The sequence below is a fragment of the Heloderma suspectum genome, chromosome 4 (genome assembly GCF_057233095.1).
Source record: "Heloderma suspectum isolate Gila_16-S chromosome 4, 16-S_ref, whole genome shotgun sequence".
In the NCBI taxonomy this organism is placed as follows: Eukaryota; Metazoa; Chordata; class Lepidosauria; order Squamata; family Helodermatidae; genus Heloderma; species Heloderma suspectum.
In genome coordinates this window covers 11,130,633-11,202,721 of record NC_139461.1, presented here as the reverse complement: position 1 = coordinate 11,202,721, position 72,089 = coordinate 11,130,633, and positions in this window count along the sequence as shown.

The window sequence follows — 72,089 nt, the reverse complement described above, 5'->3', positions numbered from 1 at the left end:
TAACACATGAGACAACTGCCTGGCTTATAACTTGGTGTAAGGCAGGTTCCATAAGAAACATTCTGAACACTCCAAGACAGAAGTGTTCTTGTATGTTTCATAATCTTGTAACCCAACTGAAATTTCATCATCAAGCAGGAAATAAATGGCTTGGTTCCAGGGTGTCTGAGAGATGCCTCCTTCATATGAGCCTGCTGGGAGGAGCAAATGAGCAATGTTCAAGATTTCCAGAATTCTCTGAACATGGTCTCTCTACTGGTCACGTGCCTGTTTGCAATTGCTGCTTGCTTTGTGCAAATGGGAAACTTGTGCAAATCAAGCAGTGAGCAAATGGGAGATTTGTGCAAATTTTCTCCATAGGCTAAAGTGGGGCTCATCCAGTTTACTGAGGAAATCTGACAGTTTAGAAAATTTGCGTGAATCAAACTGGGAATCAGGAACGAGATAAATGCAGGTGTTTGGAACTTTGAACGGGATATGCTTGCATGTTTTGCAAGCAAAAATGAAATCCTCATACATCCCTAGAGCCTGCCCATAATTTGAGATCTTCATTGGAGGCCCTGTTGCATGTCCCATTACCAAGAGAGGCTAGGTTGGTAGGTATTCAAAGGACTTTTATGTAACAGCACCTCAACTAGGGATGTCAGAAAAATTAGCCACAGAATCAAATGAGTTTGGATTTTCATGAATGCAACCTGCAGATTCTGCAGTGGACCATCCTTTCCCTTGTCGGGCAGATTCCACAGAGTTGCACACCAGTTTTCTAGTTTTCCCAAATTTTGTGCAGATTGTGTTGTAGAGAAATCGCACAAAATAAATTAAAAAAACAGCAAAAAATGTGCATTTCCCCCAGAGACTAAAGCATGGAAATGCACATTTTGGGGGCATTTGTGCATTTTCACCAGTGTGCAATTGTGCAAATGCACTTTTGTGCAAATGCAAATTTGCACAAATTCAGAAACAAAAAAAATCTGATTCTGGTGATGGGTGGATGGTGGAACAAAAGGTGCCTGAGAATCCGTGAAACACAGACGGAACAGATTTTACACAAGCTATACTTCCCTAACCTCAACTGAGGAACTCCTTCCAAAGGGATGTCAGGCTGGCTTTTAAAGTTTAGTCAAGTAGTAACAACTATATTGTTTTGCCACGCCTTTGGCTTCTAAAACTGTGTCTCGGTTTTTAAACGATGTTCTGTCTTTCTTTCTTTCTTTCTTTCTTTCTTTCTTTGCTTGCTTGCTTGCTTGCTTGCTTGCTTGCTTTTATAGTGTTGTGATTTTACTGGAATCTATTGTACATCATTTGGAGCGCCCTGGTGGATAGAAAAGCAATACATAAATACTTTAAATAAATGAATAAAAATAAATTCACGTGGATAGATGGCTGGCAGAAGCAAAATTAATTCAGCAAACTAATTAAATATATGCAGATTGACTTAATTTGCATAGTGAATTCAGATCATAGAATTCAGCTTCTAGACAAGGCATTGTTTCAGCACTGATTTTTGCTATTTTTTTTTCTTCCAAATGCATGAATTATCCCAGTCCCGGTTCTCCTTTTGTAGCAAGAAACTACAGTCCCTTGCGGAACTTGGTCCTTGCAGCTACCAATCACCCAATGTAACTGACCTAGTTATGGCAAAGCTCTGAATATCTATCTTACAGCTTTAGCTGTCAGTTCAGCTTGATCCCCTGACCCTGCAAGCGTACTTAGTGAGGTTATTCAAAGAAAGATGATGAGGTGCTAATTGCAACTGTCACACTTAAACTGGCCTTCCTGCTGCTTTTAGGCTTTGCTAAGATTTATGTGAGAGTTTGGCACTTCAGCTATACAGAATCAGTTCCTTGAACGGAGAGAAGATTTCTATGTGTGTGTGTATGTGGGGTTGGTGGGTTTTTTTGAGTAGGATTGGGTTATAATATCTGTTTAATTAGAAATATACAAGTTGAATGGTGGGGGTATCACTCTGGCAGACTACTTCTGAAGCAGTATCAGAGCTCCTCCAAATTTAATAGCGCTGCTTTGCATCTCTATAGGACCACTTTTTCTCACCCAGCTTCAAACCTCTGTCTTTCTCTAGCCAGATTCAGCTAGAATTATTTCACATATTCATCCATTTCAAGTTTGGGGTAAAAGTAGCAAAAGCTGTTTTGATCAGAGATTCTCCCCCCAAAACATATATTCTGTGATTCCTCCACCTCCACTACTGTTCTACACAACCCCCACACCCACCTCGGTCTGTTGATGTTCCAGGCCATTTTCCTCCAGGTCCAGCATCCTCATTTTTTTCTGTATTAGTCACATGGGTGACTACACAGCATGTACAGGTTCATGTCTCTGTATACATGTCTCTGTATTACAGAAAGTAGAGGAAGGAACTAGAGGATCGGCTATCCTTGACTTGATCCTAACCAACAGAGATGACTTAGTGGATCAAGTAGCAGTTACAGGAACTCTGGGGGAAAGCGACCATGTTGTACTTGAGTTCTTGGTTCTAAGGGAAGCAAAAGCCGAGTGTAGTCAAACGCGTACCCTGGATTTTAGGAAAGCTGATTTTCATAAACTCAGAACAATGATCAGTAAGGTCCCATGGCAAGCAACTCTAGTGAGAAAAGGAGTCCAAGATGGGTGGGAGCTTTTAAAAAAGGAAATTCTCAAGGCACAATCACAAACAATTACAACAAGAAGAAAAGGTGGAAGACAACAGAAGATGCCAATGTGGCTTCACAAAAAGCTTAGGGATGACCTGAAAACAAAAAAGGACACATATAGGAAGTGGAAAGAAGGCCAAGTAACAAAGGAAGAGTACAGGCAGGTAGCACAGAATTGCAGGGATGGCGTCAGGAAGGCTAAAGCTGAGAATGAGCTGAGGTTAGCGACGGATGCTAAAAACAACAAAAAGGCTTTCTTCAGCTACGTGCATCATAAAAGGCAGAGGAAAGAAATGGTTGTTCAGCTATTAAATAAGGATGGCAAAACGATAACAGATGACAAAGAAAAGGCAGAGGTGCTCAATTCCTACTTTGGCTCAGTCTTCTCCCAAAAGAGGGTCTATGAGCCCCCTGGCAAAGGCGAAGTACAGGCTGAAGGGGCAGGATTGCAGCTTGAGATCGATAGGCATATGGTCAAGGAACACCTCATTACTTTCAATGAGTTCAAATCTCCAGGGCCAGATGAACTGCATCCTAGAGTAATAAAGGAACTGGCAGAAGAACTCTCAGAACCGCTGTCTATTCTCTTTGAGAAATCATGGAGGACGGGGGAAGTGCCAGATGACTGGAGGAGAGCAAATGTTGTCCGTATCTTCAAAAAGGGTAAAAAGGAGGAACTTGGGCACTACAGACCAGTCAGTCTAACATCCATCCCTGGGAAAATTCTGGAGCAGATGATAAAGCAATCCATCTGGAAGCACCTTGAAAACAATGCCGTGATTACTCCAAGCCAACATGGATTTGTCAAAAACAAGCCCTGCCAGACAAATCTGATCTCATTTTTTGATCAAGTAACCTCCCTTGTAGACCATGGGAATGCTGTAGACATCATATACCTTGACTTCAGCAAAGCTTTCGACAAAGTGCCCCATGATATCCTGATGAGCAAACTAGCTCAAAGTGGGCTAGATGAAACAACGATTCGGTGGATCCACAGTTGGCTACAGAATCGGACCCAAAGAGTGCTTATCAATGGGACCTTCTCAAACTGGGGAGAGGTAATGAGTGGGGTACCGCAGGGCTCAGTCCTGGGCCCAGTGCTCTTCAACATTTTTATGAATGACTTGGAGGTGCAGGGAATGCTGATCAAATTTGCAGATGACACAAAATCGGGCGGGATAGCGAATACCCTGCAAGACAGAAACAAAACTCAAAGTGATCTGGATAGACTGGAGCGCTGGGCAGAAAACAACAGAATGACATTTAATAGGGATAAATGCCAAGTTCTGCACCTAGGAAAAAGAAACCAAATGCACAATAACAAGATGGGGGATATGTGGCTCAACAACACTACAAGCAAGAAGGATCTTGGAATTGTTGTCAATCACAAGCTGAATATGAGCCAAACATGTGATAAGGCTGCAAAAAAGGCAAATGCTATTTGAGGCTGCATTAATAGAAGCATAGCTTCCAAATCTCGGGAAGTCCTAGTTCCCCTCTACTCAGCATTGGTTAGGCCTCATCTGGAGTACTGTGTCCAGTTCTGGGCACCGCAGTTTAAGAAGGATGCAGACCAACTGGAGAGGGTTCAGAGGAGGGCAACAAAGATGATCAGGGGACTGGAAACAAAGCCCTATGAAGAGAGACTGAAAGAACTGGGCATGTTTAGCCTTGAGAAGAGAAGACTGAGGGGAGATATGATAGCACTCTTCAAGTACTTGAAAGGTTGTCACAGAAAGGAAGGCCAGCATCTCTTCTCGATCATCAGAGTGCAGGACATGGAATAATGGGCTCAAGTTCCAGGAAGCCAGATTCTGGCTGAACATCAGGAAAAACTTCCTGACTGTTAGAGCAATACAACAATGGATCCAATGACCTAAGGAGGTGGTGGGCTCTCCCACACTGGAGGCGTTCAAGATGAGGCTGGACAGCCCTCTGTCAGGGATGCTCTGACTTGGATTCCTGCATTGAGCAAGCGGTTGGACTCGATGGCCTTGTAGGCCCCTTCCAACCCTACTATTCTATGATTCTATGATTCTATTACATGTCTCTGTATTAAAAAGTGCATCTGATATTAGGGCTAATAAGGGCAAGTGAGGGCAACTGAATGTGAATGCAATGTGAATGAATGAGTGAACATTTTTGCAAGAAGTGTAGAAAAGTACAGAAAAGGGGAGGTGGTTTTTGGCAATGGTGCATGAAAAAAAAAGTGAGTAGCTTTAGCTTAGTTCTCATTCAAATTGCAAAGCTCTTTCCCTTTGCACACAGAGACAGAATGTTTCCTTCCATAGTGTGCCTGTTGATGGTAATCAGGGTTCAAGGATGGTGAGCAGATTTTTCTCCCACTGCAGCATTGTCCTCAAGTACACTTTTTACATTCCCCTATGATGCAGAATGCCCCATCCTATTAATGCTTACTTGATTATTCCATCCCCTGTTCCCGTACAAATGGTACACACACACACACACACACACACACCCTACACCTACTCAGCAATAATGAAACACCTGTATTTCATAGAATCATAGAATCATAGAATAGGGGCCTGCAAGGCCATCGAGTCCAACCCCCTGCTCAGTGCAGGAATCCAGGTCAGAGTAGCATCCCTGACAGATGGCTGTCCAGCCTGATCTTGAATACCTCCAGTGTGGGAGAGCCCACCACCTCCCTAGGTAAAGAGAGTTTTCATCAAAAGCATGTTTTGAAGTTCACATATATTTAATCCCCCACCCCCATCTCTCTCTCTCTCTCTCTCTCTCCCTCTCCACACACACATATATATATACACACACACATATACACCTCTCTGCTTTTCTTTGGGTGACTGGTTCATCTATATTTTGCTGAAGTGCTGGACTGCCATTGAATGGTTGCCTAAATAACCAAGACAGAAATGCCACCATCCGTTTTGTTGTTATGAGACTCCTAATAAAGCAGAGACCTTCCACTTGCCCATTTCCTCCTGCAATGACACGGAAAAGATGTGCAGCTGGGGCTGTTATTCTCTCCTGCTTGCAGCAGGAGCTGGAATGGCTGGGCTGGGCTGGGCTGCAGCTCTCGGTTTACTTTGGGACTCAGTGCATTTCTAAAATGCTGTAATAATGTTTTAAATTGGTTAACTGGGATGGGGCGATTACAGCTTGAAAGCATCGCAAACCATGCCATCATGTTCCTTTTGTTCCTCTCAAGTGTTTGTCTCCTTGTCGGTGCTGTTTTTGGAATGCTTCTTTGCTGAGAAGCTTCCATATCAAGCAAACGAGACCATGTTGGAGTCATGTAGCCTTAGGATCACACTAGAGATGATGCCATTCATGCCATTAGCAATTGCTTACATGCTGTTGTGTGTATGTGTGTGTGTTTTAGTAAATAGCAGGATTGTGGGGCAATCTGGATTGGGGACCTCAGGGCAGTATCCAACGGTGACATTCCGCAAGCTCCAATAGTGCTAGCACAGCTCCGCTGATTTTTTCCTGTTGCACAAGCGGTCACACATTATGTTTGCATAACCAGTTGCACAGCCAGAATGCCCAATGGGTTGCCCAAGAGCTATGAAAAACTGCTTGCGCTATCACACTTGTGAAAATGTAACTTTAACTGGATTCTTCCATTCCGCAACCTAGTTCCCACTAGAGCTGTGTGCGAATGGCCTCTCGAAGTTCTCCAGCTTATTTGTGGGCAGAGCAATTTAGGAGACAATTTCACCATATTTCTCCAGGGGGAGGAGAAATTTTCCATCATTTCTCGCAGGTAGGGCTCCCCACTAGAAGGGCTTGTAGCACAACCTCTTTCCCTTTTGGTAAGGGTTTTTGGGTTTTTCATGCTGCAACAGCATCAACTGACTTGGCAGGGTGGGCCCCCAGTTTGCATCCCCCACAGTGCAAGTCTGATGGGGGGGGCAGTGTTGTGTTCAGCTCCAGGGATGAGGTGAAGTTAGTGCTCTGCCACAATCTGTCCTTCAATTTCCTGAAAGTTTTCTCCCTCCGTGAAAGGGGCTTCTATTGTTCTGCCTCATTCAAGATGCTTTAGAATTTATTTTTGAGGCGTTTTTGAGCTTACCTAATCACAGCTAGCCTCCAAATCCAGCCCATGAGAATTTCTCTAAAATTTCTTCACCATTGAATTTCTTTTTGAAAGCAATTTCTCTTCTATCAAATTGAATGAAAAGGGTTGTAAAAAATGTGGAAGAAATTTTCGGCATGACACTAGTTTCCACTATTTTATTTATTTATTTTGTATCCTGCCGTATGTCATTAAGATTTCAGGGTGGCGTACAGATAAAATCAATTTAAGCAGTATAAAACAATAAATAATTTAAACAGTTAAAACATATTAAACCATGAACAAGCTAATACCAATTAAAATCTAAAATAATAAAACAGTTAAAACAGTGTGCTACTTTAGGGAATGCATTTAGGCCTCAAAGGCTTTGGTAAAAAGCCATGTTTTTACTTGGTGACGAAATGAGACCAATGTCTGCGCCAATCGGGCCTCCAAGAGGAGGGCATCCCACAACCAGGTTGCCACAGCAGAGAAGGCCCTCTCCCACATCCCACCATAGTGTATGTCTCACGCTGGTGGGACACAGAGGAGGGCCCCTCCAACAGATCTCAGTCTCTGGGCAGGCATATATAGGGAGAAGTGCTCCCTCAAATATCGAGGTTCCAAGCTGCTTAGAGCTTTAAATATCATCACCAAAACCTTGAATTTTGACTGGAAGTGTATTGGCAGACAGTGCAATCCCTTTAAAACTGGTGTTATATGATTTTTATAAGATGTTCCAGTCAGCAGTCTAGCTGCTGCATTTTGCATTAGCTGCAACTTCCCTGTCATCTTCAAGCATGTCATTTGTGCTAATGGAATGACAGAGTTGGATAGTGCCCTCATTGGGAAAATAGGGTGGCTTTAACTCTTCTTCCCCTTCCACAGATGGTCTTCTCTATGCCTGCTCTTTGATCTGGAAGAAACGCTTCCATTCGCATCAGCTGCCAACTGCACACCTGCCATTTCCTTTTACAACAACAGCATCCACACATTTGCTAATTATATGAATTGTGTCATGCCTAGTTTGGCCCTTATTCAAGGATGGAAAAGGGCAGGGAAGCTAAAATCTCTAACACACATTAGTGGAATGTCTGCATTGCACCCATTTGGGACTGGGAAAATTTATTTATTCATTCATTCATTCATTCATCCATTCCATTCCATTCCATTCCATTCCATTCCATTCCATTCCATTTCTATATCCCCCAATAGCTGAAGCTGTCTGGGCAGTTCACAAAAATTAAAACCACAAGGTGCAGCATAAAACAATATAAAATATAAAAAACATTAAAACCATAGTATAACAATACAACCAGAATAAAACCAGAATAAAAAGTAGCAGCAATGCAGAGATTTAAAATACAGATTTAAAACAGCAAATCTAAAAGTCTAGAAAGCTAAAATGCTAAAATTCCTGGGAAAATAAAAAGGTCTTCACCTGGTGTCAGAAGGAATACAATGTAGGTGCCAGGCGAACCTCACTAGGGAGCTCATTCCATAGCCTGGGTGCCGCAGCAGAAAAGGTCCTCCTCCTAGTAGCCACCCACCTCACTTCATTTGGCAGGGGCTCACAGAGAAGGGTCGCTGAGGATGATAGTAAGGTCCGGGCAGGCACATATGGGTGAGAAAGAAATATGCAGTTTCCTCAGAACTATTTATTATAGCGTGAGCTTTCGTTAGCAAGAGCCCGTTTTGCCAATCCATGCAGGCTTTCCCTTTGGCCCCGCCACTTTTTGTACAATATGAGCAAAAGACTCACATGATGATAGGCAAGGCATGTATGGAGGGAGGGGGAATTATATCTAGTTGAATCCTGGGTCCTGGAGGACACTCTTCACAGAGACACAGAGCTATGTTTAGCTTGAGCCCTTTTAACCCTCCACAGTGTTTTGCCACTGAAATATGGCAGCAAATGATCAATTATTTTGCTGCTGCCACCGCCACTGAATTTGGTGGTATAGTGGGAGGCAGGAGTATAACCCAAGAGGAGTCCATGGGGATTTAAAGTGGCCCCCACACACCCCAAAGTTGCCCACCTGTGTGAGGAGCTGCTGGATCTGTGCAGTTGACCCATGTGGTGAACCACTGAGCTGCAGTTGGCCTCTCAGTGAAATATCTTCAGGCCCTGGACTGACCACACCCACTTAGACTGGCCATTGGGTCCTCCTGGACAGGAAGGAGGATATGAAGACTTGGTCGTTCTTCAGTCCGGACTTCTGGCTTGCTCCTTGCTCCTGCCTCCTGATTTGTCCTCTGGTTTTGACTGGTATTGTCCTCTGGTTCTGACTGCTATTTGCGTTGCCCTTATTTTCGCCGTAGTCTACGTAAACATTTACGTAGACTACAGCCACCAAATAAGGAACGGGAATGGCGGCTCCCTATGGGGGCCGCCATTCGCGTACGCGCTTTTTTTTTTTTAAAGTCACCCGTGATAGGCTACGTGACGATTCACGTAGCCTATCACGGCTGACTTTGCAGATCTAGCCGTGATAGGCTACGTGAATCATCACGTAGCCTATCAGGGGAAGTTTTTTTTTTTTTTTTTTACTTTCGCGTTCGCGGCTGGGCGAGGCGAGGCGCCTCCTCCCCGGCCTGAATTTCGGCCGGGCGAGGCGGGAAGTCTCCCCCCCGGCCTGAATTTCGGCCGGGCGAGGCGGGAAGCCTCCCCCCCCGGCCTGAACTTCACGGGGGGAGCAACGAAGCGCTCCCCCCCACCGCGAATGGCCTTCGACGACAGGTAAGTGACTTTCGTCCACCCCTAATAATGAGGTTCCTCAGCTCCTCCTCACTTTCAGCCATCAAAGTGGTATCATCTGCATATCGGAGATTGTTAATGTTTCTTCGATAGGGATGGCAGAGAATTTCTCCCCGAATCTTCGGGAGGCCGAGCACCGACGCATTTGGCCCCCCGAAGTTGGTTGGGAAATTCTCCGCCGGCCCCCCGCCCCACCCTGGGATGGGACTTACCTTCGGCGAATGTCCCTCTCGGCGGCAGGTCCTGGCGGCGTTTTGGCGGCGTTTCGTCGCGGGCGGGGGCAGCGGCCAGTCTCCCGACCGGCTGCCGCCGCCGCCGCCATTGCAAAAAAAAAAAAACTAAAGTAAAAAAAAAAACCACACCCGTGATAGGCTATGTAACGATTTACGTAGCCTATCACGGCTAGATTTCCAAAGTCAGCCGTGATAGGCTACGTAAATCGTCACGTAGCCTATCACGGGCGACTTTGAAAAAAAAAGAAAAAAAGCGCTGCCATTTGCGTTCCCATGGGGCGCTGCCATTTGCGTTCCTTATTTTGGCACGTCTAGTCTACGTAAAGATTTACGTAGACTACGGCGAAAATAAGGGCACGTTATTTGCGTTGCCCTTATTTTCGCCGTAGTCTATGTAAATCTTTACGTAGACTAGATGTGCCAAAATAAGGAACATAAATGGCGGCGCCCCATGGGCGCCGCCATTTGCGTATGCGCTTTTTTCCCCCCCAAAGTCACCCGTGATAGGCTACGTGACGATTTACATAGCCTATCACGGCTGACTTTGGAAATCTAGCCATGATAGGCTACGTAAATTGTCACGTAGCCTATTACGGGGTCTTTTTTTTTTTTTTACTTTTTGTTACGTGGCCGGGGAGACGGGGTGCTTCTCCCCGGCCTGAATTTTGGCTGGGCGAGGCGGGGTGCCTCCCCCCCTGGCCTGAATTTTGGCCGGGTGAGACGGGATGCCTCCCCCCCCTCGCCTGAACTTCAGGGGGAGAAGGGAAGCGCCTCCCCCCCACCGCGAAGCCAAGCTGCGAAAAGGTAAGTGACTTTCGTACATCCCTATTCTTTGAGCGATTTTAACTCCAGCCTTGGCTTCATCAAGCCCAGTATGTCGCATGATGTGTTCTGCGTACAGGTTGAATAGGTAGGGTGAGAGTATACAACCCTGCCGTACTCCTTTCCTAATCTTAAACCAGTCTGTTGTTCCATGGTCTGTTCTTACCGTGTCCGTTGCTACTTGGTCGTTATACAGATTCCTCAGGAGGCAGACAAGATGACTTGGCATCCCCATCCCACCAAGAACGTGCCACTATTTGTTATGATCCACACAGTCAAAGGCTTTAGAATAGTCAATAAAACAGAAATAAATGTTTTTCTGAAACTCCCTGGCTTTCTCCATTATCCAGCAGATATTGGCTATTTGGTCTCTAGTTCCTCTGCCTTTTCAAAACCCAGCTTGTACATCTGGCAATTCTTGTTCCATGAATTGCTGGAGTCTACCTTGCAAGATGTTGAGCATTACCTTACTGGCATGTGAAACAAGTACCACTCTTTGATAGTTTGAACATTCTTTAGTGTTTCCCTTTTTTGATATGGGGATGTAAGTTGATTTTTTCCAATCTGATGGCCATTCTTGTGTTTTCCAAATTTGCTGGCATATGGCATGCATCACCTTGACAGCATCATCTTGCAAGATTTTAAACAGTTCAGCTGGGATACTGTCGTCTCCTGCTGCCTTGTTATTAGCAATGCTTCTTAAGGCCCATTCAACCTCACTCTTCAGGATGTCTGGCTCTAGCTCACTGACCACACCGTCAAATCGATCCCCGATATTATTATCCTTCCTATACAGATCTTCTGTATATTCTTGCCACCTTTTTTTGATCTCTTCTGCTTCTGTTAGGTCCTTGCCATCTTTGTTTTTGATCATACCCATTTTTGCCTGGAATTTACCTCCGATGTTTCTAATGTTCTGGAAGAGGTCTCTTGTCCTTCCTCTTCTATTATCTTCTTCCGCTTCCACGCATTGCTTGTTTAAAAATAATTTTTTATCTCTTCTGGCTAACCTCTGGAATTTTGCATTTAATTGGGCATATCTCCCCCTATCACTCATGGATCACTGCCTTGTTGTGGTGAAGGGGCTTGCGTAACTCAGTGAAGCCATAAGCTATGCCGTGCAGGGCCACCCAAGATGGACAGGTCATGGCAGAGAGTTCTGACAAAATGTGGTCCACTGGAGAAGGAAATGGCAACCCACTCCAGTATTCTTGCCAAGAAAACCCCATGGAACGTATCACAAGGCTAAAAGAGATGACGCCGGAAGATGAGCCCCTCAGGTCGGAAGGTGTCCAATATACTACTGGGGAAGAGCAGAGGGTATTTCCAAGTAGTGCCAGAAAGAGTGAAGCGGCTGGGCCAAAGCCGAAAGGACACTCAGCTGTGGATGTGTCTGGTGGTGAAAAGAAAATCCGATGCTGTAAAGAACAATATTGTTTAGGAACCTGGAATGTCAGATCAGTGAATCAAGGTAAGCTGGAGGTGGTCAAACATGAGATGGCAAGATTGAACATCGACATCTTGGGAATCAGTGAACTAAAATGGACAGGCATGGGCGAATTTAATTCAGGTGACCATCATATCTACTATTGTGGGCAGGAATCCCTTAGAAGAAATGGAGTAGCACTCATAGTCAACAAAAGGGTGGGAAAAGCAGTACTGGGGTACAATCTTAAAAATGATAGGGGATTGGAATGCTAAAGTAGGAAGTCAAGAAATCACCGGGATAACAGGCAGGCATGGCCTTGGTGTACAAAATGAAGCAGGACAAAAGCTAATAGAGTTTTGCCAAGAGAACACGCTGATCATAGCAAACACTCTTTTCCAACAGCACAAGAGATGACTCTACACATGGACGTCACCAGATGGTCAATATCGAAATCAGATTGATTATGTCCTTTGCAGCCAAAGATGTAGAAGCTCTATACAGTCAGTCAAAACAAGACCTGGAGCTGACTGTGGCTCAGATCATGAGCTGCTTCTTGCAAAATTTCGGCTTAAATTGAAGAACGTCGGGAAAACCACTAAACCATTCAGGTATGACCTAAATCATATCCCTGATGAATATACAGTGGAGGTGAGGAATAGATTTCAGGGATTAGACCTGATAGAGTGCCTGAGGAACTATGGACGGAGGTCCGTAACATTGTTCAGGAGGCAGCAACTCAATCCATCCCAAAGAAAAAGAAATGCAAGAAAGCCAAGTGGCTGTCTGATGAGGCTTTACAAGTAGCTGAGGAAAGAAGGGAAGCGAAAAGCAAGGGATAAAGGGGCAGATATATCCAACTGAATGCAGAGTTCCAGAGAATAGCAAGGAGAGACAAGAAGGCCTTCTTAAATGAACAATGCAAAGAAATCGAGGAAAACAACAGAATGGGAAAGGCTAGAGATCTCTTCAAGAAAATCGGAGATCTCAAGGGAACGTTTTGTGCAACGACAGGCATGATAAAGGACAAAGAAGGCAGGGACCTAACAGATGCAGATGAGATTAAGAAGAGGTGGAAAGAATACACAGAAGAACTATACAGGAAAGACCTTAATGTCCCTGATAGCCATGATAGTGCAGTCACTGAACTTGATCCGGACATCCTCAAGAGTGAAGTCAAGTGGGCCTTAGGAAGCATTACTAACAACAAAGCTAGCGGAGATGACAGTCTCCCAGCTGAGCTATTTAAAATCCTAAAAGACGATGCTGTTAAAGTGCTGCATTCAATATGCCAACAAATTTGGCACACTCAACAATGGCCGCAAGACTGGAAAAGGCCAGTTTACATTCCAATTCCAAAGAAGGGCAACACCAAAGAGTGTTCAAACTACCGCACAATTGCGCTCATTTCACATGCCAGCAAGGTGATGCTCAAAATCCTACAAGCTAGGCTTCAGCAGTATGTGAACCGAGAACTACCAGAAGTACAAGCTGGGTTTCGAAGAGGCAGAGGAACTAGAGATCGAATCGCCAACATTCGCTGCATCATGGAGAAAGCAAGAGAATTCCAGAAAAACGTCTATTTCTGCTTCATTGACTATGCTAAAGCCTTTGATTGTGTGGATCACAACAAATTGTGGCAAATTCTTAAAGTGATGGGAGTACCAGACCACCTTACCTGTCTCCTGAGAAACCTGTACGAGGGTCAAGAAGCAACAGTAAGAACCGGACATGGAACAACCGAGTGGTTCAAAATTGGGAAAGGAGTACGACAAGGCTGCATATTGTCACCCTGCTTATTTAACTTATACGCAGAGTACTTCATGAGAAATGCCGGGTTGGATGAATCACAGGTCGGAATTAAGATTGCTGGGAGAATTATCAACAACCTCCGATATGCAGACGATACCACCCTAATGGCAGAAAGTGAAGAGGATCTAAAGAGCCTCTTGTTGAGGGTGAAAGAGGAGAGTGCAAAAGCTGGTTTGAAACTCAACATTAAAAAAACGAAGATCATGGCATCTGGCCCTATCACTTCCTGGCATATAGAAGGGGAAGAAATGGAAGCAGTGACAGATTTTACTTCCTTGGGCTCCAAGATCACTGCAGACAGTGACTGTAGCCATGAAATTAAAAGACGCTTGCTCCTTGGGAGGAAAGCTATGGCCAACCTAGACAGCATAGTCAGAAGCAGAGACATCACCTTGCCGACAAAGGTCCGTCTAATCAAAGCTATGGTTTTCCCAGTAGTAATGTATGGCTGTGAGAGCTGGACTATAAGGAAGGCTGAGCGCCGAAGAATCAATGCTTTCGAACTGTGGTGCTGGAGAAGACTCTTACGAATCCCCTGGACTGCAAGGAGGTCAAATCAGTCAATCCTAAAGGAAATCAACCCTGAGTGCTCATTGGAAGGACAGATACTGAAGCTAAAGCTCAAATATTTTGGCCACCTAATGCGAAGAGAAAACTCTCTGGAAAAGACCCTGATGCTGGGAAAGACTGAAGGCAAAAGGAGAAGGGGACAGCAGAGGATGAGATGGCTAGATAGCATCACCGATGCAATGAATATGAACTTGAGCATGCTCCGGGAGAGAGCGCAGGACAGGAAGGCCTGGCGTGCTATGGTCCATGGGGTCACGAAGAGTCGGACACGACTGAACGACTGAACAACAAAACCCCCTATCACTGTTGCCTTTTGCTTTCCTTCTTTCTTGGGCTGCTTCCAGTGTCTCAGCAGACAACCATCTTGCCTTCTTGGTTTTCTTTTTCTTTGGGATGTTTTTTGTTGCCGCCTCCTGAACAATGTTGCGAACTTCTGTCCATAGTTCTTCCGGGACCCTATCTACTAAATCTAGTCCCTTCAATCTATTCTTCACCTCCACTGCATATTCATGAGGAATATTAGTGAGCTCATATCTAACTGATCTGTGGGTCTTCCTTATTCTCTTTAGTCTGATTCTAAATTGTGCAATAAGAAGTTCATGATCTGAACTACAATCAGCTCCAGGTCTTGTTTTTGCCGACTGCATAGATGTCCGCCACCTTTGGCTACAAAGGATGTAGTCAATCTGATTTTGGTGTTGACCATCTGGTGAAGTCCATGTATAAAGTCATCTCTTAGGTTGTTGGAAGAGAGTGTTTGTTATGCACAGTGAGTTGTCTTGGCAAAATTCTATCAGTCTATGTCCTGCTTCATTTTGTTCTCCCAGACCATGCTTGCCGGTAATTCCAGGTGTCGTTTGACTACACTGTAGTTGTTTGACTACACAGGTGTCGTTTGACTGAATCTCATACCACTATTAAAATGTTCAACAGAGGCTTCCTTGCTGGATATTGCAGGAACAGGGGAGAGAAACTAAATGCTTTGCACAGTCAGAAAAGAAACCATGAGTAAAGGGGAGGGAACAAACGGCAGCCAGCCAGTCCAAGGTGAAGGAAGTCAGAGTGAATGGGAGAGAGACCAATAGAATGAAAGATGGCCAATAGGATGACTGGTAGCTGAAATCAGAAACCTGGCCTGTACCATGATTGAGAGGGGGTCCTTGTTAGTAAGGGAAAGTATAAACAAAGTAATAATGCAACCCAGTGACTCCTGTCATACACTCCGGCAAGTAGGAATGTGAACTAAAAGCGGCAGCAACTCTAGGGCCCAAATGGCAGGCTCAGTGGCCGCTGCGGTGTGATTAGGTCCAGGGCAGCTCCCCGTCATGCCCTGTCTTGCAGACAGCCCGGCTGCAGCCAGCCGCAAACACACAAATCCACACACAATTTTTGACTTTTATATATATAGAAGATATGCCATACCACATGAGGATCCAAAATGGGGCAGGGAAACTAGCACTGTGTCCAACTTGCTATTTAAGAAACAACTCTGATATTTGCTACTTAAGCTCTTGATCACAAAATTGCGATGGATCCAAGGTTGCTCCGGTGCCCGATCTGATTTTGCATGAGGACCATGGACAGCTCCTTTCACAGGGCAAGCCTAATCTACTGACACTGTGACACACAGGCTGAGAGCAGCAGCCCATAGGCTTTCTTGTGCTAACTCTGGGACCACCCATGGCTGATAGGTATTGGTAATTTTCTCTGGATTTCACTTCATATGCTCAGGCTATAAGTCATCAAACATGTTCAAAAGAGAAGGGGAAAAATGGAACTGTAAGCCAGCTTGCTTTAGAATGGTGTCTCCTTGAACCTATTCATCATCATATTTTTTATCTCTGGATTTGAGCTGTTTGTAAGCTAGCTCTCATCTCTGCATCGTACAGCTATGCTTCACTTATTCCCCTCACCATTATTTCTCCACACTCACCACCTCTGTGCCATACTGCAGAGTGATTTTGCCCTCCCAACAGCCCCTTCCAGATGTTGCTGTTCAACTCCAGGTGGCAAAGATTTCTGGCAATTTATTTCCCCTCCTCCTCCTCTTGTCTTTCCAGGCAAGCCTTAATCACAGCTTTGGGCACTTTCATCTTAAAGAAAAGTGGTGCCTTTTGGAATTTCTGACTGCTGTCAAAATCCACTTGACAGAGACAAGACAAATACCAAAGAGCCACAGCGAGGATCATTTAAAGATATCAAAAGCAGAGTAATGCCTTGAGTGTCAGGGATTTTTTTTTTCTTGAGCCGCAAACCTGGAAGACAAACCTGCAAGACAAAACTTCCATCTCCCTACTTATTGAACTGAAGTGGCAGCTGTACTTAAGGGTAAGAGAGATCCATTTTACTATAACACAATTTGAGGGAGGCTAAAGAGAAAGACATATTAGCCATCTCCCATAAATCCTGATAAAAGGTCACTTTGGAAGCTCTTAATGAGTGCACAGATTTTGTTTCCTAGCTAAGGGAAATGCAGGACTGATTCTCAGTTCCTTTTGTTTCAGCAGACTGTCCTGAAGAGGACCTATGTGATGGGATGAAGTCCTCCGTGAATGGACCAAGCTGCATGGGATTAATGCATGGTAGCAGTTAGGCTGATAAATTGGTTGCCAGCTGATGAGGATCTAGTAGACATGAACTGCAGGACCTCAGACAGCTCAGAGGCCCTTACGCCTTTGGTCCCACCCACCACAATTTGCTCTAATGATAGTCAGCGTGACACTGAACTCCCCTATGCTGGTTCATCACAAACTTTAAGAATTTTTCCAGGCTTTAGTTTGGTTGATCCCCAAATGTAAACTTAACCCAACCTTTTTTAAAAAAGTGTTTTTTAAAGAATGTTTGCCTGAAAATGCACATGCATTTTTGTGTACATTTCTCCAATTACTTGCATTTTTGTACATAATTTTGTATATTATAGATATGTTTTGCAAGCAATTTCTCCAATATAATCCATGTTTTAAACATTACTGTCACTAAGATAGGCATTTTTTGTGTGCACTTCATTGCTAATATATACATTTTTGTATGCATGTTTTAATTGGAGAACTCTATTGCAAAACTTGAAGAAGCACACATTTCCAAGGATAACTGAGCTTTGGGTTGCTTCTTGCTGGAGTTTTGAACCTTTTTCAGCCTGAAGGCTGAATTCCATTTCAGAGATTTTATTTATTTATTTATTACATTTATATACTGACCAATAGCTGAAGCTCTCTGGGCGATTCACAGAAATTCTGGGCAGTTCACAAAAATACTCTGGGAGCCCACATTCCTGTGTGGGGGGGGACCCAAGGCAAAAAGGTCAGGGTCAAAATACCAAAAATAAGACCATATTTTAGCTTAAAGCTTTTACTGCTTTAAATACAAGAAAATACAAGAAAATCACAGCAAAACAATAACATCCAACTTAGCTCAAGACCAATAGACAAATATGATACAGATTCAAAAGCTAAAACTGCCTTCAAGGAAAAGCCACACCCAAGGGACTAAAATAGTAGTTCTGAAAATACTACAATACTCAACATTCCTAGGAGAACAAAAAAGTCTTAGCTTGGCATTAAAAAGATAGTGATGTGAGCACCAAGTGAGCTTTCCCAGAGAGAGCATTCCAGAGTGGGAATGGACCCCCACTGAAAAAGCCACCTTCTCTTATTGCCACCCTCCAAGCCTCAGAATGTGGCCCCCCCTGAATAATGGATTCTGTGGATGGCTTTAAGGCATGGGTAGATACTAATTTGAAGATACGTTCTGTCAGGTCCCAAAGTCCCAAGCTGTGTAGAGCTTTATAGGTGAAAACTAGCACTTTGAATTGGGCCTGAAAACAAATTAGAACTGTGCAGGCAAGAGAGGACCAGCGTAATGTGGTCACAATACCTGGTTCCAATGAATACTCCTGCAGCTGTATTTTGTACTAGATTAAGTTTCTTTACCATCTTCAAAGGCAGTCCCACATATGACACATTTCAGTTACTAAAATGAGAGGTTATTGGGGAATGGATTACTGCAGCTAGGCAATCCGCCTCCAGACAGAGTTGTAGCTGCGATACCAGGTGAAGCTGTTAAAAGGTGCTCCATGACACAAAGGACACTTGAGCCACTCAGTGAGCACCCCCAAGCCTGGTCTTTCCCGGGGAGTGCATCTCCTGCAAGTACTGGCTGAATCTGTCATGGGAGTTTAAGAACAATTGCTATCCAGTGGTCACCCCAAATTCACAAATCTTCAGAAGTTTCTCTTTTACCTTCCTCTTATTTTCTGCCTTTTCTATTTTGACTTCTCATTTTCCAATTTTTTCCCCATAGAATCACACACATGGAAGAAATCACAGGTTTGCATTGTCTGATAGCCTGCCCAAAGGCAGCAGCATCCATGTCCCAACATCTCATGGATAATCTCCCGCCAACTGCCAAAGGCATACCATGAGAATGTCGTTGTAGAGCAAGCAGCTTCAGGTAATGTGGGAAAGAGAGTCAAATTAGATCTGATGTGGAGAGGGCCGAAAACATGCACACACACAACCAAATAAACAAAGGCTCTAGGCCTCGAGCCCATTTGAGCTTAGGGAACACCATTCCTTCACCTGAAATGTAGCAGTTTATTAAGAGCTATTTGCTCTAGACTTGAGGGGAAATTGTGGTTTTTTTCAACCTGTAGGACCTTTCGCTCCTCTGTGACTAACTCCAAAGACAGCCTTTGTGTACTCTGCCATGTTTCCACCCTCCCGCCAAGGAATTGAGAGTCTGCTTTCTATTCTGAGTCCCAGTTTCCTTCTGCTGGACAGTTCCAATGTGCCTTATTCAGGCTCTCCTTGCAAAGTGTTTTTGCTTCCCTCCCCCTGCCCCCCCATTCTTCTGGGAAGACTATACCTGCGATGGACCAGACCAGGTCTGGCACTACCAGAAAGGTCCACGTGCAATTGGACAGGAAGGCCTGGTCAAGGTCCATGTAGGGGATTCACAAAAAGAAACGCAATAGCAGAGTTGAAAGGAAATCCCCTCCTTGGCTGAGAGCAGAGCTGAAGATTCCATGTAAGCAGGCTGGATAGGGGATAGAGACAGCATAGAAATCCATCTGGGGTGGAGGGTGGAGTTCGCGCTGAGCTTTCTACATCTTGGCCCCTGGACTTCGGTTTACCTCCCCATGCACTGGCCCAATGCAATTACATCGAGTCGGGCCAGCTCATGGATTTTCCATCCCCCGTGTAAATAGCAATTTGCACAAATTGCACCTCCAATTTGTGCAAATTTCAGCCTCCATACATGCAAATTGTGGCTGAAATTTGTGCAAATTATGCAAGTTGCTATTTACAACACACACAACAGCAACAACAAGAAAAGTTCCCGGATTCTGGGAAAAAGCCCACAGCTTGGCTCACACATGCAAGCCAAGCTGGGGGTGCTGGGGAAATCCAGCGAGCCCCCAAAGGGCCGGATTACCCCATGACAGACATGTCTAATAGGGGATGCATGTACCCAGTGCAAAACAGAGCCTTCAGGGTAAAGCAAGTGAAAACAAATGGAAAAATGAAATAAATGGGATGTCATTCATCCTCCCCCTTCACTCCCCCAGGAATTAATTTTCATCATAAAAAAGGAATAAAATGCATGGGGCTCATTCCCCTCATTTGTAATTTATTTGGGAAATGAATGCACACTTTGAGACAGAAGGGCAGGGAGGCAGACAGCAGGAAAATGGCTGTCAGCAAAGTAGCAGAGATAAGAGAGCCAGTCAGGACCAAAGCTAGCAGTTGTGCATAATATTACCTGGGACGGACCTGGCAGTATTTATAACCAGGCCAAGGGAGGGAGGGTTAATGGAATGGGTGGCAGGGGAGGAGCATGCCAGAGCTAGAGAAGGCAGGCGGGGGGGGGGCTTCTTTTCCTTTTGTTTCACAACTTGGTGTGGGTTATCTCCTGATACTAGGGATGTACGAAAGTCACTTACCTTTCCGCGGATTATGTTCATGGTGGGGGGGGGGAGGCGTTCTGTCCCTCCCCCCGGAACCCTCAATGGGGGGGGAGGCGATCCGTTCCTCCCCCCCGGAATCCTCGATGGCCAGCTGTGCTCCATGGCAGCTCCATGGAGCAGCCGACCAGGCCCAGGCCAGAGCCGTCCACAGCTGGATTTCCGGCCGCGGAGAGCTCTGGGTAAAAAACAAAAACAAAACAAAACCGCGTACGCAAATGGCGGCAGCTACAACTGCCGCCATTTGCATTCCTTATTTTTTGCCATCTTAGTCTATGTAAATATTTACGTAGACTAAGACGGCGAAAAATAAGGAACAGAAAAGGCGGTGGCCGTAGCCACCGCCATTTGCGTACGCGGTTTTTTTTTTTAGCTCAGCTGTGATAGGCTACGTAAATCCTTACGTAGCCTATCACGTCTCTGTAAAAAAACCAAAAAACAAACACAACCTCCACACTGCAAATGGCGGCAGCAGCAGCCGGTCGGAAGACCGGCCACCGCCACCGCCACAGCTGCCGTTGGAGCCGCCGCCGCCTGGAACATCCGCCCCAGGTAAGTCTCGTCCTGGGGGGGATCGGCGGGGGGGGCAGGGGGATGGCAGGCCGTTCTGCCACAGATTTTGGGGGGCTGAATGCACTGGCATTTGGCCTCACCGAGATCCGTGGAGGAATTATCTGACATCCCTACCTGATACCAGTGTACAAACCAGAAGGGTCCTGGTTCCACTCTGGCTGTCCAGCAGTCCCAGAATGTGTACCTTCAAGGGCACAATCTTATGCATGTTTAGGCAGAAAAAAGTCCTACCACTCCCAGCATTCCCCTTGCCAGCCATGCTGGCTGGGGACTGCTGGGAGCTGTAGGGCTTTTCTCTGTCTAAACTTACATAGGATTGCATCTTAAGTCTTTTCTTAAGACTTTTCTTAAGAAAGTCTTAGGAACAGTCTTCAGAATATAACTGCCATTATGTTTTACATCTTCTTTTACCTCTCCTGGCCACTGCCCAAGCTGCCTGATCCTTTCTGACCCAGACATATAGGATAAAGTGACAGAAAACCACCAGCACCTGGTAAATATAATTAAAAAATAACAATGACATCATAATTACGATTGATTCCCCCCACCCCCCATGGTCAGGGATTTAAGACTAAAAGCAGAGAATGCCTGTATAAATGAGGAATTGGGATTTCATTTTCCTGTGAAGCCTGTAATTAGCTAAGAGAGGTTGACATTTTATTTTACAAGAGCAATTACTATAAAGCACGGGAATGTCAGAATGCCAGGCTGCCCATCAATAACACGGTGCTCTGAATTACACGATACCTCAACCACCCTTGGGGAATGTATATAGCCTTTCCCATCTTTCTCCCCTTACACTTGATTAAATTAGTACATTATGAAGTACTGCTGTTCAGTAATGACTTTGGGGGCCGGGGCCAATATCAATTCTCAAGAATTGTCAACCAAAGATACTTCTAAAAAGCACAGGCTGACATCCAGGTTGTGGTCACTGCGACTCCAGCAATAAGAGTGCTTACTGTGTCCACTCCACAGTAAATACTGTCCCAGGGCCAGTTAGGAGATGGACAGTTATTTGAACTACTCTGAGTGCCAGGAAACGGGCAACGTCAGTCTGCCTTGAACCTCTGCACCGCGACATCATCCAACAACAGCTTCTACTTATGAATGGCAACACCGACTGCTTGCCACCACTCACATGCCTGGCCACTCGGGCACGTGAGATGGGAGCCTGGAGAGCCCAGGAGAGGCTAGAGGAGAGGGCAAGAATAACTTCAGTAAAAGTGGGGAGGCACGATAGGCTTAAACCTTTTGCTCGACATACTGTTTTTTAGGGCCATGCATCGCTTCGGCCCGAGGTCCAAACCCTGCGTTGAAGCAGGCTGCCTCGGGCTGCTCGGGCCCATTCTGAGGTGAAGCAGAGGGGGCATGAAGCAGCCTGAAGTAGGTCAGGGGCCCTCCCAAGTGCTTGGCGTGTGCGTAGGAGCTTCAGCACCCCAGCCCGGCCACGCTGGCACCTCCAGCTTCTTACCTGAGGTGACTCACAGGACTCACCGCTGCCACTGCCGCCATTACTGCCGCTGCTGCTATTGCTGCCACTATTGCCGCCGCCACTATCGGCACCGCCATTAAAAATGGGATCTCCCTGCAGCGGGAGCCGACGCCTGTCCAGGGCTCAGGAGCTGGCAGTGGGAGGCAATGCCAGCGCCGGAGGTGGTAGTGGCAGCAGACGAGGAGGAGGAGGAGGCAGCAGTGGCAGCAGGGGAGGCAGCAACCCAGGTAAGGAGCTGGGGGTTTGCATGGGGGCATCTGGAGGGGGAGGCAGGATTCGGATGGCTGAATCCCACTTCAGGTTCAGGGCTGAGTCGGGTCGGGGATCCCCTGAATCAGCCCGAGCTGAATTGGGCCCGCCTCCAAAGGCACGAAGTGGCTTCCGAGTCAGGTCGGGGGGTCCCTGCACAGCCCCACTGTTTTTCTACATGCCTGGAGTTTTATTACTGGGGGAGCACACAGCAATATGGTTTCCACACCCGCAGGCCAGTTTGGTACGCTCTCATGAAAGGCCTTGTGACCTGCTTCTGCTGCTCGGCCCTAAGCCTTCTGTGAATAGATTGTCCGGCACTGACCTGGACAAGGCCAAATCTATAACATGGTAAATTTATCTGGGATCCGGATTCTGTCAGATCCCAGTCATCATAGAATCATAGAATAGTAGGGTTGGAAGGGCCTACAAGGCCATCAAGCCCAACCCCTGCTCAATGCAGGAATCCAGGTCAGAGCAACCCTGACAGATGGCTGTCCAGCCTCGTCTTGAATGCCTCCAGTGTGGGAGAGCCGACCGCCTCCCTAGGTCATTGGTTCCATTGTCGTCTTGCTCTAACAGTCAGGAAGTTTTTCCTGATGTTCAGCCGGAATCTGGCTTCCTGTCACTGGAGCCCATTATTCCATGCCCTGCACTCTGGGATGTCTGAGAAGAGATCCTGGTCTTCCTTTCCGTGAAAACCTTTCAAGGACTTGAAGAGCACAATCAGATTCTTTCGGTTACCAAGATGAAACAAGCCACTTGTGCAAAAGATGACCGCTTACTGATAGAAAATGGATGCAGAAAATATATACGCAAAAAATAAAATAAAAATCACGCCTTCCTTCAGGTGACAAAGCGGTTGCCACACCTTGAATGTCTACCTGGGTCCCCAAGATAGACAAAGGCCATTCCTCAGGACCACAAGTTTCTCCAGGCTGATAGCATGCATATTCCTCCTTAGAGCAAGTTCCAAAGGGCAGCCAGCAGGCTGGATCTTATAAGTAGGGATATATGAAAGTCACTTACCTTTTCGTGGATCTGCTTCGCAATGGGGGGGAGGCTCTCCATTCCTCCCCCCAGAATCCTTGATGGGGGGGAAGGTGCTCCGTCCCTCCCCCCGGATTCCTGGCCCGCCGGCTCTGCTCCCCGGGGATTCTGCGGAGCCACTGGCCGGCTCTGCCAGCAGCTGGACATCTGGCTGCTGGGTAGCAGGGACGCAAATGGCGGCTGCTGTAGCCGCTGCCGTTTGCGTCCCTGTATTCAAATGTGATAGGCTACGTAAAGTCTTACGTAGCCTATCACGTCTGGGTTAAAAAACAACAACGCTTATGCAAATAGCAGCTACGGCAATATTTTTCGCCGTCTTAGTCTACATAAATATTTACATAGGCTAAAACAGCAAATCAAAAAGGAACGCAAATAGCGCCCACTACGCTATTTGCGTTCCCCTTTATTTTCGCCATAATAGTCTATGTAAATATTTATGTAGACTAAGACGGAGAAAAATAAGGAACGCAAATGGCAGCGGCCATAGCCGCCGCCATTTGCGTATGTGTTTTTTTTTAACCCAGACGTGATAGGCTACATAAGTCTTTATGTAGCCTATCATGTCTATATAAAAAAACAAACAAACCACAAATGACCAGACTGCAAATGGCGGCGGCAGCCGGTCGGAAGATCAGCTGCCACTGCTGCCGCCACCGCCGGAGCTGCCACCATCCGGAACATCTGCCCCAGGTAAGTCTCGTCCCGGGGGGGATCTGCGGGGGGCGGGGGGGTGGCAGGTCATTCCGCCATGGATTTCGGGGGGCCAAGTGCACTGGCATTCGGCCTCACTGAGATCTGTGGCGGAATTCTCTGACATCCCTGCTTATAAGAGTCTCTGCTAGATGCCTCCTTCTAGCCCATGAGCAATGCCTCTCACCCTCCTCTCTCTAACCAGCAGGCTAACACACACACAAGAGAAGGGTGGCTTCTCTCTCACCCTAATTCCCATTTAGCCTGGGAATCTAATTGCCATATGATATGAGGGGGTCTCCCAATTCTTCTGTGAGAATCAAAACAATCCCCCCTTATTTCTTCCTTCAGGATGACATCATTTAGTTGGCATAAACAGCTTCAAGGCAGGTTGTGAACTATCAACCTGAACCTAGGGATGGCAGAGAATTCCGCCACGGATCTCGGTGAGGCCAAATGCCAGCGTATTTGGACCCCTGAAACCCATGGTGGAATGAAGCCCCCTGCCCCCCCACTCCGCGAAAGGCATGCAAAATGGAGCACTCACCTGCTGCCGTTCGCACTGCTTTGCAAATGGCGGCCGCGTCTGCGGCTGTCATTCGCTTCACCATTTTAGCCATGATAGGCTACGTAAATACTTATGTAGCCTATCACAGCTAACACAGGGACGCCATTTGCGTCCCTGCAGGGGCTGTGATAGGCTACGTAAATATTTACGTAGCCTATCACGGCGAAAAAGGGAATGCATATGGCAGCTGCCATAGCCGCCGCCATTTGCGTTCCTTTTTTTTTTGCCATGATAGGCTATGTAAATATTTACGTAGCCTATCACAGCAAAAAAAAAGGGACGCAAATGGCAGTGGCTACGGCCGCCGTCATTTGCGTTCCTGCGCAGCCCAGCAGCGGCCGGATGTCGCTGTGGGCTGCCCTGGCTGGTGGCTCCACAGAGTTGCCATGGAGCAGAGCCAGTCATCGACAATTTCGGGGGGAGGGACGGAGCGCCTCCCCCCCACAGATGTACAAAACGAAACAGGTAAGTCATTTCGTACATCCCTAACTGTACCACAAAACTGTTGGCTAAGTTAAGCTACACAGGTCTCTGTACTTTTTGGGAACTCTGTAGAGTCTACGGTTTTGTTCATTAACCAACTCACTACACAAGACCATTGGTTTCTGACCACATGCTCAGCCAGATTCAGAATTCTGATGGTGCCACAGTTAATGTGTTTTCAATACGGATGCTTGAGAATTTCATTTTTGCTTGTGAAACATGTGAGCAAGCATGTCCCATTTGAAGCTCTGAACATGAGTGTGAGCATGTGTCCATTGAAAATATTCATATGGCACAGAATATATCTAACACAAGCTTGCATTTGTCTCATTCCTGATTCCCAGTTCAATTTGAGCAAATTTCTTCATTTGCACAAATTCCATCTGTAGACTTTATCAGCCCCGCTTTAGTCTATGGAGGAAAGTTGTGCAAATCTGGGACAACTTGTGCAAATCTCCCATTTGAAGTTTCCTATTCAGGCAGAGTGAGCAGTGATCATGAACATGGCTGGGAAACAGGTGCAAGATAAGTAGGGAGATGATGTTCAGGCAAAGGTGGCAATCTCAAACATCGCTTATTTGCCCATCCTTAGTTTTCAAACACGTGCATCCTATAACTTGCAAACTAATTCCCTATCCCCTGTAACTTAATTCTGATAAATCTTCCCACAGTTGTTGTCAGTGACCTAATTTGGGGGTCAACTTATCAGTCGTTATCTATGACAGAGGGCAGTAGCAGAAAGGGAGTAGAGTGTTCCTGACTTGCCATAATATGTGAGGGTCATTCCACAGATTATGTGGAGGCAAACCTACTGAGTGTACTCTCAACAGGGAGTTGCAGAAAATCCAGGTTCTCTAAATAGTCCACCTGGATGGCACACATTTCCAAACATGCTTTTGTCTTCTTTGTAAATTGCATTTGAAGTGTATATGTAAAAACACACACATCTTATGTGTGTACCTAAAAACATAATGTGTGATATGGCACTTAGTTAGCCACTTGTTAGGAGGGAGCTGTAAGGTGTGTGTGTGTGTGTGTGTGTGTGCGCGCGCGCGCACATGGGGGGGGGCAGGTTTAGGAAAAACTTAATCAGAATCAAAATCTCCCCAACCTTCAGCAATTTTTTTGGGGTGTGGACATTGCAAAATCGCTGTGAATATGCTCAGAGTGATCCCTGATTGGTTAGGAAAATCTATGTAATCAGTACATGAAGCATTGCCTTCACTGTAATCAGCTTCATTTTCCTCCAGAGATATTAGCACATAGCTAAATTTGATTGCCTGCCTAGTGTTGTGACATCATCACATCCAGTATATGATCCCTGATTGGCTGGTAATCATCAAGGAGAAAGAAATAGGGGAAAATGGCCTGGAAGTAGCCATAGAAAATGAACACTATGGCTGAAAGTAGCCAGAAAAAGTTTTAATTAAGAACATTTTCTGAGGTGGTGTTCTGCCTCTCCCAGTAACTACTTTTATTGTGATTCAGTTCAGTACTACTTGTTAGGTTTGCTCTGTTCAACCACCTTCTATATCACCTTGACCCCATGGGTCAAGCAGTTTTTCTGTGCTATAACCAGGCTACTTAAAAAATCTAACAAGCAAAGTGTTCATTGCAGAATGCAGAAAAAAGAAAATTAACAGACTGGATATTTGCTTTGAATGCTGAGTGTGTCGTCACTCCCTACCCAGGGGAAATGATGCCCAGAAGGAATAACATTTACAGGCAAGAGTTTATCATCTTTGGCTTTTACCAACCCAAGATGTTACGACGACAAAGCATAAAGCGGTTAAATGCTAGTTTTAACACCCATACAATTCATTTTAATGCAAATACACAGCCTTAGAAATTTAATAAAAAAGCCCTCATACCAATTATAAAAGCTATTTTCCAAGCTCAGTAAATCTCATAATTGTCACTTTTATGCAAGCACACCTGATTCCTGACTATCAGTCAGTTTTACAGTCCCTGTAGCTGCTAGATCCTCAAAATATATCCAGGGAGAAATGGCTTAGAACTAAAAAATGACCCCTTTTCCTTACGATTAAAACTCACACACACACTCTTTTTTAAGGGAACGTATTTAGGCCTGTGCCTCCTTGGTAGAGATGATATTAGATAGTCACACCCAGAGCATACCTGAGCAGTTGCCTACTGATCATGCAAACTTCCCACCTGTTTTAGAAAAATCCCAACTATTGCTGCATATTCATATCTTCCCAAAATTCACATGAAACCTAGTACCTAGCATAAGAGTAGGATCTTCTCAGGATTTTGTTACCTGACAGAGAAGCTTCTCTTTAGGAAATAGTAAGAATGCAACATCCTCAACATTTAGAGGTCATCTTATTTACAGCCTTTTAGAGTGTAATCCTATGCATGTTCTTTGCATCAGTCTTCTTTGCTGATGTTACTTTGAAAAGTGCTGCTGTACATGGATGGTGCTGGATTAAGGATGTCGGAGAAACCTGCAATGGAACCAAATGATTTTGGATTTTTATTAATCTGACCCTCAAATTCTGCAGTGAATTGGCTCCCCGCATGCCCCCGTTGGGCAGATTCCACAGACTTGCAGACCAGTTTTCTAATGTTACTGAATTTTGTGCAAATTTTGTCTTAGGAAAGTACACAAAATGAAAACAAAATCTGGCCAAAAATGTGCATTTCCCCCATAGGCAAAAACATGCAAATGTGCATCTGAGGGGAATGTGCACATTTGTGCATGTGCAAATGCACAACTGAGCATTTGTGCAAATTAGGAAACAAAAAGGTCCTATTCCTCCAATGGGCAGATGATGGAACGAAAGGTGCCAGATGATCTGCAAAACACAGACAGAATGGATTTTATACAATCCCTATGCTAGATAGGGTTGTATGGATATTGTTAAATCAATTATGTCTGTTTCGCAGATTGTCAGGCATCTTTCATTCTCTCGTTTGCCCATGGGCAGAATCAGATTTTTGTATGAGAACTTTCATTCTCTCATTCTCTCATTTTCATTTTCTCATTTTCATTTTCTCATTTCATTTTTCTCATTTCTCACCTGTCTCATTTTCATTTTTTTCATTTTTTTCATTTTTCTCATTTCTCATTTGTCTCATTTTTCATTTTTCTCATTTTTCTCATTTCATTTTTCTCATTTCATTTCCTCATTTCATTTCATTTTCATTTTCTCATTTCATTTTTCATTTTCTCATTTTCATTTTTCATTTTCTCATTTTCATTTTCTCATTCTCTCATTTTCATTCTCTTGTCTGCCCATGGGCAGAATCAGAGCTTTGTACAACAATTTTGTTCCTGTTTGTAAATGCACATTTGCGCTAATGTGCATTAGCACTAATGCATACTTGTGCTAATGTGCATTTGCACAAATCCCGCCCCCACATTTAAAAAACAGTCCGCAAGTCCACAGAATCTGTGTAACTCAGAAAAAGCTGGTCTGCTCCAGAATCCACAGGTCAGATTCATTGCAATCTGAACCCATTTGAATCCACTGTGGATTTCTGCAACACCCCTGGGGCTAGATAAAGGAGAATGTGTGAGCAGGACCAGGAGTGTGGTCATAACTCTGAGCAGAACGCTCTTGGTCATCAGGTTAGCAAGGGAGATGGAAGCAGGCCAGGCGTATTTTATGGTTGCATCAGAGGAAGAGGTGGAACAGGAAGTGCACTGGTGCCAAAGGGAAGTTTTTCTCTGGGGCCTAAGAGCTAACAATTGGGGAGAAATTTGTTTGATGTACATTTGAATGCAAACTTTTTGCATTTCTTAACCAACACACAATTCAAAACTCATGTGTCCTTTGAAATTCGAACTCCTCCAAATTTTGTAATGGAGTTCTCCAATCAAACAGTGTATAGAAAAAATTGTATATTAGGGGAAAGCACACACAAAAATGCACATCTGTGAAAATAACATTCAAAAATGCAAAATTGCAAACAAAAATACATGGCTTAGGAGAAATGCTCACAAAAATGCATAGAAATTCTCACACAATTTTTTCCCCCCTCAGAGCATGGGATAAACTGAATTTGAGATTGGAGAAATGAAAAAAGGAGAAAGATGGACAGATACTCCCCTTTCTACCAGCCAGGCAGGGGGTGTTGTTGGGACCATGGCAGGGGAGGAAAGGGTTAAACCTGTTCATGTGTGCTGAAGCGGTAATTGAATTTGTCCCTGCTAGTAATTAAAAATATAAAAATATCATTTAGCTTCCTAATGATGCATTTAGCATCACCGTTGTTTGGTACGAAAACTAACACCTTTTGCGAAGACACAGTTCTTTTATAATGCTTTGTAAATTCATGGATCTTTGTGCAGCAGTGATAATATAACATACAGTCATATTTTTCAGGAGGCAGCCACCAAGTCTTGAGAATGTAATTGCGCAGCTAAAGGCTGGTAAACACTTGCTATTCTTCACTGTGGTGTTGGCATTATTTTATGATTGTAAGCACAGAAAAGAGACGTACCCCACAGAGAAGGAACTTGTCTAATTAATGAAACTAAAAGCCTTTGAAGACAATGTTCCCCTGGGAAAAGAGAGACCATTGTATGGCTTTCATCTAAGTTTACCAAAGAAATCCAATTCTTCTTTTTTAAGAAACAAGAATTTTTAAAAAGATATTTTCATCCCCTCACCCGGCTCCTCTCCAGTTACTAAGAGGCTAGAACACCAATGAGATGGACAACTAAAAATATGGTATTGTGATAAACTGTTGCACAATATTTTAATCAGGAAAGTGCAATCCTATACATGTCCATTCAGGGCCAAAAACAGACATTATTTTAAGAGTTCACTCCTATGCGTGCTTAGAGAGAAAAAAGTCCTACAACTCCCAGCATTCTCCAGAATGCTGGGAGTTGTAGGGCTTTTTTTTTCTGTCAAAGCATGGATAGAATTGCACCCTAAATCCATATCTAGCAGCTACATCTTTAAACAATTTTTTTTACTCTAGAGTAGGCACAAGGCCTCTAATTTATTTCATTTCTATATCACCCAATAGCCAAAGCTCTCTGGGCAGTTTGCAAAGATTAAAAACCAATCTGGATCTTAACCCCCACCCACAGCCCCACGCTATGGTCCCAATCCAAACTGGGCCCCCTGCATCTACTCAAGAGTAAAAATGAAAAATAAAAGACATCGTTGCTAGATATGGATTTAAGGTAATGTATGTTTTGGCCCTCAGAATTAAGCCCCGTTAACCTCCATGAGAGTGAGACTCATTCCCACGTAAGTGTCTAAAGCAGGGATGGGAAACTTGTCACCTTCCAGATGTTGTTGGATTCCAATGAGCCCCAGCTAGCCAGAGGTGATGGTAGCAGCAGTCTGTCAACATCTGGTGGGCCACAGGTTCCCCATCCTCAGTGTTAAGGATTGCAGCCTCTGTTAATTACCCGGAGGCCAAAAGCTCTGCTACCCAGGCTTACATCCAGGGGTGCTCCTGCAGTTCTCTCCATCTGAATTTCTCTCCAGATTTTGGAGCTGCTTTCGAATTACCAGGTTTTGCTTCCAAAGTAGAACTGATGCATTTGGCATCCTTCTTCTTTCCTTTATTATTTCTAAAGATTGTACTGTGCCTGCATGCACACATTCAGCTGAAGCTTTCATTTCCGTCACTTCATTATCATCTTTCCCTCTCCTCCAAAACATGCATTGTTAAAATACAGGGGGTACTTGACGCAGCCGCAGTATGACTGCATAAAGATGCTTTGCGTGTGTATGTGCAGAATTCCAGCCATGCGCGTGTGTCGTTTTGTGCATTCATAAAACACCTCAAGGAGAGACAGAGAAACAACCAACCTTAATGTGATTGCACAGTCAGTCATACAAAGATTCCATTTGTTTGTTTGTTTATTTATTACATTTTTATACTGCCCAATAGCCAAGGCTCTCTGGGCAGTTTACAATCAAACCCATAAAATACCACTTGAAAAAACATAATATAACACTTCTAAAAGTTTTAAAATACAAGGTAATAGCAAAGTAAAACCCAGCAGCACTTCCAGCCCAGGGAAAGCCTGTGTGAAAAGGTGTGTTTTCAAGAGGCATTTAAAAGATTTTACTTTTACTGCCTCCCAAGCTGTATAGGGGAGGGTTTTCCACAGGGTGGGTGCTACTACAGAGATGGATGGGTGCTGCTACCACTATCGACATTCTTCATGGTGACATTCCGTTAATTTTGTAATGACCAGCAGGACTTCCTCTGAAGATCTTAAATGTTGTCTGGGTATATATAATGGAAGGTGGTCTGCTAGGTATCCTGGTGTAGGGTTCTAAGAATGTGCAGGGGTTCATGTGTGTGGATCAATGGAATAGCACAGAAAAAGGATCTCAAATTAAGGCTGAGAGAAAATGCCTTCCTCATTCACAAGTGGCCAATATGGGTGGTGTATCTTGGCGTTTTTTGGTGGGGGAGCAAAATTCTTATGCAGGTTTTTGGGTGGAAGCTTGCCTTGGGCAGCACCACTGGTAACAAGCATTTTTTAGAAAAATGTTTTAGTGCCATCACAAGCAGCTGGTATCCCCGCCCCCTTCATAGCATTGTTCCAGAGCATTCTGGGGGAAAGTGAAGGTTTCCAGTCACAGTTACCTTTTGAGGGGCGGGGGAAGCATGTCCTGGAATTATGGACAGTCTGGTGCATTCTGGGGGGAAAGTGGCAGCTGATGGTCACTAACAGGAGTTTTGTCAGCATTCCTTGTGGTGACAGTAAGAAGGCAGTACAAAGACACTGCTGGGATATCACCGATGCTAAGACTCCCCCCAAAAGCACCTCTCAGTTTCAGGGGGGCACAGATTTCACCCCCTCCCTCCAGTTTTAAGTGGAAAGGTCTGAACTGAGGACTTCTTTTATCAAAGCATAGGTGTGCATCAATAACAGAAAAGGGGTGGAGTGGAAGATGAGAACATGGAAACTTGAAATGGATTTGTAACATATTGGAATAATGGTTATAAGCAGAATGCTCCATTTTGGAATGGTCCAAATATGTTGTTGGAATTTTTTTTTTGATAATTCTGTGTTAAAACTAGATTGTTGAATGGAAAATTGTCATATGTTTTACTATATGTTATTGTTCTCATCAGTTTTGTCAGTTGAAATACGACAATTTGTGAAGGATGGATCTCTGTTCAAAAGAGGATGTTTTAACATGAATGTTCTCACTATGATATTTTTTGGCTAGTACAGGGGAAATACTCTCATTTTCTAGTCACAGACCTGAGACTCTCCATAGGTTTTGGACACTCTTGCCCCTATGCTATTAAGTAAGGACTGTTTCAAACGTTTTGCACCAACAACCCCATCTTTGCCACAAGTGCATACACAATGGATGGGCAGTACCTGTTTTCAAGCCAGTCTCCAGCCATGAACATTGGGAAAGGATGAAAAGCAGCAGAAGGTGTCTCCCTCTCTGTCACTGGATCAGTGTGTAAGTTCTATTAGGGTGCAAAATATGGCTGTGCTATTTCACCCCCAGCTGAAAGAAGGATACAGAAGAAGGATGACCTTTGAGATTAAAAGGAAATCTCATGGAGAGCTGTGCTTCGATGGTCAACTGCCACAATTATATTCCCTTGATCGATGAGACCAAGGAGCACATCACACATTTTGAACATCAGATGCTATTGGAAAACCAGTACACACACACATACACACAAAGAGAGAGATACGCACAGTCCATGGAGGAGAGATTGTTCAAAGGATTTATGTTGGCAAATAATTTATAATATGAAGTAAATCCAAGAACATTTCAATTTGCTACCAAGCAATTAAATGGCAGGCAGGAGTTAGGGGCAAGGTAAGGTGTTTGTACCAAGATCTGAAAAGGGAGGGAAGAGGTGATGTGGAAAGATAAAAAAGAAAAAGCTATTTCAACCCACCAGAGATTGTAACTAGGGATGTGTGAACACACCCCAGCTTGGGTTCTCCGGGCACCCACTGACGTGCCTCCCCCACTGACGTGCCTCCCCCACTCCCTCGGACCCGCACTCGAGCACCCACAATATCAGCCCCCATAATGCCTCTAATATTGCACATATTAAGCTTTCCCGGCACCAAATTGTGCATATTTAAATATGCACATTCTTAAAACCCCATTTTTCTCCCCCCCAAAAGACAGCAAAATAGTGGGCACTCACTGGACAGGGTTGCGGTGAGTCTGGGAGGGTGCAAGTGAGGGCAGGGGTTGCAGGTGGTGGTGGGGGACGACAGACTCCCAGACCCAGCTGGGTGCCTGCGACATCCCTAATAGTAACACCATTGCTCAAACACATTGTCAGGTTTTCTCCTTCATCCTGCAGTCTGTTGCACCAGGGCACTGCCCGTCTCTCCCACCCCGCAACACACAATTGTGGAATGTTTGAGTCCTACTTTAAGGGTTGGGAGGCCAGAGACATTGGCAGTGGGACCCACGTGCCTTTCTCTTTGTGCCACCTGTGTCTCCCATGGGAGCTGTCAGAGGACCTGCTGGCTTTCATCTCTCTGCATCCCTTTAGTGCCAACACTGAACAGAAGGTGGTATTGCAGCTACCAGCTTAGCTGGACTCAGGAAACAAAGGAGCCCATGAAATTTCATCTGGTCTTAGAAACCTCTGGATTCACCTCACTCATAAGTCTGAGCAATTTGTCCATTAAGCACAGGCTGTGCTGCTTTGGATATCTCTTCCCAGTCCCACCCCCACCCCACCAATTTGATGAACTGGGAAAGAGACTAAACATTACACTGAAGGGACCCCCTTGGAGAACAGAGGCAATGCCCTGCTACTGACAGAGATCAGGTGCAAAGGCGTAGATGCTCTAACTTTAATTTTTGAGAAGAGCAGAGAATTTTGGCAGGTGGAATTTGTCATGTAAGGGTGAAGAAATCTACATGGGATGAAACGATCTCTTCTTCAGCAAAGGAAAGTTTCAATAAATGGGGTTGTGAGTTAGGAAGTGTGATGCACCCTATATTATGCTCTTTATTTATTTACAAGATTTATATCCAGTACTATCTCTAACAGGATTCCTGAGGGGTGAGCAATACAAAAAGAAAAGAAACCTGAATCAAAATACAGAATTTAAATATTTAAAATCAGCTTATAACAATAAAACTGTGGCTGAGCAATTGGGGAAGGCTTGATTAGACCAACAGCTCCATCTAGAGCATCTGGGACTCTGGACTCCTGTTGAGAACCTCCAGTGTGGGACAGCGGTGGGGAACGTTTTTCAGCCTGGCAGCTGAATCCCAATTTGGGAAGGCTCTCAGGCATTGCATTCCAGTAGTGATTAGAGCCAAGGACCTAGTATGAGTGGCCAAAGCAAAGTGGGTGGGGCAGATGTAATTTGTACTGACATTTTTCCCACCAAACATTTGACACACGGCTTGATTCTAGGTATGTCTACTCAGGATTAAGCCATTGTGCAACGGCTTCCAGGCATACAAAGCACAGCATAATTTTATGCACATCCACCGCGAAAGAAGCCTCAGAAATGGGGCACCAAAGTGAGCCACAGACTTTTAAAACACAAGTCCCCAGATTCCACACTTTCTCCTTAATGGACTGGTTGAAATGCCTTGTTCTTCAAAAACCTTTATTTTAAAGGCATTGAAAGAGTAGGATATTTAAAGTTTAAATGCCTTTAAATCCCCTCCCATACACTGATAGGAGATTAAAGCAGGGTTTCCTGGCACTATGCTGAAGAAGACAGGCTGTCTTTAGGGATGTCAGAGAAATCCGCTGCAGATTCAAATGAGGCCGGATTCTTTGGAATCCAGCCTCAGGAATCCGCAGCAGATCGGGACCACTTACCTCTGCTCCAGGAGGACTGGAGGCGGAACGGCACTATTTTGCGGTGAATTCAGTGCATGCATTTAGTTTCAGAGGGCATTTTCATTCTGATGTGTTACTGCAGCTGAGCCAAAAATAGGAATGGGCGAACTCCTGATGTCCAGTCTGGGGGGGCGGGTCTTACTGCCAGGAAATTTGGGCCACTTGGGGCCCCATGGATTTCCCCGGAGCCCTGGCACATCGTCAGAGTTCATGGGGAGCTCTCCATCTTTCTAAGATGCACAATAGGCTAATGGCGGATGCCATTAGCCTATCGTGGGAAAATTACAGCCTTAATTGGCATATCTTACACCATTTCTGGCCATAAAGCACTAACTTCTATCTAAATTGCAGCCATTTACACCACAATTTACATAGAAGTATGTGCTTTACAACCACAAATGGCATAAAATACATCAATTACAGCTGTATTTTCCCCACTATAGGCTAATAGCAGCTGTCATTAGCCTATCACACCTTTTAGAAAGATGGAGAGCCACCCCACACAAAATCTGAGGATGTGCAGGCAATGGGGTGGGGGTGGGGATCTGCTGTAGACTCTGGGGGTCAGATTCCTAGGAATTTGGTCTCATTTGAGTCTGCAGCAGATTTCTCCAGCATCCTAGCTAAAAATGCACCCCTCCCAATTTTAACATTATTTGCGGGCTGTGACATTGGGAGCTGCATTCTGGCTATTTTCAGTGGGAAAATGAATAGGATAAAGTTTTTGCCCCATGTACTGTCTGCAACATTCACTGTCACTGATGCTTGATGTTCTTTCTTTAAAAGTTATTTCTATTCCTTCCTCTCCAAATGGAAAACAATGGTTCCTTCTTCCCTAATTCTGATAAAGTTTGTCTTGCTCTCACTCTGAATTGGCTTCAGGGCAATACCATCAGAGTTAGAGCAGTAGAAGGAAGAAATGTTTTTTTGTCTGGAAAGGAAGGAATGGAAGGAAATGATGCCCAGAATCAATATGGATAACAATAGCAGAGGATCATACCAAATAAAGGTGCAAGCTAAGGGTTAATATGTTCTTAGAGTTTTCAACGGAGTTATTATGTGCAATAGCAAGGGTTACTCAGGGTGCAGAGCTAATTAACAGCTCTGGATGGATCAGAGAGCCTTGGTTGTAAACAGGGGACATAATGGTGGGTGAATATTCCCTAGCAGCCAGGTGGAGCCAAATAGATTTCCTTTTTAGTTTGTTTTTGTGTCTGCGTATAAAAAGATCTAGGACAGGAAGGCCTGGTGTACTATGGTCCATGGGGTCAGGAAGAGTCGGAGATGGCTTAACGACTGAACAACAACATAAAAAGACCTGCATGTTCAGTATGTTTTGTAGTAGTGGTGGTTTTATTGTGTTAGAAGCCTGGCCTGATTTGCTCTGCTATTTTATATGCTAGATAATTTATCATAGAGTCATAGAACAGTAGGGTTGGAAGGGGCCTGTAAGACCATCGAGTCCAACCCCCTGGTCAATGCAGGAATCCAAGTCAGAGCATCCCTGACAGATGGCTGTCCAGCCTCACCTTCAATGCCTCCAGTGTGGGAGAGTAATGTTTGACTCAGTAATGTTTGCCAAGCCCTTCACTTTCTGGATTCAGTCTGTCTTATTCAGCCATCTGCTAACTGTGGAAGCATAAATAAAAATGAATGAATGAATGAATGAATAATTGAGTGAAGTCAGTGAGGTTTGGGGACATTTTGGTTGCCACATATTTGAGCTTTCAAAAGTTCCATTAAGAACTTTTGGCTCAGCCCTGTGCATTGCTGTAGCAGGAGATGGAAAAAAAGGATATTTTACGAATGGCCTTCCCTTCTAAAAATGGGGCCTAGGCTTTGCTTATTAAATTGCTTGCTGCCTCTTGCCCTTCCGTCAATGTGTTAAAAAGAGCCCTGAACTTGGTTTGGTAATATGCAAATTTGCATTTAATAATTCATCAGTTAATGGATTAAAAGACAGATGATTAATCCATTAAAATTCTTTAGTTGCTTGACAGTGATAAAATTAACACATTTACAGGGGTGTGAGGAATGCCTGATGTACGGAAATGATGATGTTCTCTTAGCAGGAGAAAGCTCCAGAGCAAACCCTCTCTGCCTCTAGAATGTGTGGAAGAACTCAACAACTATAATGACAAATACCTTATTTGCCAGTCAGATTTTGCCTAAAGTGCAAAGTAATAAAACTGTCATAAAATGGGTGACTCCTCCTCAGTTGGAGCATCTGTGGATTTTCAAGGGAAACTAGTACAATTTCAATAAATCTGGTGGGATTTCTCTTGGAACTTCTGAACATCCTGCCATTCTTTTTTTTTTAACTGTATTTTTTCAGAAGGGGGTACTATCCTTTAAAACTAACTAACTAACTAACTAACTAACTAACTAACTAAGGTTTCTCATAGTTCCCCTTTTAATAGGGGAAGAAATACTAATGCTCAGAGTACCTTTGAGAATTTTTCTGTTACATTCTCCTAGTAAAACTATAGCATTGCTAGAAAAATTCCCCTAATAATATAAACAATCTGGCATTGGAGAAAGAAAATGGACCTGATGGTGTTCTGCTGGTTCCTTGAAGTTTACAATGCCTGCAGAAGCTCACAGGAAACCACACACAGAACTAGGTTTAGGGAGATTTGGGTCAGGGCAGGGATAACCAAGCTGGAAGAGCTTCAGAGAATGATGGCAGAAGGACAGGGAGAAGAACAGGCTGCAATTTTACGCCTACCTGCCTGGAGCTAAGCCTCACTCATTTACCTGCAGCAGTGTGGGAGTCATTTCCCAATAGTGTCATCCTGCATCTCTCTGGGAATCTGTGTTTGAAAGAACTATACAGATGGGGCCAATACCACAGTTCCTTCCTGAGCAACAAACATCAGTCAGTTTGCAGGACAACACGGAAAGGAACAACAACATGGACACCATCCATGCGGCATGGAATCACATCACAGGGATGCTGCTTTCATGTTCTGCAGATAGCTGTGAATCTGCCCTTACTTTTGGCTACACATAGTTGGTACTAGCCTCCATAAGAAGTTACAGAATGGCCAAACCCTTGGAGTGCATTAAAAATAGGTTAGATAAACATCTGTCAAGGAAAGTTAAAGTATAAACGGTACCACTTCAGGGGCAAGAGATGGAGCAGATGAACATCCAAGATCCCTTCTAGCTCTAGAAGATTTATGATTTAATATGGGATTCCAAGAACCAGCTTCAAGTGCTTACATAGTGGGGGAAGAAATATAAGATGTTTCATTGAGAGAAGGGAGCAGATCTTTTCTGACAACTCTTTTCTCACATCATTATTTCCATCACCATAACAAAATCTGTCAGCTCTGAGATGGGGAAAAAAAAAACAGAGATGGATGTTGCAGATGGTACCTCTCTGTTTGGTTCCCCCAGTGCAAAATATAGTGGCCATAACAACAACAAGCCATCGGGGTGTTTTTGATCTGGGGAAAATTCCAACTCAGAAAGGAAAAGGCACCAATTTTGTGTCAAATTCGACACAGGAAGGTAAATCGAGTGTCTGGTGGTGTCAAATTCCAATGATATTATAGAGGAGCAATGGCCCAGTTCAGATGTTTTTGTGGAAGGGAGATGATCAGGGGCATGTGAAACAAGTCTTGTGATGAAAGGTTGAAGGAACTAGGTATGTTTAGCCTGGAGAAGAAGAGAACATGACAGAGAACATGATAGCAGAGCACTCTTAGAAGTCCTGAAGGGCTGTCACACAGAAGAGGGCTATGGCTGGTAGTGCTATGTGGTCAGTGAGGTGGAGATCCTCATCACTGGAAGCTGCTTTATACTGAGTCAGACCCTTGGTCCATCTAAGCCCAGTATTTGTTGACGCTGACTGGCAGCAGCGGCTCTCCAGGGTTTCAGGCAGGAGTTTTTCTAGCCCTACCTGGAGATACCGGAGATTGAACCTGGGACCTTCCGCATGCCAAGCAGGGGTTCTACCACTGAGCCATAGCCCTCCCCCATCATGACAATCCCCATAGCCATTGGGATCCTCCCCAAGGAGAGTCCAAAAATGCAGGCAACTATGTTCACCCATATCAGCAAACCAGTTGTAGCAGTTTTCATCTCCACTTAAAGCAGGTCTTTTGTAAAAAAAAAAAAAGGGTCTTAATTGCCCATTCAAGACCTGGCCAGACCCAAATACTTTGCATTACAAGAGGGAACAATACACTGTTGCTCGGAAAATTCATCCTCCCCCCTCCCCCGGTACTGTTAGGGATGTACAAAACACCTACCTGGCTCCGCACCGGGCAATTCTCGACGGGGGGAAGGCAATCTGGTCCTCCCCCCTGGAATCCTGCCCGGCCGGCTCTGCTCCGCAGCCAAGCCATGGAGCCGCCGGCCAACTCTGGCCACCCACAGCTGGACATCTGGCCGCTGGGCAGACCTGCAGGGACACAAATGGAGGCTGTCATAGCTGCCGCCATTTGCGTCCCTGTATTGAGCCGTGATATTGAGCTGTACGAGGGTCAAGAAACAACAGTAAGAACCAGACATGGAACAACCGATTGGTTCAAAATTGGGAAAGGAGTACGACAAGGCTGCATATTGTCACCCTGCTTATTTAACTTATATGCAGAGTACATCATGAGAAATGCTGGGTTGGATGAATCACAGGTCGGAATTAAGATTGCCGGGAGAATTATCAACAACCTCTGATATGCAGACGATACCACCCTAATGGCAGAAAGCGAAGAGGATCTAGAGAGCCTCTTGTTGAGGGGGAAAGAGGAGAGTGCAAAAGCTGGTTTGAAACTCAACATTAAAAAAACGAAGATCATGGCATCTGGCCCCATCACTTCTTGGCATATAGAAGGGGAAGAAATGGAAGCAGTGACAGATTTTACTTTCTTGGGCTCCAAGATCACTGCAGACGGTGACTGTAGCCATGAAATTAAAAGACGCTTGCTCCTTGGGAGGAAAGCTATGGCCAACCTAGACAGCATAGTAAGAAGCAGAGACATCACCTTGCCGACAAAGGTCCGTCTAATCAAAGCTATGGTTTTCCCAGTAGTAACGTATGGTTGTGAGAGCTGGACTATAAGGAAGGCTGAGCGCCGAAGAATTGATGCTTTCGAACTGTGGTGCTGGAGAAGACTCTTACGAGTCCCCTGGACTGCAAGGAGGTCAAATCAGTCCATCCTAAAGGAAATCAACCCTGAGTGCTCCTTGGAAGGACAGATACTGAAGCTGAAGCTGAAATATTTTGGCCACCTAATGCGAAGAGAAAACTCTCTGGAAAAGACCCTGATGCTGGGAAAGATTGAAGGCAAAAGGAGAAGGGGACGACAGAGGATGAGATGGCTAGATAGCATCACCGATGCAATGAATATGAACTTGAGCACACTCCAGGAGAGAGCGCAGGACAGGAAGGCCTGGTGTGCTATGGTCCATGGAGTCACGAAGAGTCGGACATGACTGAACGACTGAACAACAACAATTGAGCCGTGATAGGCTACATAAATATTTACGTAGCCTATCACAGCAGGGGGAAACCCCCAGCGTACGCAAATGGCAGTAGCTGCCGCCATTTGCGTATGCTGGGTTTCCCCCCTGCCATGATAGGCTACGTAAATACTTATGTAACCTATCACGGCAGGGTGAAAAAAAAACCAGCATATGCAAACGGTGGTAGCCGCCGCCATTTGCGTACGCTGGGTTCCCCCCCCCCCCGCCGTGATAGGCTACATAAATACTTCTGTAGCCTATCATGGCCTCCGCAGGGACGCAAATGGTGTCCCTACATTAGCTGTGATAGGCTACGTAAGTATTTACTTAGCCTATCACGGCTATGAAGAGGAGGAAGTGAATGGCGGTCGCAGGACTGCCGCCATTTGCAAAGCAGCGTGGACGGGAGCAGGTAAGTGCTCTGTTTCACGCGCCTTTTGTGGGTTGGGGGCAGCGGGGACTTCGTCCCACACACCTTTTGTGGGTTGTGGGGGCGGGGGCTTCGTTCCACGATGGATTTCGGGAGGCCAAATGCACTGGCATTCGGCTTCACCGAGATCTGTCGTGGAATTCTCTGACATCCCTAGATACTGTGAGGTTTGCAGCTAAGCTCAGAGGGAACAGGGAGGCTTGAGGGGAGTGGCAGAAGACATCGGCATAACTTCTAATTAAAAAGTGTCTGTGCTACATCCTTCTGAGCCCTGGTTCCAGTACACTACTGTAAATTGGTTCTCTGATGTCACAGAGGAAGGTCTAGATGTAAAAGGCTTAAAGTAAAGAGGTAGATTTTGGTTGAATGTCAGGAGAAACATCTTGATTTTAAGAGCAGTTTGACAATGGGACCAGACTCCTAGAGGGGCGGGTAAGCTCTCCTTTGCTGGAGGTTGTCCAGAAGAGGCTGGGTACTCATCTGTTGAGGATGTTCTCAGTCTGGACTTCCTGCATCAAGCAGGGCATTGGACTAGACAGCCTACAGAGTCCCATTCAACTCTATGATTCCATACCTAGTCACCTGCAGAAGTGTGTGGGGTCTACTGCAGAAGTGTGTCATGTTGTGTCAGGCTTACAAACTGACCAGGAATGTGGGAATAGGAATCTACAGACCTTGTAAAATCCATTCCATCTGCATTTTGAGGATTGTCAGGTGCCTTTTGTTCCATTGTCTGCTCATGGGCAGAATCAGATTGTTTCCAATGTCACAAATTTTTGCAAATTTGTTCACGTTTGTACTTGTGAACATGCGTAAATCCACCCCCAAATGCACAAATCCTCCAAAATGCACATTTCCATGCCTTAGCTTATGGGGAAAAGATGCATTTTCAGCCAGTGGTTTTGTTTTTTTTTAAATATATATTTTATGTATTTTTCTATGAGTAAATTTGTGTAACATTCCAGAAAGTAAAAAACCAGTCTGCAAGTCTATGGAATCTATGCAACTAAGGAAAAGCTATTCTGCTGTGGAAACTGTGCATTTGATTCATAGAATTCTGAACTCATTTGATCCTGTTGTGGATTTCTCCAACATCCCTAGTGGGGGCTAGAGAAGCAGGTAAGAAATTCACTGCCATAAATGTTGAAACCCTTCTGATGAATGCCTACAACCCCCCCCCCCACACACACACACTGAGGAACTGGGGGCAGCACACTCTAAACCAAGTTAACAATGCAGTTCTCCAACAAGTGAGTACCAATTATTGAGTCGTTCTGTGCTTTTAAAATGGCATGTTTGCAGTGCATCTCTTAACGTGCCAGAGGTAATATTTCAGAGACTAACAGTCTGTGAAGGTGAAAAGTTGGTCTCTTAACTCTCTGTAATGGCACCTTACTGTTGAAGGAGACCCCTTCCCCCTTCTTTATTACTAATATTGTCAGAGGTGGGACACTCTGCATTCTTAATATAGCTCCGGCATGCTTATTCTTACTGATGTGGTAAACACGTGTCTTGACTGTACCACTCTAGACTGCAGGTATGGGATTAAATACCTTCATTCTCCATGTAAACAGTTGTCTGTCTCTCACTGGCTGCCTCTCATCAAATTCAAATCTGTTGAGGCAGGGTGGGTGTGTTTCTACTGGTTCCTCAAGGAGTCAAGCTAGACATTTGGTGGGGTTTCCCTCACTGGAGGTCTTCTAGCAGTGGCTGGTCAGCAATCTGTTGGGGACATTACAGGATAATGAGGTATCTGAGGGCTATTGTATAAAACTTCCTTCCTTCCTTCCTTCCTTCCTTCCTTCCTTCCTTCCTTCCTTTTCTTCCTTTCTTTGCTGCCCCCACCATTGCTGTCAAACATTCAAAATGGGACCACAAATGCCCCTGAGAGCAACAGGCCATAATGGAGTGCCTTCCCTCACAGCAACAGTGTACAGCAAAAAATATGGCTTTCCCCAGAAGGGAATCCCCCATTAGTACACTTTGTATAACTGCAACTTGTACAATTTTCTGAAGAATAACCACGTTCTGACCCACACATTAGTTCAGGAGGTGTCCAGAATAAGAACTGATGAAATTGTTTGAGCATCCCATTTTTTTTTTGGGGGGGGGACAAATGCCAGAGAGTATGTTCTCTTTGTCTGGACTGCTAGCAAACAGATTGCTTGAGGAGCTGTCTAACACAGGTATGATGTCCGAGAGATGTGCAGGGCTGCTTCTTCCACATGGGTTAATTGAAGGGGTTCTGGGAGGTATAGACTGGTGCTTGATGGACGTACTAAAGCAATGAAGAGGAACCCATTTGCATTCATCAATCTTCTGCCCTGGATAGACTGGAGGAGACTTACGGTTGGGCTTATATTGAAATGCCATTGAAAGCTCATTAGGCTCCATCTCTGCCCTCTACATTTTAATTGAAATCAATCCCAGGGTGCTATCAGAAAGTAATAAAACAGGACAAGTGTCTCATGCTCATTCAGGGTGCAGTGAAATGCATCATTTTTAAAAAATCTCCAGGAGTAAGTGATCAATTACTAGCTTTAGCTATCCCTGCATAGGCATTTCTAGGCCAATGGTTGAAAATGAATTCAGGCTTTAGGGATGTGAGAACCTGACTGAGGAATTCCATTGGTAGGATGCAACTGTATTTCAATTATTGTGTCTATACCTTTTTAAAATGTGACTGAGCATGCATGTTTTGCTCCTAATGCACCACAGATAGTTCTTTCCCCTAATCCAAGATTTGCTGGAGCACCTTTTATTCATGTAAAAGGATCTGCACTGGCCAAATTCAATAGGTACAAGTATTCCCGGCATGGAGAGGACCATCTTGTGCCTGCCTGCCATGTGGCTATTAAAGAAGAGGAGCCTGTCAGAAAAAAAGGGGAGACCCTAATTCAGTGCCCCAAATGTGGCTGAATGCAAAGCGAGTCAAACTAGGGATGGCGGAGAATTTCTCCCCGAAACTTCGGGGGGCCGAGCGCCAACGTGTTCGGCCCCCCAAACAAGTTTCGGGGAGAAATCCTCTGCACCCCCCGCACCCTGCACCCCCCCGGGACGGGACTTACCTTTGCCGAATGTCCCTCCCGGCGGCGGGTCCGGCCGGCAGTTCGGCGGGTGTTTGAGCGGGCAGGGAGCGGCAGCCGGTCTTTTGACCGGCTGCCGCCGCTGCCATTCCAATAAAAGAAAAAAAAACGCCCCCGTGATAGGCTACGTGATGATTACCGTAGCCTATCATGGCTAGATTTTCAAAGTCAGCCATGATAGGGTACATTAATCGTCACGTAGCCTATCATGGGTGACTTAAAAAAAAAAAAAGCCCGTACGGATAATGGCGGCCCCCATAGGGAGCCGCCATTCCCGTTCCTTATTTGGTCGCTGTAGTCTACGTAAAGATTTATGTAGACTACGGCGAAAATAAGGGCAACGCTATTTGCGTTGCCCTTATTTTTGCTGTAGTCTACGTAAACATTTACGTAGACTACAGCGACTAAATAAGGAACGCGAATGGCGGCTCCCTATGGGGGCCGCCATTAGCCTACGTGCTTTTTTATTTTTTTAAGTCACCTGTGATAGGCTACGTGACGATTAACGTAGCCTATCATGGCTGACTTTGCAAATCTAGCCATGATAGGCTACGTTAATTGTCACGTAGCCTATCACGGGGGCGTTTTTTTTTTTAAACAATGGAGTTCGCGGCCGGGCGAGGTGGGAAGCCTCCCCCCCGGCCTGAACTTCACGGGGGGAGCCGCGAAGCGCCTCCCCCCCACCGCGAACAAGCTTTGACGAAAGGTAGGTGCCTTTCGTCCACCCCTAAGTCAAACCCAGACTTTTAAGAGCATTCAGAGTAGGGCTGTGCACCACTTCAGTATGAAGCCTGAATAATGAGGTAAAGTGGGCTGATTTGGAGGTGTCTCATCATGATATGAAGCAGATCAGACGAGCATCGAGGTGCCCCAAAGCAAAGTGGCTCCTCTGCAAAATGATCTGCCTTGTATATTTGGAGCTCTTCTTATGCATTCTGAGCAGCCCAGACAGGCTGTCTCCAAAATGTATCCAAAAGTAGGGATGGTAGAGAATTCCGCCATGGACTCCAGTGAGGCTGGATTCTTTAGAATCCAACACCCCAGAGTCCGTGGCGGAACGGGGCAATCCCCCCCGCCATTCCACGAAACTTCACCAGGATGGATCCTACCTGTTGTAGGCCGTCCGCTGCCCTCATCTGCAGCCGCAAATGGCGGCCCTGGTCTGTGGCCGCCATTTCCCTCGCTACTTTAGCCATGATAGGCTATGTAAGTATTTATGTAGCCTATCATGGCAAAGAGCAGGGACGCAAATGGCGGTTGCTATGCCATTTGCGTCACTGCTCTTTTCGTGATAGGCTATGTAAGTATATTAGGGATGGCGGAGAATTTCTCCCCAAATCTTCAGGGGGCCGAACGCCAATGCATTCGGCCCCCTGAAATCGGCGGTGAAATTCTCCGCCCCCCCCAGATGGGACTTACCTTTGGCGAATGTCCCTCCCGGCGGCGGGTCCCGGTGGCGGTTTGTCGGCCTTTCGTCGGGGGCGGGGGCGGCAGCTGGTCTTCTGACCGGCTGCCGCCGCCGCCGCCATTACAAAGTAAAGTGTAAAAAAACAACAACCCTGTGATAAGCTACGTAACGATTAACGTAGCCTATCACAGCTAGATTTCCAAAGTCAGCCATGATAGGCTACGTAAATCATTACGTTGAAAAAAAAAAAAAAAGCGCGTACGCAAATATGCCGCCATTTGCGTTCCTTATTTGGTCCCAGTAGTCTACGTAAAGATTTACGTAGACTACGCCATTTGCGTACGTGCTTTTTTTTTTTCTAAGTCACCCGTGATAGGCTACGTAACGATTTACGTAGCCTATCATGGCTGACTTTGGAAATCTAGCCGTGATAGGCTACGTTAATCGTTACATAGCCTATCACGGGGTTTTTGGTTTGTTTGGTTTTTTTTACTTTTTGTTTCGCGGCCGGGGAGACGGGGCGCTTCTCCCCGGCCTGAATTTCAGCCGGGCGAGGTGGGGCGCCTCCCCTCCCGGCCTAAATTTCGGCCGGGCGAGGCGGGACGCCTCCCCCCCTCGCCTGAACTTCAGGGGTAGAAGTGAAGCGCCTCCCCCCCACCGCGAAGCACCCCTGCGAAAAGGTAAGTGACTTTCGTACATCCCTAAAGTATATACGTACCTTATCACGGCTAACACAGGGATGCAAATGGCGTAGCGGCCGTCATTTGCAGCTGCAGCCCAGCAGCGGACAGAAGTCCGGCTGCGGGCAGCCCCGGCCGGTGGCTCCGCAGACTCGCTGTGGAGCAGAGCTGGCCAGGGAGGATTCCGGGGGGAGGGATGGATTGCCTCCCCCCCACGCGGAAGCCCCACAACGGAACAAGGTAAGGGATTCATACTGAAAGATCTGAAAGATCACATGGAGGGGCAGGAGGAGGGAGGGGGAAGGCGAGAGGATGCAGAGGCACCAAATGTATCAATTTGGGAGAGATCTGGCCACCAGGAGATGTGGGGAAGGGGAGAGGAGAGGGAGGAGGAGGGAGTGAGCTTTGCTGTGAGTCAGCCTCCGTTTGCTCATTGTGAGAGAGGTGGTGTTACTGGAGAGGAGAGTCTGAACATTATTTGGCTAGAGCAGTGGTCTCTAAAGTGGGGTGAACACACCCTAGGGGGTGTGCAAGATGATCCACTGGGGTGCATGAGCTGCCTGATCCTTGAGCAGCCTCTAGCTGCCCTGATGAGCTGCCATTGTGTGCAATGAAGGTGGCGGCGGCAGCAGCAGGATGAGATGGGAGCCGAGAGGGAAGCTCCATGGCATTTCTCTCTCTGCTCCAGTCCTACCCTGCCTCCGCTGTGGCCACTGGGAGCAACTGCCCCAGTCTCTGCCAGGCATGGCAGGGGAAGCATTACCCTTCCCACTCTCCTTTGGCAGAACCAAGCCAAGAAGAAAGCACGTGCTGTGGGGATCGGGTAAAACGAGGATCCATAAAGTCAAAAAGGGATGCTTATGCTTTCATATGATTTTTAAAGGGGAGACCCACAAAACCACCATCCAATTACAGAGTACATCTGCCTCCATGGACTGATCCAGAAAAACCACAGATCCGCCACTCTTGGGTGCAACCACGGAGCAAAAAAAGCCCCACATGGATCTTTGGCAGGGATCCTCTTGATTTCATATGATTTTTGCAGAGCAAATCCCCCAAACAAACATCATATCTCAGAGCACATCTGCCTCCATGGACGGAACCAGAAAAATCACGAATCTGCCACTCACAGGCACAGCCATGGTGCAAAAGCAGGGAAAAATGGCTCCCTCAGTCCCCGGAACAAGACAGCTGCCAGCGTGCGTCCAGACAGCCTGGGAGCAGGTGGCGGCAATGGCAGCAGGCTGCCCTCATTGCAAGCTGCTGCCGCTGGGCTCACTCAAGCCTTCACGGGCTCCTCGCAAGCAAGGAGCCCCCAAAGGCTTAAGGAGAGGCAGCAGCCATCCTCCACCTGGGCGCTCTGCCCTCCCTCCAAGGAAGGGAGAGGGTGCAGCTGGAGGGCGACTCCTGCCCTTGTGCCTGTCGGTGGCTGGTGGGCTGTGACGGGCAGTGGTTACCCTAGCAGTCCCTTCCCAGCAGAGCGGTCAGCAGCTCCCATAGTGGCACCAGCAGCAGCGGCAGTGATGGCTCAGGTACCTAGAAGAAGGGCTCGGGTAAGGAACTGGGGGCTGGGCAGCGTGTTGGGGGTGGTGGAAGTGGGATTCTGATGTCCAAATCCTGCTTTGGCTTCATAGGCTGAGCTGGGTAGGGGGACCCCTTGAATCAGCCCGAGCCAAATCAGGCCCACCTCTGAAGCCCTGAAACGGCTTCCAGATGGATCAGGGGGTCCACGCCCAGCACCTATTCAAAGCCCTGGGCCTGGATGGATGAATTTGTCAGTTTTAGTTTCTCCTACATCGTTTTTTTTTTTTTTTTTAAATTAAGTTCTGTCTGCTCTGAATATGAAGAAACTTGTGAATTACAGTAAATTCTTATCAAAATCAAACCAAAACAAAATTCTCACCCATCTCTAGTGAGAAATACATTCGGTTTGTGTTTGTTTGTTTGTTTTAAATAAGAATGTGCTTATTTCTTCATGAGAACTTGAGAGTAAAAACTTTAAAGGTGTAATCCTATGCAAGTTTAAATAGAAAAAAGGCCTACAACTGGGAGCTGTAGGCCTTTTTTTCTGTCTAACCTTGCATAGGATTGCACCCTGAATGTGATAGAAAGTGAAACGGTCAGATTCACCGATCCCTACCTATAGACAACCTCTCTGGCCAGAAGCATTATGAGCAATGGTGGGAGAGGGTTATTACTCTCATGCTCTGTTTGTACATTTCCCAGTGGAATTTGGTTAACCATTGTGGGAAGCAGGATTCTTTGCCAAATGGACCATCAGTCTTATCCAGCAGGGCTTTTCTCTTGTTCTTATGAATTATGGAGAATAATTACAGTATAGTAGGATGGCATAGATTTTCCCACTTTGTAAATAGAGGCCTTTGTAGCCTTGGAGCATATGCAATGTGGATGCAATATCCACCAAACCTTATTTTCCACCCCATCTTATTTTGCTCTGTTCCAGAGGAACATTTAAGCAGCACAGAGGGGACGATTACCCTTATGTTCCCGTCCCTTGCCTAATCACCCGGCAACCCTTTACTAAGTGATATTACACTGTAATTACATTACTTGCAGTATTAGGCACCTGTTACAGCTTCTTAATTGTGCAATAATTTTGAAGAATGTGTCATTTCCATTATGCTGACTGCCAGAACAACAAAAATACAGACACAGCTTGGAGAGTGTGCCAGGCATTTTAGTTTAACTGGGTGCGGTAGGAAGGGATATTTGTTTGTTTGTTTGTTAAAGGTTCGGTCTTTAGTTGGTGGCCTTTGTAGGCTTTGAGCTTGCAAAGCTGAGAAATTATTTCTGGAGAGATTTCAGACTGAATTCCTTTTGGTAGAGTCATAGTTCCTGTTCACACTGTCCACTGGGAATGCTCCAAACTACATTGATTCTTAAGCATGAAAACGGAAGGTTAAAACAGATGTAACATTTATAATTTCAAACTGTTCTCCTCTCACATTTCAGTAAGAACATAAGAAGAGCCATGCTGGACCAGACCAAGGTCCATCTAGTCCAGCATTCTCTTCACACAGTGGCCAACCAGCTGCCTGTGGAAAACCCACAAGCAGGACATGAGTACAATAGTACCATTTTGCTCATGTTCCCCACCACAACTGGCATACATAGGCATACTGCCTCTGATACTGGGGGTACATATAGCCATCAGGACTAGTACACACTGATAACTTTATCCTCCATGAATTTGTCTAATCTCCTTTTAAAGCCATCCAAATTGGCGGCCATCACTACAACTTGCCGTAGTGAATTCCATAGTTTAACTATGCGCTGTATAAAAAAACTTTTTCCCTTTCATGGCTGAGTGCGGGGGGGGGGACCAATGGTTTCTGCAATTTTATAGCAATCAACATTGTTATGTGGACTATATATATATATATATATATATATATGGCTGCATGCTATGCATACTTGCTTGGGGAGAAGCTCCATTTAATCCCATGAGACTTTCTTCTGAGTAGACATGCACAGGCTTGTGCCATTAATCCCACCTCATGCCTCAAATGTGAATTACTCAAAGCAGCTCACAACCAATCTAAAGAAAAAAAAAGCCAACATTACAGAATCCAACCCTCCCCAAACTGCCCATAAATACAGACAATAGAGCAGATAATAAACTGGATGAGAGGCATGGGAAACAACATCATCTCACACCCTGGGTAAGCATTGCCCAGGAACCTCTCACCACAAGTCTGTCTGTGGCTACTACTAGTCACAATGGCACCGCCCCCACCAACAATGGTGGTCATGCTGAGGGGACGTTTTTGTTGATTTTCAGTATTTAAGTAAACAGCTTCATCTCTTGCAGATTCCTCTGGAGTCCTTGTCATGTCTGAATTCTTGGCTCATTTTTGGCTTTTGATGAAAATAGACAATTTGCAGCCTGCTCGTCTCAACAATGGAAGGAATGAGATGCATAATGACAGATGCTTAATTTCCTCACCCAGAGAAGAGAAATTGACATCATTTTCCCATATTCAAAGTTGGGCAACATGGCTCCAATTTTCCTCCTTTCATCTTAGGCAAATAATTCGGATGTTTCCCATCCTTTAATTGTGCTTTTGTGTTCGTGATGAGGGGGAAGTCATTATCTTCCTTCTCTGTTGGCTAAATCCTTTCCCACATCTGTGGAAATCAGACACTGTGTCTGTGTGTGCTGTCGGTTTCCTGCATGACTGGCGTCAAGGGCTGGCAGGGTTGGGCACCTGCCAAGGACACTGTCCCAGCAGGGACCCCTCCCCTGGATCCTGCTGTTCTCCCCCTCACATAGGCACCCACTCACCTGCCCCCTCCCTCTGGTCCAGTGGTGCATGTCAAAGTTGTGATGGGGGTGAGAAGAAACAATGATCCGGTGGATCCACAGTTGGCTCCAGAATCGGACTCAAAGAGTGCTTATCAATGGGACCTTCTCAAACTGGGGAGAGGTAATGAATGGGGTACCGCAGGGCTCAGTCCTGGGCCCAGTGCTCTTCAACATTTTTATGAATGACTTGGAGGAGGAGGTGCAGGGAATGCTGATCAAATTTGCCGATGACACAAAACTGGGCGGGATAGCTAATACCTTGGAAGACAGAAACAAAACTCAAAGTGATCTTGATAGACTGGAGCGCTGGGCAGAAAACAACAGAATGACATTTAATAGGGATAAATGCCAAGTTCTGCACCTAGGAAAAAGAAACCAAATGCACAGTTACAAGATGGGGGATACGTGGCTCAACCACACTATAAGCGAGAAGGATCTTGGAATTGTCGTCGATCACAAGCTGAATATGAGCCAACCATGTGATGTGGCTGCAAAAAAGGCAAATGCTATTTGAGGCTGCATTAATAGAAGCATAGCTTCCAAATCTGGGAAGTCCTAGTTCCCCTCTACTCAGCACTGGTTAGGCCTCATCTGGAGTACTGTGTCCAGTGCTGGGCAGCGCACTTTAAGAAAGATGCAGACAAGCTGGAGAGGGTTCAGAGGAGGGCAAGAAAGATGATCAGGGGACTGGAAACAAAGTCCTATGAGGAGAGATGGAAAGAACTGGGCATGTTTAGCCTTGAGAAGAGAAGACTGAGGGGAGATATGATAGCACTCTTCAAGTACTTGAAAGGCTGTCATAGAGAGGAAGGCCAGGATCTCTTCTCAATCATCCCAGAGTGCAGGACACGGAATACTGGGCTCAAGTTCCAGGAAGCCATTTTCCGGCTCAACATCAGGAAAAACTCCCTGTTAGAGCAATACGACAATGGAACCCATTCCCTAGGGAGGTGGTGGGCTCTCCCACACTGGAGGCGTTCAAGACGAGGCTGGACAGCCATCTGTCAGGGATGCTCTGACTTGGATTCCTGCCTTGAGCAGGGGGTTGGACTCGATGGCCTTGTAGGCCCCTTCCAACCCTACTATTCTATGATTCTAAGGAGCAGCAGGAATTGCTGCCTGCTCACTCACTTATGGGGTTGCCAGGTCTCCTGAGACCCAGATCCCAGGTTGAAGCTTGAGAATTCAGAGGGGGCACTTTTGTGTGTGTGTGTGTGTGTGTGTTTAGTGATCTTACATATTCTCTTCTAGCTGATCTCCAGAGATGGGATCCTTTATTTCCCACTTGTATTCAACCAGATTCCTTATGAGCATAAGAACATAAGAAGAGCCATGCTGGATCAGACCAAGGGTCCATCTAGTCCATCATCACAAAGTGGCCAACCAGCTGCCCATGGAAAACCCACAAGCAGGACATGAGTGTAACAGCCCCCTCCCACCCATGTTCCCCAGCAACTGGTGTACAAAGGCATAATGCTTCTGATACTGGATGTAACAAACAGCCATCAGGACTAGTTGCCACTGATAGCCTTCTCCTCCATGTGTGTGCGTCTGTCTATCTATCATCTATCTATCTATCTATCTATCTATCTATCTATCTATCTATCTATCTATCTGCTACCTCTGCACACTGCCTCTGATAGGTAGCAGAGAGCCATCAGTAGCCATTGATAGCCTTCTCCTCCAGGAATTTGTCTAATTCCCTTTTGCTGACATCCATCTCTCAGTCACTCTACCCAGAACAGAGAGAAAAAAATATGAATAACATGCTTGGAAAGGAGGTGATTTAAAGGATAGGTAGGAACAAAATAAAGTAACCAGGTGGATTCAGACAACTGAATCCACAGAAACTGGGTGTGCAGCTTTATGTAATGTGAAAAAATTCATAGCAAATAAAGAAGGAATGAAATCTTTTCAATGGGGCATATTGGCTGCACATATGAGCAGCCAAGAAAAAGGGCCAAGATGGAAGTTGGGAAGACACTCTGCTGACATAGAAGATTGCAGAAAGGATAAGAACATAAGAAGAGCCATGCTAGACTAGATTGGACCAAGGGTCCATCCAGTCCAGCATTCTGTTCACACAGTGGCCAACCAGCTGTTGACCAGGGACCCACAAGCAGGACATGAGTGCAACAGCCCCCTCTGGGAATGTTCCCCAGCAACTGGTGTACAAAGGCATAATGCTTCTGATACTGGATGTAACAAACAGCCATCAGGACTAGTAGCCATTGATAGCCTTCTCCTTCATGTATGTATGTATGTATGTATGTATCATCTATCTATCTATTTTCCCACAAAAAAAGTTGTCAAGGAAGGAAGAGTTCAGTTAAATCATGCAAGGACTATGCACACATTTTTCACACACACACACACACACACACACACACCCCTCCAGAAATAATTTGTCTAGAGTTTCTTAAAGAGAATAGACAGCACAAGCCTATATACATCTACTCAGATGTGAATCCCATAGAGTTCAATGGGGCTTGCTCCCAGGTAAGTGAGTCTAGGATGGCTGCCTTGGCTATTACAGCTCAAACATTTGCTTAACCAGACAAGTTTTAGCTGCTTGCCTGAACAGATTGTGCTCCAGCAGGACTTGATGGATCTGTGATGGCAGGGAGTTCCACAAGCATGTATAACCACTACTGAGAAAGAGATTAGTAATCAGTAATACTACAAGTGAGAAGGATCTTGGAATTGCTGTCGATCACAAGCTGAATATGAGCCAACCATGTGATGTGGCTGCAAAAAAGTCAAATGTTATTTTGGGCTGCATTAATAGAAGCATAGCTTCCAAATCCTGGGAAGTACTAGTTCCCCTCTACTCAGCACTGGTTAGGCCTCATCTGGAGTACTGTGTCCAGATCTGGGCACCACACTTTAAGAAGGATGCAGACAAAGTGGAGAGGGTTCAGAGGAGGGCAACAAAGATGATCAGGGGACTGGAAACAAAGCCCTATGAGGGAGACTGAAAGAACTGGGCATGTTTAGCCTTGAGGAGACTGAGGGGAGACAGGATAGTGCTCTTCAAGTCCTTGAAAGGTTGCCACAGAGAGGGAGGCCAGGATCTCTTCTCGATCATCCCAGAGTACAGGACACGGAATACTGGGCTCAAGTTCCAGGAAGCCAGATTCCGGCTCAACATCAGGAAAAACTTCCTGACTATCAGAGCAAAAAGACAATGGAACCAATTCCCTAGGGAGGCGGTGGGCTCTCCCACACTGGAGGCATTCAAGACAAGGCTGGACGGCCATCTGTCAGGGATGCTCTGACTTGGATTCCTGCCTTGAGCAGGGGGTTGGACTAGATGGCCTTGTAGGCCCCTTCCAACCCTACTATTCTGTGATTCTGTGATTCTATGATCTATGAACAGTGGGGGGCAACCACGCCACTGAGAGCAGCAGTGGAAAGAATCTGGAATGAAGCTTCACTGCCAGACCTCAATGAACAGCGGTGATCGTAAATGGAAGGAAGGACTCCCTCATATTGCCATTTTGAGTTCAAAGGGGCAGGCTGTCCCCCTCCAATTCTCATTTTCTTTCTCTCTGCCTCTTATTTTTTCTGTTCTCCAAGGATATATATATATATGTATGTATGTATGTATACATATGCATGTGTGTGTGTGTGTGTTTGTGTGTGTGATCTGTGGGGGAAGAAAAGAGTAACACCAACCTATAGGTTGTGGCTGAACATTTTGGATTCCATGCATTGAACTCGCCCTTGGATAGCCTTCACAGGATATTGCAAATATTTCTTTCTGCCTTTTTAATATACTATAATATCTTGTGTGGGTCTCTCCTATTCCCTCCGCCCTTTAACAGTACTCCATTTGATGCCTTCTCATTTCAGTGTATCGTGCTGGAATTCTAGCCAGCAGGCAAAGGTGCACTTCAATCCATTCATTTTAAGATAATGATAAAGGAGTTTTCAAACTATTTCCACATTTAGTTATTTCTCCATATTCTGTTGTTCTTGTTCTTGCTGCTGCTGCTGCTGCTTCTGAGAATGTTAGCGTTGTAGGAGGCATGAAACATCCCCATGCCTAAACATACACACACACACACACTTACCATTCCTTGATAGCCTGCAATGGCTTCCAGTTGGGCAAGTTTGAACTTCAATTGATTTACTGATATATTTTGTTATTAGAAAACTTGGTGCCTTTATTTCCAAGGTGATGCAAACGAAGGATTTATGTATGTATGTATGTATGTATGTATGTATTTATTTGTCATATTGATAAACTGCCCCTCTGCCCACTGGGCAGTTGAAGGGAAATACAAAAGTTCCCAGAGTGGTGAGAAGTCCCAAGGGTAGCTCCACGGTGACTAGTTTCCTTTGTGTCAGAGCATGTGAGAGACTTCAGATGTGTGCATGATATCTGTTTCGTTTACTGATATATAAGGTGAGCAAATGCACTCCTGCGCATAGGTAGCACGGCCACTTGTCCTAACAGTTTCTCAAAGCGGGCAGCTGCACCATAACCAATGTGCTTCAGCCTCAGCCAATCCACATCTCTTTCTCCCTCCTCCCCACCTCTGCAGGCGGTCTTTCTGCATACAACTGTACACACAGCGGTGGTGGGAGGTTACGATCATGCTCACTGACAAATTGTGGTGTGGTGGAGCCAGGGCCCACCGGGACACAGTGCTGGTGCATTCCCTTACCATTAGACAAAGAAAGAAATTGTGTCCAATGACAAGGGGGGAAGAACGAGAGGGCTCGTGAGCTCATGGCAGATGAGGGCGATGACTTTTCCTCTCAGTCATCTGCCACGAGCTTACTAGCTCTCTATCTCCCCCCGCTTACTGTTGCACAAAGCTTCTTTCTGTCTTCCTTCTTTTTAGCCTCTAGTTTTCTCCTTACAAGATACAACACTCTAACAGATGGAGGTCAGGTGCAGAGGAGGAGTGGGGTCAGCAGATATGATCCTGACCCTCCTATGACATCTTATGTATATACTCTTAGTTGGCACACACCTCATACACCTGTGTCTCAAATTCAAGTTGACTTGGCTCCAAATTCTTCCTATCTATCCTCCCGCTACCTGAAAGGTATCATCTCCAAAAGCAGGAGGTGGGGAGGGATTCTCCAGTTGTCAAAGCACATTAACATTCTTCTGTTACATCCCAGGTGACTCACTGAGGAAATATGAGCTGGTCATTCCTGATCATCAGCATAAGATCGCCTTAATAGAGGATGGCCAGCCAGCTTCTATAACAATAACAGCTGTAGAAAGATTAAATGACAGCATAAAGCTAATCTAAAAAAAAAACAAGCATCAACAGCAAGAACAAAAGAGCAGCACTAATCCAGAAACAAGCTCCAAATTAAATTTAAAGAAAGGTTATCACCAAGCAAAACCCATCCATCAAATCTCCCCAAAGGAAATTTCATACTGGTGCAAGCCCATATTAGTTTCTCTCCAGTTATCACCACACGAATGATGTTGCTACTGGGAAAGAGAATTTGAGCTGATGGGAGACCCCATACACATACGCACACATACGTTTCAATTCCAAAAATGAAACGTGTCTGCAGCAAACTATGGGAGAGAGTGGGACTAGCTCAGGAAGGCTGTGAGGCACCTCTTGAGATTTCTTAATCAACTTCCTCTTTGCTTTGGCTCACATGCCCCAGCAGCTCTGTGTATACCCACCAGTGCCACACATCTCTTAACTAATCCCTTTGTAAGAACAATATCTTCAAGTGAAACTCAATTAGGTTCTTTGTACCAGAATGACAGCCAGATGTTTCGCAGCAGCATCCTAGCTGCTTGACAGAAGGTTCCTTCAAGCTGTCTAGCAGCTATCTGGCTGGTGACTTACCACATTACACACACAATTTATATTCCCCGATTGCTGGCAGATCACCTGCATGCCCCATTCATGCAGCACCGTCCTGCTATGCTTCACACATTCATCTACAGACTTCCTGGAGGCAACACTGGACATGTGACAGCCAAGTGTGGGAATGTGAGTTTGTTTCCAAATAGCTGCAAAATGGCTGGTGGGAAGGCACCATTTGTAGGAGCAGTAGACACAGTGGGAGAAGTTCTTGACCCCTTCATCATCTGCCCCATAGCAAACATACATCCAAAACCTATGCTGGGGGAAGAAGTGCTAGAGAGTTGTAGCGGAAAAGCAGTGGACAGAAGGAAGGGTTAAGCACCCCTCCTACCCGCTGCTTCTCCAGTTTAACTGTGTGGTGATGAGACATGTAGTCAGACCTGGTCTCCCACCAAATATCTTATTTGGTCCTCATTTGCCATCTCTCCAGTACCTCTCATATGATGCATTCACCACCTTCAAAAGCTGATAATTCTGCTCCCTTTCTTCTTTGCATTGCTCACTATCCTCTTTATCCTTACGTCCTCTGAGCTGAAGGCTTAACACCTGTAGCACTTGGAATGTTTATAAACATTCTGTGACATCACAAGCACTCAACATATGGTTGGATTGACGTCTTTTCTATTTCACTATATCATCTGGCCTCTTTAGCAGCCACAACTGTCAAGGAGAAGGACTCATAGGGCCGAGGATATGGTGGGAAAGGGTTAACTTTATCTTGTATGATTTCAGGTTGTGTTTTTAGTGTTTTATGGTAGGAAGGAGTAGGATCCTGCAGGAAGATTTACAATTCAGGCTTCCTGGAGGGAGGAGAAGATGTGGGCCATGCCAGGACTGAAGGCACCAGGCTCGAGGCCTTATCAGAACTCAAGGTTGTAAATCAGCTTGGCCAGCCAAAGTGCCAACATAGCTGGAGAGGTGTGAAAAATCCAGCTCATCTAGGGATGGCATGGGTGCCCCTTCTGGTCTGCAAATCTGCCGGACCACCAGAGCCGGCACCTCTGAGCTGTGCCCACTGGTCCCCCCCCCTGCTCGCCAGTCCACAGACCGCCCTCCCACATTTGACAACTGGCCTTCAACTTACCCAGACCCATCCGCCTCCACACCGATTGCCAGTTTTTTTTAAAAAAAAACAGGGTGATCAGCAGCCTATGCCCATAGACTTATACACAAAATAACACCATGAATCTGAGCATATGGGACATTCACAGTGCTTTTTGCATATAACGCCCACATAGTTCATAAACCAGTTTGGCTGGCCAAATGGCCAGCACAGCTGGAGAGGTATGAAAAACCCAGCTCATCGCCCTTGAGGGCAGTGGGGCCGGGGATGAAAGAACTAGAAGCTGGGCAGGGAATTAGGTAAAAGAGATGAACAGCCACTCTTTTTTGTCCTTTGGCTTCATTCGGTCCAGGTGGAAGGTGCTGGAATGCTGATATTGACAACAGACTTCTGTGGGACTTCTGAATTGTACTGTGTCTTGTTTCTTTTCCCATTCCTTTACCCCTTATTTGTAAATAAATATGTACCTCAAACTATTGCTGCTATTTCTTTCCTGGGTCAGTGCTAAATTCAGTGGCTACTGTCTCTTTCATCAGGTGGGGAGGAGGTTGGGGAATCCTCTTGGGTCTGGCAGGGCCAGCTCAGAGAGGTGGTGGCAGTGGATCAAGGGGGGCTGATAGGGCCTGGGGATCCTGCCTTCCTTTGCATGGTGGCAGTGGTGGGATGTGACACTGACCCAGGGAAGGGGGTTTGATTGGCTAAGAGATGAGTGAGGAAAGGAAAAAGGCTTTAGGCTGTTTGGAGACCTGACAGAGGGGTTGTTGTTCTGAGTAGTCAGGGCAACAATCCAAAATGCTGGAGAAGCTGCGACTGCCTGGGAGTTGGGAGCAGAAGCAGCTGGAACAACAAGTTTAATCTCCTATGAATGGGAGGTGAAGGAAAGCTCAGCCCAGGAGGGGATGAGGGGAGAAGAGTCTTTTGGTCTGGGTGCTGGAGTGGAGACGAGACGAGAGCTGCCCCTCTGGAGGAGGAAGTGGGTGGAGGAGTCCTGGGAAGGAAGAAGAGACTACGGAAGATCAGTCTTCCCTTGCCTGGCTCCGGGAGCAACAATGAGGTGGAGCTGGACGAAAGCCTAACCCCCACCGGGGAGACAGTGCACCAGCGGGAGCTGAGAATCCATGCAGTCCTTGCATGAACTGCTGTAGTTGATCATTTAAATGATGCCTGTCTTTGTTTTATTATTTGAACCGCAGCACCTGCTCCCTCTTTTGTTTGAAAGACAGACCGCAACTCAACTCAAAATGTCATGGAATCTTCTAGAAGATCCCATACCTATCTGCCATCTCTTCCCTTTCCTGAGGTCTTTCTCCTAAAGCTTTTTCTAGGGCTGCCTCCACTGACAAGAACCTTAATCTCTGCTTCTGTACAATCAGTACATAAAGAAACGATAATGGGAGAAACAATCCATGCTGGGAAACCATGCTTTGCAAGGGACCTGCCCCTTGAATCCTGAGCACCTATGAACAGGAGGGGTTAAACCTATACTATCAGTGGCTACTAAAATCCTGTGAATGTGGTCACCACCAAACACTTGGGGCTTGTAGAGAGGCCAAAGACAGAAGCGAAGCTTATCTTACCAGGCACATAATTTCCTGAGGCATGCCATATGTTACACAGCTAAGCATTGATTCAACTCAGCCCTGTTTCCCTGTTGAGACCTCACAGAACCCTGGCACAAGGCATTGAAGCCAGAGGCAAAGAGAAAACGGTAAACAGAGACCTGGGGAGTGCTGTGTCATCCCTGAAAGTGCTGCACCTCTTTGATGTTACTATAAACGCTGCTTACGTCTGCCTCCTGAAAAATGTGAAGCACGGCCAAGATATCGGCACCTGCAAGGCTTCAGGGCAGTCCATTTTCCATTGGTACTATGCAGCCTATCCTACTGTTTCTCTGAGATTAACAGCAATGCCAACAGACAAAATTAAAGGCATAAAACAGCCTTCCAGGAATCCATCGGAGCTTCTTCTTTCATCAGCTCTTATCTTACTGGCTGCAGGTTTTACCTTCTCACTCATCCGTCTTCAGTTCCTGCCACATAAATGACAGACAGCATGTGTGTGTGTGGTGTGTGTGAGAGAGATCCGCACACCTACATGGAAAGTAGTGTCAATAAATATGCAGCACAAATAATTCTTTGCAACATCACTGGAATTGCTTCTTCCGCCTCGAACCACTTACACTTCATTGCTGTTAATGAATTGCGCCACTTTACCCAGTTTACCAATTAAAATCTTTCAACTGTGTGCTTGCTTCCCTGCTTTATCCAGCAACATCTTGCATATATAGTGACTCCAATGCACAGATGGAAGCCCATGTGTCGTAAGAACATATCAATTAAAGATGTCATCAAGACTCATATGTCTGCCCCCCCCCATACAAGCTTCAGGGGACCATGGTGCTTACCTCAAATAAGAGGTGAGCATCATGAGCCCTGAATTCTTCTCTGACTCAGATCTTAATTGGAGTCAAAGAAGAATCCCTCTCTTACCCCTCCAATGTAGTCCCCAAACCTCCATCATCCTACCCACCCACCGGTTGTCCAGAATCCCTACCCATCTTCCCTCCCAGCCCACTTCCTTCGCTGATGTTGGTGCTGTGGTGGCAGTCACTGCTTTCTTCTGCTCACTCTTCAGACTCTGCTCTCACTTCAGGCTCTGGCTGTCTCTCCTCCTCTTGCTCTGACTGCAGCTTGGTCTCTCTCTTGCTCTCGCTCTGGCTGCAGCCTGGTCTTTCTGCCCCTTACTGGCTTTCTCCCTCTCTTTATGTACCCTCCTCCCTCAAAATTGAAAGTACTGCTTCAAACCTGAAGAAATGAAACTTCTGAGGGAATTGAAATTAGGTGATTTCCCCCCTATTTTTCCACAGAAGAACCCTGTGAGGTAGGTTAGAGCAAATTCAGATTTTCTTACTGAGATGACTTTCAGGGGAAGACAAAATATTTTAAAGGATGTGAGTAGTGACATTTCTCATCAGTTAAAAAGCAGCAGTTTATATGCCCGCTCATGTAAGAATAAGCCCCCTTGAAGTTGGTGAGTTCTTCTTCCAAATAAACATGCATATAAGATCAGACTGCTGGGGAATTAACATCCCATAGTTGTCACTGGATGTGAAGTTAATTCTTCGGTCCATCCTTGTCAAGGCTGGCAACTTGAAGGTGAGCTGGGAGGGTGGCAGTTTAAGAGCTCAGCCTGTGCTTGTGACTGAGAATATGAAACCAACCAGGGGAGGGATGCACCTTCATTTTAGAACACGTGAAAAATTGAACCAAATGGAGCACATGTGGTTGAATTTTCATTCATTCTGAAACAAATGCCAGAAGTAATGAATGGGTAGGGTTTTGTTCTGATTACTACATTCATATCCATTTGTCACTCATTTGGAACTGAGAGGGCTCACCTGGTCCAGTAGCAGTGAAGGTACTCTTGGCAGCTGCCTCCTGGTGGGCATCAATTTATTTACCCACAATGCCCCAGACTTTGTATCATCCATAGCATTGTGGGAGGAAACAGCCAGCCCCACTAGCATTTTGCTTTGGGTGGGGGCTCCCATTTTCTCCCCAGTGGCATGCTGGAATGACAAAGCTTCCATGCCACTATGAGTAAATAAAATGGCAGCCACCAGGAAGTAGTTTCCAAGCTGACGTCCATTGATAGCACCACAGACAGCAGCACAAATAGTAAGACAAAGAAGTATTTAAAAAGGAGTAAAAACAAGAACAAAAAGGTATTAAAATGAATGTGATTGCAATGAATGATTAATAAACTGAATGAGGTCATAGGAACATCTAGACCAGTATTGTCAACACTGACTGGCAGCAATGGCTCTCCAGCATTTCAGGTAGGATTCTCCCTTAGCCCTACCTGGAGATGCCAGGGATTCAACCAGGAAATTCTGCATGCAAAGCAGGGCTCCAGCAACATAGCTATGACCTTCTCCTTCATTTTAAAATGAAAATGAATGTGTAACAATATGGAGGTGGTGGTCATCTTGCACACCCCTAGGCAAGACTCAGAAGCTTTACAGGGACATCTGGAACCCTATAGGGCCTTTTGTGTCAAGTAGCCACCGCTGAGCCGGTGTCTCCAAAAACATCTTCTGGCCATCTGTGGTGGTGATACTGAAGCACTGCAGCAAAGCCAGAGGCTCTTCCCTCTGTCAACAAGCTATTCCATTAGTACAGGCGGTGTGGCACATGGATCTTGCTATCAGTGTTCCTGGTTGGAGAAGACCCCTTGTTTTTTATACACCTCAGGCTAAACATCTAAGAAATCCTTAAAGGCAGTTAAAAGGGTTTCAATATGACATTTTCTAGGGACTTTCTTACACATAAAAGTAACACACAGTACACAATGATTTGCTCAGGAGCAGTTTCCTCTTCAAAGCCAAACAAACGCCATTCAGTCTTAGGTGCTCCGGGGGTAGCGGGACACATTCTTTCAGCTCTGACTGTGACAAATCTGTTCTCCCAATCCATACTCTTTTTAATCTAAATGTCAGGTAGGAAATTAAAACCCCGCTGAAAAGGAGTGTATTACCAGCATTTTATTAGATCACAAACAATTTAATAACCAGATAGAGGGAGAAGGTCATTCTGTTGTCAGCCATGCTTATCTCATAAATTAGGCATCAAAAGTCTCTCTCTCTCTCTCTCTTCTTTCTTCACAAAAAACATCTTTCACCAAATAGATTATCAGCCTTGATGAAGGGCTCCTGTCCATGGCAAACAGATAATGCAGATGAAAAGAGGGAGAGGCATAATAAAATTATTGCCTGGGATTGTATGAAAGGGGCGGAGTGGAATCTTTAAAATACTTATCATGCCTTTACCCTATTAGCAGTGGACTAAAATGCCAAGGTAACAAAGGATGCAGCTGCTTGATGAATTAAAGTAAAATATTCTCGAGGTCAATAAACACATGGAAAGTAGGGACCAGGGAGGAAATTGAAGATGAAATATTGTTTATGAACAAGGTAGAGTTTGGTGGAACAAGTGGCTGAAAAAAAGAGAGAACCTAGGGAATTACCTCATTCAAAGAAATATATATAGCAAAGTCATGTCATGTTGGGATTAAAGCTGCAATTCTATGCACACTTACCTAGACTGATTTATTGAACATAGTGGGATTTAGCTTCCAACTAAAAATGCATAGGGTAGCACTCAGTGGCAGAGATTCCAGTTCTGGAGGGGCTGTGATTCCATTCAGAGTTTTAGTTACCACCAGCCAAAGCTTTAATGGTGCTATCCATGGTGCTATCCAATCCACTTATTATAGAGTATGGCTTGGTCTCTATATGAAGAAGAATGGGGTGGTGGAATCCTGACATGTTGGAGTGGACCATACCACTTCAGAGTCCAAGAGAGTGTGTCATATTTTTGAATGCTCCCCTGTATATATATTAAGGATGGATAGTCTGTATAAAATCCACTCCATCTTTGTTTCTTGGATTGTCAGGTGCCTTTTGTTCCATTGTCCGCCCACAGATGGATGTGAATATTTTTTTCATTGTGCGGAAAAATATGCAAATAATTACGTAAGTATTTACATAAGTATTTACATAATTTACCTTAGTACATAATACTTAGCATATTGTCCCCATTCCATTCAATGTTTCCTCAGCAGAAATTTACATATTATCTTATGAATTTATATGCATAATTTTGGGGAAAGTAAAATTCATCCGAATGTCCATGGACTCTGTGCTGCCTGAGGGGGGCGCTCCACAGCAGATTCTGCAGGTCGAATTCTTAGAAATCCAAGCTCATTTTTAGTCCATCTTGAATTTCTCTGGCATCCCCTATATATATATATATATATATATATACACACACACACACACACACACACACACACACATGTATACATACCCTCCCTGCCTCCATCCCTGCCTCTCTGCCTCCCTGCCTCCCTCTAGGTAACAACAACAATAACACCCAAAGATTATAAGATACTAGTCAAGACATCTACTTCTTGCTTTGCTACTTTCTAATTGTATGAAGGCATTTAAAAAGAACAAACTTAGGGATAATGTGGGTTGATGGTGTGATATGCCTGAGAAAGGGAGTCATTTGAGTTGGCATCCTGCCCATGCTAGCTGGTGGAAACCAAGCACAGCTCAGGCAAATAAAGGATGGGAAAGGCAGAAGAGTCTAAAGCAGGCCATGGCACCCTCAAGGCCCTTCATTGGCACCCACAAAGCTTTCCATTCCCTGCCTCCTTCAAAAAAAATATTTTTAATAAAAAGCTTGCAAAATGTCAAGGCACCAGACAGGTATGCTTCATGTTCCTGAATCTACCACTGATCAGCTGTTTGGTGGGCAGGAAGAGAAGGCAAGATTGTGTCCTGTCTTTGTCCAGTCTTCTTCCATCCACCCAGACCTTTCCCATCTGTTCTTTCTCTCTTTCCGCTCCCAGACTCTAGCCTCACTATTTCTCTCCCCCACCCCACCTCTTTATCTCGCTGTTTCTCCCTCTTCCTAGCCTCTAGCCTTGCTCTTGCTCTTTCCTCCACCCTCCCAGACCTTGCTCAGACCTTGCTCAGACCTCCCAGACCTTGCCTTGCTCTTTCTCTCCCTCTCATTTCTTTATCTTGCTATGGTGGAGAACGGAGTGGCTGGGCTGGGGGCTGAGGTAGGGAAAATTTTTTCTTTCTTTCCGTTTGGTGCTGGGGGAATTGTCCTTTCCTTTGTGGCTAGGGAAAGGTGTGTGTGTGTGTGTGTGTGTGTGTAGATGGATGAGCAGAACAAACCTATGCAAGTCAACTCAGAAGAAATTTCCACTGAGTTCCATGTAAGCATGTATAGGATTGCAACCTTACATGGGTTTTTTTGTTGTGCTTCTGTGGGGATTATTATTATTATTATTATTATTATTATTATTATTATTATTATTATTTGCATTTCTATACCATCCCATAACTGAAACTCTCTGTGTTGTTTACAGAGATCAAAACATTAAAATGCAATTTACAAAGCTTAAAGGCCATTTACATAAAACACACAGACAATATACACAAAGGCAGCATCTAACTAAAAACAACTTTGAACAGCCAGCCATATCCAAAGACAGATCCAGGACTGATTACAAACTTATCAAGTGCTGCCAAATGCCTGAGAGAAAGATTGGCTTTAGAGTTTAGACTCTTCCTCTGCTTGTACACAGTTTCTTGGGTGAATTACTTGTATTTTGACTAGCCAGGCCCCCATGGCAGCCATTATGTGACTAGCTGCATCCTCCATGGGAACCACTTAGTGGTGGTGCCCACAGCAATGTCTCAAATTCCCAAATGTCCCCACAGGTCTATAAAGGTTGGGGACCCCTGGCTTAATGAGTGTGTGTGGGGGGGAGCTTTATAAACTCCAGAGAACTTGGAGGAAAGGAGAAAGAATGAAGAGAACTGATCGAATGAAGGAAGACAGCAAGGAAACCTCAAAGGAACTATGTGGGCTCCTGGTAATAAATAACTGTTTTATAGGTGGGAGGAATTGTCAGTCCTGCCCAACGATGAACTGAGGCTCCTAGTTCTAAGAATTCAGATCTTGAGCAGTCCCTGAGGACTTGAAAACTTGAGGGGGGGGGTCCTCACAGGCAGCACAACCAATCAAATTCAGCCCCATGGTGTTAGGCTTAGCACTGAGGAGAAAGGAGGGCAACAGAGATAGAATGTAAGCAAGGGGAACCTAAACAGACGATGGGACATTTTTGCAAGGAGTACTGAGGTTCATCAAAATGGGGAGGCATTTCTCAGCATTGGTAGAAAAGTTTGCCAAGAGGGGCTGTGACTCAGACTGGTCTAGCAACAGGTACAAAGGAAATATGTTTGAATACACATTTGAAGTAGGCTTTTGCTCATCACCATCCTCACTGCACAAAGATGCATGTGGTTGTGTTGTGGTGAAAACTCATACATTTCCCCTGAAATGAACTGTACCATATGTCAGTTCACACATCAATGGGATGTATGGATGCAGGAAGCTCCACTTATTCACAGTTCCTGTATTTGTGAAGCCATTCAGATTCCTAAAGTGAAGGAGACCTTTGATGGAGACTTTGAGAAGACCCAGTATCATGCTTAAAGAGTTGCTAAGCCATGCTATAAGTTCACCTTCTATAAGTTCATCTTCACTCGCCAGAAGCCTACGGTCTGGATGAACTCGTTTGGAGTCCACTTTGACAAACTTTGGGAACCTCTGGGCCAGCATGAACCAATTTCTTTAGTAAGAACGATGTTGTTTTATTTGCTGAGAGGAACATGCATGGGAATGTAGCCATCTTTTTTAAAGTTTAATTTTCCTTTGCTTTTGCAAAAGATATGTTGTGTGAGATCCTCCGATAATAAATTCCCTAGAATGCAAGCAGTTCAACATCCTGAGCTGGCATAAATCCTGCATGTAGGATTGGATCTAGCAGATACAAAGCACAAGCATCCATAAAAAAGATAATGGCTAAAATAAATTGTACCTACAGAGGGGGATGCAGTCCACCCAGAACAACAAATGCTCTATTGAAATTAATGTGGGTGACATGCTACCATACTGACAGGAGCTCCAAATGCTACGTCATTTAGGGAGCAATCCTACTGAGATAGGCAGCTGCCTCTGAACTTGGAGGCAACTGCCTATCCAAAGCAGGGCAGGAGACGCATGGAGGGGATTGTTCCTAGGATTGTTCCTAGGATGTGTCGTACAGGCAGTTCTGCCCTCCCTGCCCTGGAAAAAACCCCAGCTGCACCCCTTTCCGGCTGCTCCGTGCTCCTTTTGCAAGTGCAGAGGATGGGGCGGTTCCATGCTGCCTCCGAGGAAGCACTGAAGTGGGGGGAGGTCGGTTCTCCAGGAACCGACCTCAGAGTGTGGGTTCTGAGGTCGGTTCCTGGAAAACAGCATATCCTATGGCCATCAAGCTGCTGCCTAGCAGCCATAGGATTGCTCCCTTAGAAGTTAATAAGTGATGTAGGGCTGGTTGATTCATCCAGAATCTCTCACATGATCATCTGTTTGTACAGCCTCCACAAATAGTGAATAGGGACGTGTGAATCTGAAAAACTTGAGCTCATTGATGTTCTCTGGAGTCTATCTCAAAGCTCGTTCCAACTCAGATTCTTTACAGATTGTGATTTTTTTCTTTTAGCACAAACATTTGTGTGTATTTTTGTGCCTATTTTTTTCCAATTATAGGCATAATTGTGCACAATTTTTTTTGGAACGTACACATTTTTCTCCCATTCATTAAAGTATGTTTGTGCATATTTTTCCAAAGTGCACATTTTTCATGCAAATTTTTCAAATGTAAGCATTTTTTAACTGCAATCCTTTTAATTCTGTGAATTGCATTGAAAGCTCAGATATTTAGTGCTCTTCAACATTTTTATTAATGACTTGGAGAAGGAGGTGCAGGGAATGCTGATCACATTTGCAGATGACACAAAACTGGGCGGGATAGCTAATACTTTGGAAGACAGAAACAAAATTCAAAGTGATCTGGATAGAATGGAGCACTGGGCAGAAAACAAGAGAATGACATTGAATAGGGATAAATGCCAAGTTCTGCACCTAGGAAAAAGAAACCAAATGCACAGTTAAAAGATGGGGGATACGTGGCTCAACAACACTATAAGCGAGAAGGATCTTGGAATTGTTGTTGATCACAAGCTGAATATGAGCTAACAATGTGATGTGGCTGCAAAAAAGGCAAATGCTATTTTGGGCTGCATGAATAGAAGCATAGCTTCCAAATCCCGGGAAGTCCTAGTTCCCCTCTACTCAGCACTGGTTAGGCCTCATCTGGAGTACTGTGTCCAGTTCTGGGCACCACACTTTAAGAAGGATGCAGATAAACTGGAGAGGGTTCAGAGGAGGGCAACAAAGATGATCAGAGGACTAGAAACAAAGCCCTATGAAGAGAGACTGAAAGAACTGGGCATGTTTAGCCTTGAGAAGAGAAGACTGAGATATGATAGCGCTCTTCAAGTACTTGAAAGGTTGTCACAGAGAGGAAGGCCAGGATCTCTTCTTGATCATCCCAGAGTGCAGGACACAGAATAATGGGCTCAAGTGACAGGAAGCCAGATTCCAGCTGAACATCAGGAAAAACGTCCTGACAGTCAGAGCAATACGACAATGGAACCAATTACCTAGGGAGGTGGTGGGCTCTCCCACACTGGACGCGTTCAAGACGAGGCTCGACAGCCATCTGTCAGGGATGCTCTGACTTGGATTCCTGCCTTGAGCAGGGGGTTGGACTCGATGGCCTTGTAGGCCCCTTCCAACCCTACTATTCTATGATTCTATGATTCTATGATTCTATGATATGGATGGGCTTCACCTGCAGACCATGAGCATGGATGGGCTTCACCAGGAGGTGTGAACTATGCAAATTCTGATAAAGATAAATTAATGCTCACTGGGTGACTTTGGGCTAGTCACAGACTCTCAGCCCAACCTACCTCACAGGGTTGTTGTTGTGAGGATACAACAGTGAGGAGGAGGATAATGTAAGCTGCCTTGGGTTCCTTGCAAGAGAAATAAAGGCGGGATATAAATGCAATAATAAACAAACAAACAAACAAACAAACTGAATTTCTCATACATGGCTAATAGCAATGCCTTTGGTATAACTGCCAGGTCTCCATAAATTGCCCTATGTGTAACTGAAGTAATCTTGTATTCTTCTCCCAGTCTTCTCCTGCCTTCTTTTCCCTCCCCTTCTTCTGTGACCTTCTGTGTGTCATAAGGACATAAGAAGAGCCCTGCTGGATCAGACCAAAGGCCTATCTCATCCAGCACCCTGTTTCCCACAGTGGCCAACCACATTATTTATTTATTTATTTAATTTATATCTCACCTTTCTTCCATCGTGGAACTCAGCGTGGCTACATGCGGTTCCCAGATGGTCTCCCCTCCAAGCACTGACCAGACCCAGACTTGCTTAGCTTCAACAAGGTCGCTGTCTCATGTGCCTTCAGACCATGCCTGGGACACATGCCCCAATGGGAAGCTCATAAGCAGGACATGAGGCAATAATCCTCTCCTGGCATTCTTCCCCAGCAAGCAACTGAAATTCAGATTCTACAAGCTGTCACAATTCTCTTAACCCCCACTTCACTTCAATGCCCAAACATACACAGATCAGAGGCTTAAGTCTACAGCTTTTAATCGATTACTTCACAGGGTCATACAGATGCAAATTCTCAGAGAAACTCTTCATCTACAAGGAATGCCTTCAGGGGATCCAAATGGAATTTACGAGAGTTGCCCGCCATTTGAAGAGGGAGGCGGTCTCGCTAGCCTAACTTAAGGGGGGAAGGTCCCTTTCTTCTCGTGAGGCCTCTAAGTGCAGCTTTTCATGCAAGGCCAATTGGATAGATCATCTAAGTTCTGCCCCTGCCTTCTCTTTCTTTGCTCTGCATCTGCGGCTCACATCTATTAGAGGGGAGGAACCAGACAAAGAACGATCCAAGAAAATCCTCAATGGCAGAACAGGCAGAAGATAACAAGGTGTATGTTACAACTGCTGAGAAGGCAGATGAAGGCTGCAGCAGATAAAGGACCACCAATTGTCATGATATTCATGCCATTGGATTAGAGCCTTTTCTGTGAAGACTGTGTGTTGATCATTGTACACTGATCTCCACACATAAAACAAATTCACGCACAGGCGTCTTCCAATCTAAACCCAACCAACCAGAAGTCCCATGGCAATCGGCGAATGGCAACGGGGGCAGGACTGTCAAATCCGGAAGCCCCTAGTCATGGACTGGCACATGGGCGGTGGATACAGATTCAGTCGTCCTGACTCAAGGACCGAAGCAGTTGAGTAGTTCGGCAGCTGTACCCATGACTGAGCAGTCCTATTCAGGATCCACTCTGCTCACCCTGTATGGGGAGGGGGCTAGAAAAGATGCCCTAAACATAGTCTGCCTCATCCTCTCCCTGACTGGATTACCGCCCAGTGGGGTCACCATTTAGAGGTCGCAAAAGACAAATGAACTTTGGAACATGGAATATACGGACACTGCTGGACAGTACAGATAGTGAGCGCCCTGAACACAGGACTGCCATCATTGCAAAGGAGCTGAGACATTTTAACATTGTCATAGCAGCACTCCAAGAAACTCAAAGAGCAGGAGAGGGACAACTGAAGGAAGAAAAAGGAGGTTACACCTTCTTCTGGAAAGGACTACCTGAACAAGAACGACAAATACATGGAGTAGGCTTTGCTATTAAAAATGATCTTATGAAGCTCTTGTCAGAAGTCCCTACTGGCATTAATGAACGACTCTCAACCCTCCAAATAAAACTTGTCAAAAACCAGCAGGCAACTATTCTAAGTGCCTATGCACCAACATTAGATGCTGATGAAGACATCAAAGAAAATTTTTACTCCCAGCTGGACACCATCTTATCAGAAATACCTAAGGAGGACAAAATCATCCTCCTGGGTGATTTCAAAGCAAGAGTTGGGCGTAATTTTGATTTGTGGCCAGGGACCACTGGGAAAGAACGAGTTGGCAATAGCAACCAGAATGGAATTCTATTTCTGACTAAATGTGGAGAGCATAATCTTGTCATTACCAACACACTTTTTCATCAGAAAAATAAATTTAAAACATCATGGAAGCACCCTTGGTCAAAGCACTGGCATCTTCTAGATTATGTAATTGTACGTGCCAGAGATCGCTGTGAAGTACTCCTCACCAGAGCCATGACGAGTGCTGACGACTGCTGGACAGACCACTGATTAATTCGTTCCACGATGGCCATTAAGATTGTCCCTCAATGTAGGCTCCAAGGAAGAAAACCAAGGCGTAAAATGAACACCCAAACCCAAGCCCTTCAAGACCCTATTAAGCGAGCCTGGTTTCAAACAACCCTCAAGGAACATCTACATATGGAAACCCCTGAAAATGTCGAGGAATAAACACTGGAAATAACACTGGAATAAACACTGGAAATAACACTGGAATAAACTGAAGACTTCCATTATCGCAGCCTGTGAGCAAACTATCGGATACCAAACTAAGAAACAACAGGACTGGTTTGATGAGACTGGTAGGGAGACTGGTCATATTATTGATAAGAAAAGGAAAGCTTTCCAAATATGGCAAAAAGACATCAACTATGCCACTAAGAAAAAAATCTACGCCAGTGCAAAGGCTGAGGTTCAAAGAAGAACTAGAGAACTTAAGAACACCTGGTGGATAAAGAAAGCTCAAGAAATCCAGCATTTTGCAGATGCGCATGACACACGGGGCTTTTTTAATGCCACAAAGGTCATCTATGGACCAACAAACCATGGTACAAACCCCTTACACTCAATAGATGGTGCCGAACTTCTAAAGGACAAAGAGTGTTGGAAAGAGCATTACCACTACCTCCTTAACCGTAACTCTATAGTGGCTGATGAGGTTTTCTTGCAAATCCCACAAAAACAAACCAGAGTTGAGCTTGCAGTATTCCCTAGTTTGGAGGAAGTCAGTAAAGCCATTAACCAAATGAAAAATAAGAAAGCTAGTGGACCCGATGGGATCCCTGTTGAAGTCTTTAAAGAAGGTGGGCCTGAAGCTACACAACAGCTTCACAAGCTCATTGAAAAAATCTGGATGAGGGAGGAGATCCCAGCAGACTTCAGGGATGCCATAATTATCACTCTCTTTAAAAAGGGTGATAGAACAGATTGTGGAAACTACTGAGGCATCTCCCTTCTAGCTATGGCAGGCAAAATCCTGGCAAGGATCCACTTCTACCTATCTCAGAAGACATCCTCCCTGAATCCCAAAATGGCTTCCGCCCTTCCAGGGGGACAGTGGATATGATCTTCACCGCACGACAGCTCCAAGAAAAATGCAGGGAGCAAAACCAACCCCTGTATTTGACATTTATTGATCTGACTAAGGCTTTCGACATGGTAAACCGAACTGCTCTCTGGTAGGGCTGGCGGAGAATTCCGCCACGGATTCCAGTGAGGCCAGATTCTACAGAATCCATGGAGGAACAGCCTCCTGCCCCCCCACCCCCCGTGGAATCCATGGGACGGCACGTACCTGGGGTGGATGCAGCGGATTCGGCGGCGGCTCCTGCGGTGGTGGATTCGGCGGTGGTGGCGGGTGTGGCGGTAGCAGATTTGGCAGCGGCGGTGGCGGGTGCGGCGGCGGCAAGTACAGCGGGTGCAGCGGTGGCTGGTCTCCTGGCCAGCCATGGCCAGGCTCAGCGTACATAAATGGTGGCAGCTACGGTGGCCACCATTTGCGTTCGCTATTTTGTGTCCCTGCTGCCCAGCGGCTGGATGTCTGGCTGCGGCCAGAGCTGGCCAGTGGCTCTGCGGAATCCCTGCGGAGTGAAGCCGGCCGGGCAGGACTCTGGGGGGAGGGACAGAGCGCCTCCCCACCCATTGAGGATTCCAGGGGGAGGGACGGAGCGCAGATCCGTGAAATGTTACGTGACTTTCGTACATCCCTACTCTCTGGACCATCCTTCTGAAAACCGGATGCTCTAATAAATTTGTGAACATCTTGCGGCTCCTCCATGACGACAACAATCTTGGATAACAGTGGCTCTCAAAGTGATCCATTCAAAGTGGGAT